The sequence below is a fragment of the Coregonus clupeaformis genome, chromosome 8, assembly GCF_020615455.1.
Source record: "Coregonus clupeaformis isolate EN_2021a chromosome 8, ASM2061545v1, whole genome shotgun sequence".
Taxonomy (NCBI): Eukaryota; Metazoa; Chordata; class Actinopteri; order Salmoniformes; family Salmonidae; genus Coregonus; species Coregonus clupeaformis.
The window spans coordinates 53,362,674-53,433,438 of NC_059199.1; the positions used below are offsets into that span (position 1 = coordinate 53,362,674).

The window sequence follows — 70,765 nt, forward strand, 5'->3', positions numbered from 1 at the left end:
TTTGATTTTCCCATGATGTCAAGCAAAGGGGCACTGAGTTTGAAGGTAGGCCTTGAAATACATCCACAGGTACACCTCCAATTGACTCAAATGATGTCAATTAGCCTATCAGAAGCTTCTAAAGCCATGACATCATTTTCTGAAATTTTCCAAGCTGTTTAAAGGCACAATCAACTTAGTGTATGTAAACTTCTGACACACTGGAATTGTGATACCTTCGCGTCATTGACCGCACTTCCTCCTTGAGGCGAGAACAACTGGTCGGGCCGCATTTTAGCGCTGGGATGAAAATATAAAGGGGAGGGACGTCCGGTCCATAACAACACCATCACCAGCAAGATTTGTCCAGCAATTAATAGGTGCGCTTGATTTAGCAATTCAGCTCGCCCTGCGCGGGTAGGTCTAGAGGGGGGTTTCACTTTGTGACCGTTCCATTGGTTCTACAGAGCGACGAGGGGACGAAATCAATCGCTGTCCATCAATCATCCAATCACCAGCGCATGCAGCGTAGACTGTTTTGTCAAGTAGCGCAGACTGTTTTGCCAAGTAGCGCAGTTGGAAATACTAGTTTGGCAACTAGTGAATTTGTTCCAGTACAACCTTTCGTTTAGTGCAAACGATAGCTTACAGAATCGGATATCAACACAACAACCATGGTAAGATCAAACTAATTTAACTGTTTTCTTGACAAGTAATAGGCCTACCATGGAAATATTACCGACACATTCGTTTGTGTCAAATCACAACTCTTTAAACTCTTGAATAATTCTAAAATATTATTTCAGATCAATAAGATTTCAGTTCAATAAGAGTTGAACATCCAACATTTTACTTTTGTAACAAGAAGATCAAACTCCATTGTGCTTTGGTTTGTACTTCTTTCTCTGTCAGGATAAAGAGGAGGAGAGGGAAGGGGAACAGCGTGAGCCCGTGGAAGGGTTTTTGGGGGAGAGAAGACCGGTGAGTAAGATTCTGGGCCAGGTTTCCCAAAAGCATCTTGATGCTAAGTTTATCGTTAGAACCATAGCATGGATCATGGTTCTAAAGATGAACTTAGTCTTGAGATGCTTTTGTTCAATACTTCAGTTCAACTCCTCTCACCTCCTATGCCCTAAATGAAAGCATCTTGACTAGGCCTATTTTTAAACCTTGAACTTAATGTGCAAAGCATGTTGTCAGGTTGTTACCCACAAAGTACAGTAGTAGGCCCTACAGTATGTGTATGCTTATTATATAGAGAGCTATTTTTTTCTCATTAGCTGTAGCTCAGGAACTGTGTTGGCATGGCATTGTGTCTGAAATTCTTTCAGGGCAGTTGATTGAAAAGTATGTTCCTTGTTATGTCAGGTATTCTGGATGCCCTTTAAGAATATTGCAAAACAGCCTGATTAATCAACCCACCTGATACTAAAAAATATGTGGAATTTGGACAGTCCTTCTTAGGTTGTCTGGTGTATATTTTGCTTACCATTTTCGTACACAACACAAGGTTAATTATCCACTGTAGACAAGCAAGCACTGTATACCCTTAGAGTATAGCCAAGCAAGAAAACAATACATATAGTAGCTATAGGCATTCATTCATGGAGTCATTTAATATTTGTTTTTAAATTCTTTCAGAGTATCATGAGACTACAGGGGATGTTGAGGAGAGTCTCCCAAAGTCCCTTCTACAAACCATACAGGGTAAACAACATTGACACACACACACACACACACACACACACACACACAAGCTCAAATCAAAATCAAATGTATTTATAAAGCCCTGTTTACATCAGCAGATGTCACAAAGTGCTTATACAGAAACCCAGCCTAAAACCCCAAACAGCAAGCAATGCAGATGTAGAAGCACGGTGGCTAGGAAAAACTCCCTAGAAAGGTCTGAACCTAGAGAGGAACCAGGCGCTGAGGGGTGGCCAGTCCTCTTCTGGCTGTGCCAGGTGGAGATTATAAGAGTACATGGCCATTAGGGCCAGATTGTTCTTCAAGATTCAAAACATTCATAGATGACCAGCAGGGTCAAATAATGATCAGTGGTTGTAGAGGCTGCAACAGTTCAGTACTTCAGGAGTAAATGTAAGTTGGCTTTTCATAGCCGAGCATTCAGAGGTAGAGAGAGAGAGAGGCGGAAACAGCAGGTCCGGGACAAGGTAGTTTGGCGAACAGGTTATGGTTCCATAGCTGCAGGCAGAACAGCACCAGGTAGACTGGGGACAGCCAGGAGTCATCAGGCCAGGTAGTCCTGAGGCATTGTCCTAGGGCTCAGGTCCTCTGGGAGAGAGAGAGAGAGAGTTAGAGGGAGCATACTTAAATTCACACAGGGCACCAGATAAGACAGGAAAATTACACCAGATATAACAGACTGACCCTAGCCCCCCGGCACATACATTCTCTTTCAGACTCCTATCCCCTCCACTTCAGAATCCAGAGATTGCTCCATCAATGACACTCACCTGAAGCAGGTTAGACTGCATTATGGGGCAACTGTTAATGGTAAATGTTTCTCATCAATTCCCATTTATTTGTTACCCTATTTTACGTTTAAATCTCTCTCTCTCTCTCTCAGAATGGAATCAATCGCAGCTTGTCAAAAGATAATCCATTATTCTCTTATATGAAAGTAAGTCTTTATCAGTGACATTGCATTTTCACTAGGTCTCTAACCTACCATTTGTATGGTGGTATGACACATATGTACAAAAATATTGATAATGACTGTTTTGTTTGACTTATGTGTTCATTTGCCTACATGATGAGTCTGGTGTTGGTCTTTTTAACCCACAGGAATCGAGCAGTGTGACTATTGACGGGGACACTGAGAATCAGGATTCAGAGGTTCTACGTCAGCAGAGTTTAGCCACCATCTTTGCTCCTCCGCCTGAGTTTCAGAGCACAACAGAGGACATCAAACCTGACAAAAAACAGACGGACAACAACCTTCAGACCACACCATCTGATCAGCAGACATATATTTTCAAAACCATGTCTGAAAGACGGTCACCGGATCTCTTCAAAACAACACCCCTAACTCAAAACACACCAACAAATTTGAGCCATAGTCCTTTATTTGTCACAACTTCTGAAAGACTGGAGCTTTGGAAAACTCCTTCAAACCAACAGGACCTATTCAAAACTCTGCCGTCAAAAACACCAGACACATTCCAAGTTCCTCCCACCAAGGGAGAGTACCTATTCAATGCTCCTCCCACCAAGGGAGAGGACCTATTCCAAACTCCACCCACCAAGGGAGATGATCTTTTCAATGCTCCGCACACAAAGGGAGATTACCTATTCAAAGCTCTGCCCTCAAAAACGGCAGACATATTCCAAGCCCCTCCTACCAAGGGAGATGACTTCTTCCAAGTGCCACCTACAAATGGAGATAACCTATTCCAAGCGCTACCCACCAAGGGAGATTACCTATTCAAAGCTCCGCCCTCAAAAACGGCAGACATATTCCAAGCCCCTCCTACCAAGGGAGATGACTTCTTCCAAGTGCCACCTACAAATGGAGATTACTTATTCAATGCTCCTCCCAACAAGGGAGAGGACCTATTCCAAACTCCACCCACCAAGGGAGATGACCAATTCCAAGCTCCTCCAACTAAGGATCATGACCTATTCCAAGTTCCTCCCACCAAGGGAGATGACCTATTCCGAGCCCCATTGTCCATTCAAAAGGACCACTTCCAATCCACTCCTTCTGACACACCCAATCTCATTCAAGCCACGCCTACTAGGTCAAATGACTCTTTCCAAACTCCCTCCTCCAATGTGACACCAGACATCTTTCAACCTCTGCCTTCCAGGACATGGGACATTTTCCATTCCTCGCCCAATGACATCTTTCAGGGTGCCTCTTTCAGTACTCAGTCTACAGTCAAACAGTCCACACCTTTATTCCAGACTTCATCAGGGCAGAAAACAGACATCTTCTCAGGGTCAGATTTTGAGAAGACTGCTGAGCTCTTCAATGCATCACTCTCCAACACGCAGGCTTTCAACCTTGCAACACCCTCTGATAAACAGTATGACATCTTCCTGATGACCCCTCACGGAACCAAACATGATGTTCTCCGACCCAACCATACTGCTTTGAAACATGGTACCCTCCAGGCCAGATCCATGTCCCCCACGCAGGCTTTAAATGGTTCCCCCCAGGTAACTTACAAGTATTTTTCCTCACATCTTCGTACAGTCTTTGATATCCATGTGACCTCTTCTTCCTTCATTGCAAAGAGTGACATGTTGTGAACTCTCAGGTGAAGACCTCCAACAGCCCTCCCAAACCAGCTCCTCGAAAAAGACAGCCCAAGCTACCAAGTCTTGTAAGGACACCACAATACGTTGAACAGCAGTTAAATGACGGAACTGTTCTACAACTTTCAGTAGACAAGACGGTGTAGTATATGAACATTGTTATCTCTCTCTCCGTTGTTGATCTGAGAATAACATTCTGGTTTTACAGAACAAATCAGAGGAGGAGGTCTTCGAGAACATTCTTCTGACTGGCCAGGTATCAACAAGAGGGGCACCACTTGGACAGAATGAGTGTTGAACTTTTATCTTTGACTGTCTTATTGCTGTGTGTACTGAACTCTGGTAACTTTGTGAAACCCAAAACAGGAGAGGTGTGTGGAGGATTGGCCTGAAGACAGTCCTGAGCTCAATCCTGACTGGAAACCTGTAAGAAACATACTAATTGAATGGCTTTTCTACATGTTCATTGTTTGCATTAAATGATCAACTCCTTGCCACACTCCTACCTATATTACTATATATTTTATTTAACATAAATCTATTTTACATTGACTAGCCTACAAGTTAATTAATAACTGTTTGATGTATCTTTTTCCCCTCATCAGTCTGGCAAGCTGAGGCTTAGGAGGGAGTCAATGAAGGTAAAGTCATCACATCAGTTTTTACTGAAATTTGTGCTTAGTGATGGTCAGTTGATACTGCAGGAGTAAAGGTGGATGGTATTTCTGTGCCTCACACATCCTCTCTCCTATCTCTCGCTCTCCTCTCTCCTATCTCAGGTGGCAGCAGACTCTGATGGGGGGAGTGTAGAAGAAGAACTGGAAGAGAATGGCCCTGCAAAACGTGGGAAAACCGTATGTCTTACTCTCTGTTTTTGTATTTGTTTTTGTAGTTAAGTTTCTGATTTCTTTCTACATTTATATCCCTTTGTTTTGTTTGAAACTTTTTAGACGTTTTCTTTTTTTATTTCAGAAAAAGTTCAGGGTATCCTTTCTTTCCAGAAGAGGGTCAAAGGTAAATCAAACGTTTTATGAATTATGTAGATATGTTATGCTGCTGTAGTCAATAAACATGTTTTTATTCTATAGGATAAATATTCTGAAGACCTGAAGGATCGTGACAGCGGCACACTACGTCGAGGATCAAAGGTGAGGACTGTGTTATCTTTAATTAATTGTATGTGTGATTGTGTATGTAGCTATATGGAAATTCTTATTGTCAATGTTTAATGTGTCATTTTTTGGTTTAGGATAGATTTTTTGAATCCAAGGATGGAGAGAGCAATAGTCTCCGTCGGCGGTCAAAGGTGAGTGTCTTCCTCTGTAAAGATTGTAATGAATTAAGATGTTTAATACAGTATTCATTACTTTAATGTGTTGTCCAGGAGGGCTTTCTGGATGAAGACTTCTCAAAGAAAGGGGTAGATGTCTTCTCTGCAGATTACGAAGATAAGGAGAATTACATGGAGCATGGCAAGCCGGTATTTCATATTTTTAACCAGTTCGTTTTGAAAGTCTGTTGTGCAACTTTCATTCATTTAGTATCGTAAGTGTTTAAACTTCCTTTCCCCTCAACAGAAGAAATCATTCAAATTCAAAATGCCCCTTGTGCATCGCAGAGGATCTAAGGTATAATTGAATATATAATTTAGGGAAGGGGTGTTTAAATAATATAACAATTTGTTAGAATAACATTTATTTTTTATTTTTAGGATCGATTTTCAGCTGAACGTCTTGAAAAAGCTTCAGGCCTACATTCGCCTCAACATAGAGCTAAGGTATAATTTTTTATATCTGTGTGTTTGTAAACAAAAAGAGCAATATATTGGTGTACAAAATCTGAATTGACATATTCCTGTGGTGCGTTTTCCAGGAGGGCTTGCTAGATGATGACTTTCCTCAGAAGAAAGCAGGTTTCATATCTGCAGGGGAGAATGAAGATGAAGAACGGAATGGGATGGAAGACTGGAAACAGGTACCTATCTTCTTTATATTTCGAGTTTTTTGACAAAAGTGCCGGTCTTAACACTGATCCCTGTGGAACACCACATATGGTTTGTTGTTTAACAGCCCGTGGGTTTGGATGAGAACTCTGAAGAGGAGGCAGAAGAACGTGATGGGACGAGTGCATTTGTATGTTTTTTTCTCATGCTTATCACTTTTAGGAAATTGACAACTATATCGTATGAGTTTTGTTTTGAAAAAGATTGAAACAATCTCAATGATAGAAGTTTTAGACAATCTTTTTTTTTTTAACAGGAAAAAAGTAAACGGGTCAAAATTAAGTTTGTGCCTCAGAGAGGGTTCGCAATCTGCCTCGAAAAGGTAAGGAGGGAAACGTGTACAGGAGGCTAAATGCACATGCTTTTGTATTCATGCAATTATTAAATGTTAATGCTAAGAATGTTTTATTGTAGAGTTCCCAGGATGAACCAACAGGCGCTCGTGGATACACACCTCGCAGAGGCTCAAAGACGCTTCATGTATGTATATACTGTGTGTGAAAATACTTGTGACAAACACAATATATTCGTTTCTATACACTTTTTTTCCTTTTGCCCATATGCAGTAATCATGAGTGTTTGTGGTAATGTGTTTCTTAGGAGAAACCTCTTGTTGAACTTAAAGGTGCCAATGGTTATACACCCCGCAAGGAGTCCAAGGTACTGCGAGTTTCTATGCATGAACTCTATGTACACAGTACTATGTACAGTCATATTTTAGTGTTTCAACATTTCTTTATTCTTTTGTAGGTTAATATTTTTGAGGAAACAGAAGAAGTGAAAGGCTACGTCCCTCAGTCACACCCCAAGGTTGTGTCTGTGTCCTAATTGTCTGTGTAGTTGTATTTGTATTTGTGCCAACTCAAATTATTCTATGCTGTACATGCTGTTCAATGTACAAAGAAAATGTAACATGACAGCATAAATGTCTAATTTATTTCATGTTTTTCTTTCAGCAGAGCTTTTTGGATGATTACTTACCTGAGAAGGGGGCATGTTTCTTCTCGGCAGGAGAGGTAGAAGAATATCAACAGAATGTGATGGAAGACTGCAAACCGGTACTTCTCTCTTTCTTTCACATCCCTCACTTCCACTGGCTGCATTTTATTTAACCTAATGACATGATAAGCATTGTTTTACTTCTACAGAAGAAACCGTTCAAATTAAAAGTCCTACATATGAATCGTCGGAAATCTGGGGTAAGGTTTCTGTGTGGTTGTGCTTTGTTTCTATTTTTGGGTAAGACCGTTTTCTTTATAGAACAAGATGGTCAAGTTGTGAATGTTAGTGCATTCTTTTTCATTCTTACAGAGTGCCGAGGAGAATCCACAGATTAGTAGTACACAACAGTACTCCCCACAAAGGAGATCAGAGGTTCACTTATTATTATTTTAGTTTTCCATTTGAGCAAATTTGGATGCACCGTCTATTTACAAGTTAGATACTTTAGAAGTTGGGACTCAATACATGTCTCTTGTTTTTGTCCAGGAGGGCTTTCTGGACAGTGATGTGCCTCAGAAGGGAGCAGATCTCTTCTATGCAGGACAGATGGAAGATGAACAGAACGAGATGGAAGACTGGAAACCGGTACTTCTCTTTTCCATTATACCGTCGAACCTTCTCTTCTTAAACTTTGGATGGATTCCACTCATGCTCTGAATGTCCTCTCTCTTCAACAGAAGAAACCTTCGAAATTTAAGAACCGACTTGCAAGTCGGCGGAAGTCAAACCCAATCCAGGTAATTATGTTTGTGTAGGCCTTCTGAGTGGATGGTCTGTTTATTAGAACCTTTTTTTATATTTCTATTTTAACAGATGTACATTGCCATTATTGGCCTATAAAGAACATCTGTATTTTTAAGTCTGCTTTCATTCCTTTATTCTAGGAAACATTTCTACATGAAAAGTCACAGATTGGTTCAGAGCGCTACACACCTCGACGAGCATCCCATGTGAGGGCATTTCTATTGGTCCAAAGATATGTCTTTTGTGCATACTTTACATGTTGCTAGTGTTAGTGTTGACTTATTCCTGTGGTATGTTTTCCAGGAGGGCTTTCTGGATGATGGCACTTCTCAGAGGAGGTCAGATCTCTTCTCAGCAGGAGGGAATGGAGAAGATGATGAACAGGATGATATAGAAGACTGCAAACCGGTACTACTACTTTATATCCATCTTTTCTTCATTAACTCTGTGATTTAACCCATTTATTAATCTATATCCCATCTTTCCTTTACAGAAGAAATCATTCAAATTTAAAGCCCCTCATAAGCATCGCAAAGGAGCTAAGGTAATTGTGTGTGTGTGTGTGTGTGTGTGTGGTGTTACTTCCGTATGTTTACTGATGTTAGTGTCTGTTTCTCTCTCTCTCTCAGAATAAAGTGAGAGATGGAGGGATGACTGAGTACCCACCAGGAGCTACATCTAGTGACTACTACTTTTCAGAGGCTGCAGAGGTACACACACAAGAACACACGCCCAACGTGTACATTTGTGCCGACTCATTGTCCTGTTTTGGAGACAGACCTGAAACGACTGAACTTAGAATACCATGGGTAGTTGCCAAATTATAGAGGATGAGTCTTGTATGACTAACATAATAGCATTAAAAAAGCCACATGCCCATGTTGTTGTTAACAACTATGGTATGGACCTGGCTGGGTTCTCTCTCTCTCTCTCTCTCTCTCTCTCTCTCTCTCTTCTATCAGTCATTCCAGGGCCTTAGGGCAATTGAGTGGCACATTCCCTTCAGTCATGTAACTGAACCGGATCTGCTGCATACTGTAAGAGGGATTTTAACTCCTCAGGAGAAATAGGCCTCAAAGAGGGAGAGGGAGAGAAAGCTGACAAAGGCCATGGTTCTCATAAAAGGCAATGCAGACTATCCCTTTATAATGATAGTAAGGTATGCACAGCAAAGAGATTAAAACTCAACGAACAACAATCTCTCCTACACCCTCTCTCACTTCTTTCTCACATTGTCCCCTCTCTCTCTTTCTCATTCTCTCCCTTTTCGCCCCCTCTCTTTCTCTCCCTCTACCGCTCTCTTGCAGGCTGAGTGGCGTTCTGCTCAGATTGACGAACAGCTTGCAGAAGGTCTGGAGGATGAGGAGGAGGAAGAGGGGGTCAGTATTTGAAGAGTCAAATGTCACTCACAAATCACCATTTGCCCTATTTCAATGGTAATAGTTTGAAAATGTGACTGTGTGAAAGCAAGTCCAGAGATTATATCAGTGTTGCTCTGTTGTCTCACAGGACACTGACAGCTTGATGGAGTGGTGGAACACTGTGGAACGTGAGTCATACACACATGCACACATACACGTGCGTACACATACACATGTGTGTGTGCACACACAGTTTGTAATCTGGGGATTGTCTTGTCTCAGAATGGGATGAGCTGCCGTCAGATGATGAAGACAAGACGGTGAAGGACGATGAGACCAGGTATGTCCTCTGTGTGCTGATAACAACATAAGCCATAGTAATCAGTAGTCACTCTTGAAACATTGCTGATGTGTAAATACTTGTTTTTTTCTGCCTCTCTCTCTCTCAAGGTCGTTCACCCTACTGGCAGAGAAGGTGCACCGCGGCCTGAGTGTCTTCAACAAGGTGTTCACGGAGCGTGCCGAGGTCCTCTGGCAGTACGTCATCAAGCTCCACGCCCTTGCCGACGACATCACCTCCTTCCATAAGAAGGCCAAGATCGGCAACATCACCGGCGGCACCACTGCCGCCGTTGGGGGCGGCGCAGCCATCGTCGGCCTGGCCCTCGCCCCCTTCACCTTTGGCGCCTCGCTCATCATCACGGCTGTGGGCGTCGGAGTGGCAGCGGCCGGCGGGATCACGTCGGCCTCGGCGACCATCTCGGACAACGTGAACAACATGCAGGACAGGAAGAAAGTGGAGGTGGTTCTGGAGGATTATGAGGCGAGGATGGAGGAGTTGGTGAAGATCTTGAGGTTTGTGTGCCAGGGGCTGTATAGACTCAGGGGGCATCCTCTCCTCCGGAGGGGAACCCAGCACTACTCTGGAGACTGGGAGGTCCGCAGGGCCGTTCACATGGTCAGCCTAGTGGATAGACCAGTGTTGAGGGCCACAGAGGTAACAGAAGGAGCTGCTGTGGCCCTCAGGGGCCTCTTCAAAGGAATGGATAAATACTTCACCAAGGACTCCCGTGAGCTGAAGAAAGGGTTTAAGAAAGAGGTGGTGTTTAAGATTAGGCAGGTAGCTCAGGTGCTGTATGAGGGCCTGGTGGAGCTGAATGCTATCAGGGAGGAGCTGCAGGATGCTAATGGCAATATATAAAAAACTACAACTCCCACATTGCAACGTGTCTTATGCGACTCACGGCCCCCCTCTACTGTTTAAGATCTCCTTTTTCTTTTTTTTTACATAAACCTAACAAGGACTTTCCCAACTTTCATAATGTTCCTCTTTAAACGAAAAGGAGAAACTGCCTTGTGATAACTTGTTTCAAACTTTGATTGTATTCCACAATTCGGGCAACTATGCAGCACGTGAAGCTTTTACTTACAAATAATTTGTATGTATAACTTTACTGGATTGTAAAGTAGTAGGCCTATGATCTTGGACACGTGTTTACAACTAGTTTAGGCATCTAAACATTCCTCAGCGCTGTTTTTTAGGCACACAGAAAATCACCTGACAACTCATATGACACTGGATTTAGAGATTTCGCTTTTTGCCTCACCGTGTGTGTGCACTGACTGAATGCTTTGTAAAGCATCTGTTCCAGTTATTTCCTTTATTATTGTTCATATGATATCATGTAGCCATGGGATCTAATCTAGCTATTCTTTTAATACCGAGTATATATTTCAACGCTAATAAATAGGTTACTTATCCTGTAACCAAATGAAATGTGCAATGTTGATAACTAATAGTGTAATGAGGTAACTATTGGAATTGTGTTAATAAAGAGAATTATGCATTTGAACTTTTTGAACGTTTCAACCTTGATTGTCACTGATCTAAATGTACATTTCAGTATTTTATCATGTTTTTTTCATCAAGTTGGAATTATTGTTCAAGCGCTCCCAACTCGGAGTGTAACTAATGAGAGGGTTTGATTAATCTCTCCCGGGCGTCCGTGTAGGCTTGTTTCGCACCGGCTGAAAGTTGCTGCATTCCATTTGGAACCGGGTTGACTCATGGGTGTGAGCCAGGTGCACTGATGTATAATTAGAACCAGATTACAAAATATTTTTATAACAGACAGACCACAGCCTGTCATTTCTAATAGGAACAAATGAGTCATAGTGGGCAAAACAAGCAAGGCGGGTGGCAGAGCCAAATACGAGCTAGCGAGATCCTGTTCTAGCATGTATTTGCATATTTCCATTATGGAATGCCTACTCTGAAGTGCGTGTGTGCAATATATGAAGTTGCCCTTGCACTCCTTCTAAACAACGTGTTTTTTTTAGCAAAGGGTAAAATCTACAAAACTTTACCCACTGTTCGTAACAGATTCTAGTTTTGGGAACAGAACTGTTGAGATCAAATGTTTAATCGATGAGGACATTTTCATAATGTCGGACAAAATCCATCTCCCTCTATCTTCTACCACTGCCGGCCACTGGGCTTCCTCTCATTACCATATTTGGTAGTGTCAAGTTGCGTCAATTCAAATCTGGTATAGGAACAAAAAGAGGTCAATACACGTCTTCTAAAATAGACTAGTATTTTATTAATGCAAATGTTTAAATGGTAAGTATGAGAGTTCGTATACGGCCTCACTGAAACACCACGCTGGGCAGACAGAGAACTGAGCTTTTGTTATAAGTTCTTCTTTAAATACTCTGACAGAGATAGTTCCCGCTCCCTGCTGGGCCTGTCAGAATAGAGGCTAGGCGTGGTTTAAACTTACCCAGCCTATCGCTGGCGCTCAGGCTGGTCCCAGCCCCTTGGCGCTCCACTGTTTGTCAGGCATTAGTTGTTATCTTTACAACTTGTCTCGAGTCAGCAACCTCAGACAGTTTCCTGTTCTTCAGATTTCAGTACTTTTCCACTCTAACTGTGCTCTATGTACACATGTCCTTGGGCGTGTGGGAAATTATTATCTTATATTTTAGATGTGCTGTTAGCTTAGAAAGAATACATTAATGATTAAACATAATAGATTTGTGCTGTACTGATACAGATTGTTTAACATAACAAGCTGTGATTAATGTGGGGAACCATTAGGGGGTAGGCCGAGACAGACTTGTGATTCTCACATACACACACACACACACACTGCCTCTTTGTTAAACGCTCAAGGACATGTGTTCTGCTACAAAGATGTCTGAGGTTGCTGACTCTCTGGACAAGTTGCAAAACAACTAGACACCTGGCAACAGTGAAGCGCCAAGGGGCTGGGACCAGCCTGTGCGCCAACGATAGGCTGAGTAAGTCTAAACCACGCTCAGTCTCTACTCTGATAGGCCAGCAGGGAGCGGGAACTATCTCTGTCAGAGTATTTAAAGAAGAACTTATAACAATAGACCAGTTCTCTGTCTGCCCTGCGTGGTTTTTCAGTGGACCCGTATATGCGAACATCATATTTACCATTGAAGTGTTTTGCATTAATTAAAATACTAGTCTATTTTAGAAGACGTGTATTGACCTCTTTTGTTCCCAATACCAGATTTGAATTGACGCAACTTATCAGGCGGTTAAACAAAGAGGCAGTATGTGTGCGTGTGAGACACAAGTCTTATCTCAGCCTACCCCCTAACGGTTCCCCACATTAATCACAGCTTGTTATATTAAACAATCTATATCAGTACAGTACAAACCTATTATGTTTAATCATTAATGCTTTCTTATTAAGCTAACAGCACATCTAAAATATAAGAGAATAATTTCCCACAGTAGTGAGTGGGAACACCAATGGAATGCTTCACACTTATACATCTGGGGAAATATCTGGCTCATTATAATATCTCTGACTAGACTGCCTCCAAGATAGCCAACTTTTTGTTTTCAACGTAATATACTCACATTCGCATACGCCGTTTCATGATTACTGCCATCTTTCTGACTGGGATTACTCCACCTGCACACTAGCGCACTGGACAGACTGCAGTATTGAGCAAACATGCTCCAGGAACTCTGAGCATGTGGACAGCTGAACAAGCCAACCAGCACTTCCCCTGGCTAGCTGGGGTCATGACGTCAATGCATGAATATAAAATGTTAATATCTTCAGCTGTGATTGATGTTTAAAAAAAAGGTGATGATTAAAGTGTCTTATTCGGAATGTTCAAATTTGAATTATCTTTGGGGCCTTCAATGGGAATTGTCTTTCTCGGCCGTGATTCAGTTAAACTGCAGTACCGAAGCAATACTGTAGGTGCAGTCAAAAGTGTGCTTCCAGACCGGAACCAGTGTTGCCAACTTAGCGACTTTGTCGCTATATTTAGCGAGTTTTCAGACCCATCTAGCGACACATTTTCAAAAAAGAGACTAGCGACAAATCTAGCAACCTTTTCTGGTGTTATTGGAGACTCTGATGTGAAAGCACGTATCGTTCTTACTCTTCTCAACGAGCAGCGGGTGCTGCCGTGCCGTGCCGTGCCGTGGGCCCCACCCCCGTCCCAAAACACTCACAGGCGGCCCAGTCCTCGCGCAGCAGTCCCTCCCAGCTGCAGTCAGAGCAGGAGATGTTCACCGCTCTGCGTCCAGACTGCAAATGAACCGCTGGCTGATCCTGCCCTGGCCCTAAATTTTTCCATGAATTGTCTTTGAGGCAGATTTTTTTCCTTCACTCACAGCCTAAGTTTTTAACGTTTTATATTCATACTATTACATGGACACACAGAAGGAAAAACTATGGGGTAAGGGAGGGGTAGAAGGATTACTTTATCCCACAACTGTTTGTGGCTAGACAAGCTAGCTAGTTTGTTGAGTGACTTGGTAATCTAGCCAGCTAACGTTAACCTAGCGGCTGTGCACATAAGTTAACTTAAAAAAAAAAAAAAATTCGCTAGCTAACGTTTCCACTCGATAGACTGCGTAAAGTTAGCAGTGCGGATAAGATTAGGTTTAAAATCTGATTTTAAGAAGAGAAATTGTGGAACTGTTTCTCTTTCCAAATAGCCTACCTGTCTATGAAACTGGAGGTGTTTGGTGTGGAGAGGAAGTCTGAGAGTTGGACTTTCTAAGTCTGTGTTTACTGTTTTCTGTTTCTCTTTCCAAATAGCCTACCTGTCTATGAAACTGGAGGTGTTTGGTGTGGAGAGGATGGTGGACTCAGTGGAGGACATCCTAGCCACTTGGTAGTGAGGGGATTCTATTAATATCGCCCGGGCGCCTATGTAGACGTGTTTTGCACCAGCAAAAAATGTATTGCATTCTATTTGGAACGGGGCTGCCTCCCGGGCGTGGTGCCTGCCGGGTTTAAACCAGCTGCCCAACTCTGGCCGACTGCGAAGTTGGCTCAAAACAAAAGTGACCTAGGTTAAGCACATGGAGTAATGAGTAGGATTCTGTGTTTTCACATGCAACAATGATTGCTTTTGATAAAAACACTATCTGCTTTCACAAAGAAAACTAGTTAGAAAATTTGAACATACAGTACCAGTCAAAAGTTTGGACACACCTACTCATTCCAGGGTTTTTCTTTATTTTTACTATTTTCTACATTGTAGAATAGTAGTGAAGACATCAAAACTATGAAATAACACATATGGAATCATGTAGTAACCAAAAAAGTGTTTTATATTTGAGATTATTCAAAGTAGCCACCCTTTGCTTGATGACAGCTTTGCACACTCTTGGCATTCTCTCAACCAGCTTCATGAGATAGTCACCTGGAATGTATTTCAATGAACAGGTGTGCCTTGTTAAAAGTTAATTTGTGGAATTTATTTCCTTCTTAATGCGTTTGAGCCAATCAGTTGTGTTGTGACAAGGTAGGGGTGGTATACATAATTATTATTATTATATTATTATACAGAAGATAGCCCTATTTGGTAAAAAACCAAGTCCATATTATGTCAAGAACAGCTCAAATAAGCAAAGAGAAACGACAGTCCATCATTACTTGAAGACAAGAAGGTCAGTCAATCCGGAAAATTTCAAGAAATGTTAACGTTTCTTCAAGTGCAGTCACAAAAAACGTCAAGCGCTATGATGAAACTGGCTCTCATGAGCACCACCACAGGAAAGGAAGATCCAGAGTTACCTCTGCTGCAGAGGATAAATTCATTAGAGTTAACTGCACCTCAGATTGCAGCCCAAATAACCGCCGTGTCTTTGTGAGACGCAGAGTAGGTGAACAGATGATCTCTGCATGTGTGGTTCCCACAGTGAAGCATGGAGGAGGAGGTGTGATGGTGTGGGGGTGCTTTGCTGGTGACACTGTCCGTGATTTATTTAGAATTCAAGGCACACTTAACCAGCATGGCTACCACAGCATTCTGCAGCGATACGCCATCCCATCTGGTTTGCGCTTAGTGGGACTATCATTTGTTTTTCAACAGGACAATGACCCAAAACACACCTCCAGGCTGTGTAAGGGCTATTTTACCAAGGAGAGTGATGGAGTGCTGCATCAGATGACCTGGCCTCCACAATCACCCGACCTCAACCTAATTGAGATGGTTTGGGATGCGTTGGACTGCAGAGTGAAGGAAAAGCAGCCAACAAGTGCTCAGCATATGTGGGAACTCCTTCAAGACTGTTGAAAAATCAATCCAGGTGAAGCTGGTTGAGAGAATGCCAAGAGTGTGCAAAGCTGTCATCAAGGCAAAGGGTGGCTACTTTGAATAATCAAAAATGTTTAACAGTTTTTTGGTTACTACATGATTCCATATGTGTTATTTCATAGTTTTGATGTCTTCACTATTATTCTACAATGTAGAAAATAGTTTTTAAAAAATAAAGAAAAACCCTTGAATGAGAAGGTGTTTCCAAACTTTTGACTGGTACTGTATGTTTTTATTGAAAATAGATTTTGTATCTTTCTGAATGATGCACCATGCTACCTTGTTGACAACATGACCAAGCAGCACAGATTACTGTTCGATTTGAGAAGGGCGCTCCTCCCTCACCGCTTTTGCCCATTCACGTCACGGGCCATAGCCGGGTGCACTGCGGCTCAGGTTAATAGACCTCCCTCAGCGTTGGCACTGCTACTACACTACACTATTAGCAGTGATCCCCTATTTACATGTTTGGGTGTATGTGTGTGAAATGTGAGGGAGGATAAGCCTGTGTTTGAGAAGAGGCATCTGGTGGGTTAGGAGGACATGCAGATGCACTCCAATTTCCTGGACAGAAAGGTGACATATTAAGTCTTTCCCTACACCTTACCAATTACCCCCTACTATAACCCAGGCCTAGCCCCTTACTCTCAAACCACTAACCCCTAAGTTTCCAACATGACCTGGCTTTTGTATTTGTGTGTGTGTGTGTGTTACATATGTTGTTGCAGGAGGAGGAGACAGTTCCCAGAGTACACCTGAGGTTATCGATCTACATCTGTATCAAGTCTTGGTTGTTGTGATTGCTGTTGTGTTAAATAGTAAATATCATCCAACTGTCTCCCGAGGTGCACATATAGAGCAAGCTAGAGCACAGTCCTCTTAGTCCTTAATAATTTACTTGCAGACAACATTTCTTTCATGTTTCCAGTGGTTGTGGGTTGTGTGGTGGTGCATTGTGCCTGCATCAAACTTTTTGCATTCAGGCAAAAGTAATTAATTGTCAATGGAGCAGTCCACAACTTTATGGTGCGTTCTGTGTACCATATGCATTCAATATTTTCAGTTTGTGCGTTGTTTTACCATGCGGTGGTACAAACAGAAGTACACACAGACTCCACCTAGCTAGCTTTTAGTTAGTGTTGAAGCGAATGACTTGGGCGTTAAGTAGGGAAAAGGCAGGCTAGACATCCGGAAAAACAAAACTCATTTGCATCTGGTGGACATCAGGCGTCAGGCTGGCCTCCAGTGCTAGTGTGCATGTACTAATGTGCTCCTGAAACGGGAACCAGCAAGATGTCACCCCCACGAAACGTCGTGTGCGACAGAGAGTAGATTATATTGAAAACAATGGTTGGACATATTGGAGGCAGTTTCTAGTTCTTATTATAGCTAAGTGGGACAGGTGCTCCACTCTGTCAGAAGGCAAAGTCGGCTCGACTTAAAACAAAAGTTACGTAATTAAGCACATGTAGTAATGAGTAGGATTCTGTGGTTTCACATGCAAACGCGATTGCTTTTGATAGAAACGTGTTATCTGCCATCCCAATGAATGGTAGTTTGAAAATTCAAAATTCTATTTTATGGAAGGGATGTATGTTTCTGGATGATGCACCATGCAACCTTGTTGACAACATGACCGAGAGGCGCAAATTACTGTGTGATTTGAGAAGGGCGCTCCACCCTCCCCGCTTTCGCCCGATGACGTGACGGGATATACCCCGGTGTACCCCGGGCCAGATTAATCGAGCCCCCTCAATAACTCTGAGCGCAATATCAATACCCGTGGGCGGGTCTTCTTAATTCTTACATCTCAAACTTTTCACAAAGCGCAGAAACAGGACTCGACTCGAGGGTCTAGTGTATTGCTCCCCTTTGCGATAAAATGAGCTCATCATAAACCGGAGCAGAAAGAACAAAGTTGAATGCAGTCAAGTTTGTGTTGCCTCTATTCCGCGTCAGTAGGCTAGTTCCCTTCGCTGCAAAATGAGTTTGACAAGTCATCAGGGAAGTGACGGAATTGCAGAAGTTTTTTCCTTCGCGTTTTCTACAGCCCTACTGTAACACCTCAAATAAAACACCTACATTTATACACCGACTCGACGTGCCATATAAAGGTAGGCGACCAACGCTATTGTAGTAGGCTAAATATATCCCAATCGTGTTGTGTATTGACATTGCTTAGCAAAGTCAAAGTCAACTCAAGGTAGTTATGTATGTGACCCAGTATCAGTGGTTATAGGGACACATATAACACAATAACGCTATACTACCTGTGTGTGTGTGTGTGTTCTGTGTCCTGTTCGAATCATGTGTTTCTCATGTGTCACCTTTGTATATGTAACATAGTATGAATATTCCGCGAAGGGACAACAAGGATACTCCAGTGATTCCACCCAGACCCAGTAGTGAGGTAGGACACTGATTTAATACACACGCTAGAGCTGGGACCATAAACCGAAAAGTATCGACCCTACCGATCACTTATAGCAGGCATTTTCCTGATCTCGTTCATTACGATAAGTAGCCTATACTAGAGAAATGTGAAGTTAGAAAATGAAATGTTTGTTAATATGGTTGATTGGGACAATTGATGTCTACAACCAGTTTGTAAAAACTGTTATGTACAGTAATGTTATAAACTTATCGTTTTATTTATCGTTATCGCATAAATTCAGGATTTCTGTCCATATTGCCCCCCCATTGAATCCAGTGAGCTCATGTTATGTGTGTATGTGGTTGTGTGAATACTGATACAAAAGTGTCCTATTGAATGGACGAATAGTGTTTCTTTGTTAGTTGTTTTTGTTTTTCATCAATTCATTCATTTGGTCCATGATATTGATGTGTTCTCTCTGTCCACAGGAGATGAGCAACACAACCACACACAGCTTGAACAAGGACAATGATACTAGCGGTAACTCACAGGTATAAGAGAGACTTACAATGCTGTAGTCACACACACACACACACACACACACACACACACACACACACACACACACACACACACACACACACAGCTTTGTCTTACTATACTTGTGAGGACTTTTTGGGGACCAACAATTGATTCCTATTCAAAATCCTATTTTCCCTAACCCTAAACCTAACCACTGACCCTTAACCCTAAGCCTAAAATAGCATTTTTTACAAGTGGGGACTGGCAAAATGTCCTCACTTCTCTGAATTTCAGTTGGTTTACTATTCTTGTGAGGACTTCTGATACTCACAAGTATAGTAAAACGTGTACACACACACTGTCATCACCATACGTGCTCACACATCCCTAGCTGCTTTTAGCAACGCAGGTGTATTTACATACACTAGCGTTGCTTTCAATTGTATTGGGTTGCACAAAAACAGTCCGCGTTAAGGCAGAAGTTAAATACAATTCCATTTCAACTTACTGTGCCAGTGGGCAGGACACTTGTTATTATGACGGGGGTAATTTGAGACAAAATATCTTAAGGATCGCATTATTAAACAGACTTTCCAAACATGGGTGTCTTGTAGACCAACTTCCTCTCTGCTTACCTCATGTCAAAATAAAAGTCCTGCACATGCGTCATAAGTGGACAAAAAAGGAATAACATGTGGGACTTTTATTTGGACATGCGGTATGCAAAGAGGAAGTGGGTCTACAACACACCCACGTTTTGGAAGTCTGTTAAATAATACCATCCTTTAGATATTTTGTCTCAAATTCCCCCCATCATAATGACCAACCTTCCTGCCCACCGGCACAGTAAGTTGAAATGGAATTCCAGCTAATACATCCCCATTGTATTGTCTGTAAACACAACACCAACAAAACGTTTGTGTTGTTTTTACATACGATGCAATTGACTGTTAACCATTATCAACTGATTGTTTTGAGTAGAATAACAATGATGTCAAGAGTGAGCTGCTCCCCAAAAACAAGGTTATAAAAGGCTACAACTAAGCACGCTCTCCCTGCCCATTGTAAGTAGATTTTGTGATGAGTTGTGTTTTTGTTTGTTTGTTTCACACAGAGGACTGGGGTGATGGGAGTCATGCAGAAAGTTAATCCGTTCAAAACCACAACACAGGTTACTACATCAGTAATGTTAAATAGATTACTATTTTCATTTCCTGGTCCCAGATCAGTTTGTTCTGCTTTGCAAACTCCTAAGGTCATTGTCACCAACGACCGTAGAAGTTGGCAAGGCATAGAAATATAATCTATTTCTATTTGGCAAGGCAGGATAAACTGATCTGGGACCAGGGCCTGTATTCAAAAAGTGTCTCACAGTAGGAGTGCTGATCTAGGATCAGTTTTGCCTTTCAGATCATAATGAGTAAGATAGGGAGAGTGTCATCCTATATCAGCACTCCTACTCTGAGACGCTTTATAAATACAGGCCCAGGCTACTATTTTTAGTGGAAACAAACACCAAAGATCCTCATTGATCCTTCTCTTCCACCCAGACCTCCTCTACAGCCAGTACAGCTACAGATCCAGTGTCAGAGAAGACTGTGGATAGAAATGTCCCTGACACGAAACAGGTAGATTTCTGCTCTGCATACTCTGTATCTAAACTAATCCGACTTGTCAGACTTCTGTTCCTTTTCGTTATTAATAAAAAAATAAGATATGTGTGATATAATTGAGGGAACCATGATGCTTGTATGTGTTGCAGAACCCGGGTATGTTTAAAGGAGTAACACAGAAAGTCAACCCATTCAAGTCCTCTACACAGGTATTACCTATAATCCACTTCATCATACTATGTTGTTCAACACTATGTTCTTTATATTTAGTACCCATTTGTGTGTGTTTGTGTTTTTAGGTGAGAAAAGAGGACCCTCCAAAAGACACTGTGGATCAGGAAAAGCTACCAGAAGGCAAACAGGTAAACCTGTCTGTTCATCCTTGGATCTAAAGCATCATTATCCTTAGTATATTTACATTTTAGTCATTTAGCAGACGCTCTTATCCAGAGCGACTTACAGTTAGTGAGTGCATACATTTTCATACTGGCCCCCCGTGGGAATCGAACCCACAACCCTGGCGTTGCAAACGCCATGCTCTACCAACTGAGCTACAGAGTATAGGACTATATTAGTGTGTAGAGTAAAATTTTATTATTGCTGCTGTACTGAAAGTGTTTTGTGTGTCACGTGTGCACCTTTTAGGTCGTCCAGAACCCTGGAATGTTCACGGGAATGATGCAGAAAGTCAATCCTTTCAAATCTACAGCACAGACACAGGTAGTGAAGATGATGAGTTCACTAGTCACATTACAGTTGTCTCATGAAATACATTTGGTCACCCTGTATCATATTGCAAATACGTTTTATTTTTATTTTGGACTGATAATTAGAATAACATTACTAATGCAAAGCGGCAAATATTCAAATACCCTATTTTTCGCTCTCTTTCCTTATGTTTGAGGACACTCAGTCGATACACAGTGATCTGTCCTCCAGTGCTGGCAGTCTGGCTGAGAACAGCTCAACAGAAAGACAGGTACAACACATGTCAAAATAATGTCCTACCTGTAATCTATTGAAGACTATTCTGTGCATTTGGTATCTATTTGCTTGTGTTTCAGGTGAGAAAGGAGGACCCTTCAACAGACACTGTAGATCACCAAGTGACAGCGAAGCTACCTGAAGCCAAGCAGGTAAAGATGTTTATCAATGTACAGTATAATGAGTTGAATAACTTTAAGGGTTGATCATCCTGAAAGGGATTTGTGTGCCATGTGGTTTGATTTAGCAGAACCCTGGAATGTTCACGGGAATGATGCAGAAAGTCAACCCATTCAAATCTACTGCACAGACACAGGTACTTATAATGGTGATAATGATGATGATGGTGGTAGTGACAGTGATGATGATAATGCTGTATCATATTGCAATTACATAATTTGGGACTGATGGTTTTGGTTATGCAAAATACCTAGTTGTGCTAAATAAGCAAACTCCCTCTTTTCCTGATTTCTCCCTTTGTCCTCTTTTTCAGGATACTCTGTCCATACACAGCAATCTGGCCTCCAGTGCTGACAGTTTGGCTTCCACAGGAAAACAGGTACAATACAACATCTCTACAAAAAAACTAAAATACTAAATATATATATATATATATATATATATATATATATATATATATATATATATATATATATATATATAGTACCAGTCAAGAGTTTGGACACACCTACTCACCTTACGGGCCCTTCCCAACAATGTAGAGAGAAAGAACATAGAGAATTAATAGAAAAAGTAAAACGCATAATAATAAAAGTAATAATAGATACCCAAAGAGTAAAGATAACTTGGCTATATACACAGGGTACCGAGTCAATGTGAAGGGGTACATGGTAATTGAGGTAGATACTGTATGTACATACAGTTGAAGTTGGAAGTTTACACATACTTAGGTTGGAGTCATTAAAACTTGTTTTTCAACCACTCCACAAATTTCTTGTTAACAAACTATAGTTTTGGCAAGTCGGTTTGGACATCTGCTTTGTGCATGACACAAGTAATTTTTCCAACAATTGTTTACAGACAGATTATTTCACTTATAATTCACTTTATCACAATTCCAGTGGGTCAGAAGTTTACATACACTAAGTTGACTGTGCCTTTTTAAACAGCTTGTAAAATTACAGAAAATTATGTCATGGCTTTAGAATCTTCTGATAGGCTAATGGACATAATTTGAGTCAATGGGAGTTGTACCTGTGGATGTATTTCAAGACCTTCCTTCAAACTCAGTGCCTCTTTGCTTGATATCATGGGAAAATCAAAAGAAATCACCCAAGACCTCAGAAAAACAATTGTAGACCTCCACAAGTCTGGTTCATCCTTGGGAGCAATTTCCAAACGCCTGAAGGTACCACGTTCATCTGTACAAACAATAGTATGCAAGTATAAACACCATGGGACCACGCAGCCATCATACCGCTCAGGAAGGAGATGCGTTCTGTCTCCTAGAGATGAACATACTTTGGTGCGAAAAGTGCAAATCAATCCCAGAAGAACAGCAAAGGTCCTTGTGAAGATGCTGGAGGAAACGGGTACAAAAGTATCTATATCCACAGTAAAACGAGTCCTATATCGACATAACCTGAAAGGCCGCTTAGCAGGAAGAAGCCACTGCTCCAAAACCACCATAAACAAGCCAGACTACGGTTTGCAACTGCACATGGGGACAAAGATCGTACTTTTTGGAGAAATGTCCTCTGGTCTGATGAAACAAAGATAGAACTGTTTGGCCATAATGACCATTGTGTTGGAGGAAAAAGGGGGTGCTTGCAAGCCGAATAGCACCATCCCAACCGTGAAGCACGGGGGTGGCAGCATCATGCTGTGGGGGTGCTTTGCTGCTAGAGGGATTGGTGCACTTCACAAAATAGATGGCATCATGAGGAAGGAAAATTATGTGGATATATTGAAGCAACATCTCAAGACATCAGTCAGGAAGTTAAAGCTTGGTCGCAAATGGGTCTTCCAAATGGACAATGCAACCACAAGCACACTTCCAAAGTTGTGGCAAAATGGCTTAAGGACAACAAAGTCAAGGTATTGGAGTGGCCATCACAAAGCCCTGACCTCAATCCTATAGAAAATGTGTGGGCAGAACTGAAAAAGCGTGTGCGAGCAAGGAGGCCTACAAACCTGACTCAGTTACACCAGCTCTGTCAGGAGGAATGGGCCAAAATTCACCCAACTTATTCTGGCAAGCTTGTGGAAGGCTACCTGACACGTTTGACCCAAGTTAAACAATTTAAAGGCAAAGCTACCAAATACTAATTGAGTGTATGTAATCTTCTGACCCACTGGGAATGTGATGAAAGAAATAAAAGCTGAAATAAATGGTTAAGAGCGTTGTGCCAGTAACCGAAAGGTCGCTGGTTCTAATCCCCGAGCCGACTAGGTGAAAAATCTGCCGATGTGCCCTTGAGCAAGGCACTTAACCCTAATTGCTCCTGTAAGTCGCTCTGGATAAGAGCGTCTGCTAAATGACTAAAATGTAATGTAAAAAATGTATTATTCTGACATGTCACATTCTTAAACTAAAGTGGTGATCCTAACTGACCTAAGAAAGGGAATTTTTACTAGGATTAAATGTCTGGAATTGTGAAAAACTGAGTTTAAATGTATTTGTTTAAGGTGTATGTAAACTTCTGACTTCAACTGTGTAACTAGGAATAAAGTGACAGTAAATACTAGCAGCAGCATATGTGATGAGTCAAAAAGTTAGTATATAGCATCTACACCTATCCATGAAATGTCCCACCTGTAAACTGCACAGGTACAAGGTTACCAGAACACCAGGCTTTCCTATTTACATTTGGTATCCATTTGTGTGTATTTTAGGTGAGAAAGGAAGACGTTCCAACGGACACTGTGGATCACCACGTCACAGCAAAGCTACCAGAAAGCAAACCGGTAAACCTGTTCATGAGGCATAAATAAGCAATACTGATGAAGATGTTTTTTTTTGCTGTCATACAGAAGATTTGTTTGCCTTGTGTTTTGCAGCAGCAGAATCCTGGAATGTTTATGGGAATGATGCAAAAAGTCAACCCTTTCAAATCTACAACACCGAATCAGGTAGTCATGATATGATGATCAACCTGTATCATATTGCAAAGTTATGCTAAATATGAAATCTACTATTTTCTCTCCTTTCTTTTCAGGACACCCAGTCCATACACAGTGATTTGTCCTCCAGTGCTGGCAGTCTGGCTGAGAATAACAGTTTTGCAGGCAAAGAGGTAAACCCGTTTATCCTTGGTGCTGAGGCATACATCTTCTTAGTATAGAAATACAACAGTGCTGGTAGAGGAACATTTTTATTATCACTACTAAGTGATTTCTGTGTTCACCTGGTTTTTCAGAACCCTGGGATGTTCAAGGGAATGATGCAGAAAGTCAACCCATTCAAATCTACAACACAAACCCAGGTAGTCTACTCACCCTTGTTGTACTGCATCTACAACACAAACCCAGGTAGTCTACTCACCCTTGTTGTACTGCGTCTACAACACAAACCCAGGTAGTCTACTTACCCTTGTTGTACTGCATCTACAACACAAACCCAGGTAGTCTACTGACCCTTGTTGTACTGCGTCTACAACACAAACCCAGGTAGTCTACTGACCCTTGTTGTACTGCGTCTACAACACAAACCCAGGTAGTCTACTCACCCTTGTTGTACTGCGTCTACAACACAAACCCAGGTAGTCTACTCACCCTTGTTGTACTGCGTCTACAACACAAACCCAGGTAGTCTACTCACCCTTGTTGTACTGCGTCTACAACACAAACCCTGGTAGTCTACACACCCTTGTTGTACTGCGTCTACAACACAAACCCAGGTAGTCTACTGACCCTTGTTGTACTGCATCTACAACACAAACCCAGGTAGTCTACTTTCCCTTGTTGTACTGCATCTACAACACAAACCCAGGTAGTCTACTCACCCTTGTTGTACTGCGTCTACAACACAAACCCAGGTAGTCTACTCACCCTTGTTGTACTGCATCTACAACACAAACCCAGGTAGTCTACTCACCCTTGTTGTACTGCATCTACAACACAAACCCAGGTAGTCTACTCACCCTTGTTGTACTGCATCTACAACACAAACCCAGGTAGTCTACTGACCCTTGTTGTACTGCAAAGGAAGCTCCAATAGTTTAGACTAGTGTTTCCCAAACCTGTCCTGGAGTAACCCCAGCCAGTCCAGTTATTTGATATATTCCAGAACTAGCACTGCTGATCCAACTAATGAAGGGTTTGATGATTAAGAGGCCGTTTGAATCAGCTGTGCTAGTTCTGGAATAAATCAAAGACGTGGACTGGCTGGGGGTACTCGAGGAGAGGTTTGTGAAACACTGGTTTAGACTGACTGGTAGAATGTCACTATATGCAAAATGGCAAATATTTAATTGGTAGAGCATGGCGCTTGTAACGCCAGGGTAGTGGGTTCGATCCCCGGGACCACCCATACGTAAAAATGTATGCGCACATGACTGTAAGTCGCTTTGGATAAAAGCGTCTGCTAAATGGTATATTATTATTATTATTATTATTATTATTTAAATACTCCCCCTCTCTTCCTCTCACTCCCTTCCTCCCTCTCCCTTCATTTCAGGAGACTCAGCCGTTACACAGTGATTCATCCTCCAGTTCTGACAGTCTGAATGACACCAACGTCTTACCCCCTACAGAGAATCAGGTACAACAACACGTCTATGATGTCCCAACTGCAAAATCAAATGCAGGTGTATATTTCACGTACAGGGTTAGCCAAAATGACAACTTACTCCATGACTTGTTACAGAGCGTGTGGTACACAGACAATGACGCAATGTTTTCAGTGAAAAGTGAACCTCCACAAGAAAATAAGAAAAGGACTGGGGTATGTAACTTAAAAAAAAAACATACTATTATGACTATTATATTATACAATTCATCAAATGTATTTTAAAAAGTCATTTTACATCAGCAGTTGTCACAAAGTACCACACTATAATACTATCATCTTATTTAAGTACATCATCTACATAGGGCCTCTTCACAGGGTGTGTTGTTATGTTTCTGTCTGTTTGTCTCTCTGGTAGACATTCCGAATCCGAAGGATTCTCCCTGGTACCCTGTTTGGCTACGGAGCTACAGTAACCATATTTTCACTCTTCCTTTTGGTCTTAGTCATGCCTGTCTTTTTTACTCTAGGTGTTCTTTCTTAATGTTCATATGAATAATAATAATGTTCTTTCTTAATGTTCATATGAATAATAATAATATTACAATTTAATAATATCTTCACTTATATTCATCTTTATTTTCATACAGAATACTGATGCTCAGCCCACAGCCCAGGTGGGCATAGTGGAGGTCCAGAAACTGGAGATGGCTGCAGTGCCAGTACCTAGTGAAGGAAACCCACTGGACAGTGAGGATGTATGTATCACATGTACTATGTTGCATTATGATACTTCATAATTTACTATGACACTGGACGGTGGTTATTGAACATGTATGCCTTAAATCGCAATATAACCTTACAACATATTACTCAGTATGACACTATACCTTGTTTGTGCATTCATACTGCATTATGTGTATGTGACTAATAGTATTTTATTCTCAGAATGAGGAAGGCCTTATGGATTGGTGGAAAACAGTAGAGGGTATGTTTGGCATAAAGCACTATTTTTCACCAGTGTGTATGTGTGTTCTCCTGTCGTTGTTTACAGTAACTACAGGTTATATCTCTGCTCCCCCTAGGTTGGGAAACGTGGAATGAGTCCAACACCTTTGAAGCGGATGAAGGAGAGATGTAAGTATTTACCCATTGGTTATGTCGTTTTAAGATAAATTGTCAATGTGAGATTTCAGGCAATGTGTATTACACGTCTTTAGGGAACCCAACTGAACTTCATAACACCGAGAAATGATATTTATAGTGTAAGATCAGGCTTACTTCTCCAGGATTCTTACTTCTCCTTCCCTTTTTCCATCACTCTCTTTCTCCTCCTTCCCCTCTCTCTCAGGGCAGTGGAGGCGGTGGCGGACCGTGTCTTCATGGCGGCCCGTCTGTTCGTGCGCCTCTTCAACCAGCGCGGTGCCTCCTTACAGCAACGCATCCTGGAGCTCCTATCATTGGCTGACGCCGCCGACAGCTTCCACAAGAGGACTGTGAAGGCCAGCGTGGGGGGTGGAGTCGCCAGCGTTGCCGGGAGCATCACCACTATCACCGGCCTCATCTTGGCGCCGTTCACCATGGGAACGTCGCTCATCGTCACGGCAGTGGGCATCGGCGTCGCGACGGCGGGGGGGGTAGCGTCAGCTTCTGCGAATATTACCGATACGGTGCACTCCAAGACAGACAGGAAGAAGGTGGAGAAGATGATTCAGGATTACCAGGAGGAGATGAAGGATATCAAGGAGTGTCTGGACTTTTTGCAGGTGGGTGTAGGGTGGAGTTGCCCTTAGATCAGGGGTCGGCAACATGCGGCCCACATGCCAAAACTGGCCCGCTAGTGATTTCTTTTGGCCCCCCAAATGTTGGTAGTCTGCCAGTCTGCCTGCCTTTCTTTATAATTTTGTTTTTAAGTAAAAAAAAGACTGTAAAATCACCAGGAATTCAGCAAAAAATGAGTTTAGTTTAGGAAATCTGTTCCCATGTATTCCCACAAATAAAAAAGAAACGTGATCGTGTCTCAATGTAATCAAGGTATGACTTGACCAAGGAATGTCTTGACCTTTGACTTTATATCATGTTGTTGCTTCTTTTCTTACTCTCCCTTTTATTTCTCCCTTGCGCTCTCTCTTTCTCCATCTCTCTCCATCCACCCCAGGTCGGTATGGAGACCCTGGAGGAGTGGGACTTTGACCAGTACGTGGACAGCATCTCTAAGAAATACCTCAACCAGAATGTCAAACACGTGATGAAGGAAGGTGGCCGGGCCGGCAAGGCATTACTAATCAACACAGAAAGTCTGATCAACACCGTGCAGGTTCTCAACGTGGCAGGCGGCGCGGCCAAGGCCGCCCAGGTACATGATGATGATGATGATAGTACATTATTTGTTAGGGACAGATTAGGGACGTGAACGTTTAAACGTTCAAATATTTAAACTAAATTGGGATACTTAACATTAAGAAAAAAAGATTTTTTCGCCCCACAAAATTAAAATCACAGTGCAGTTATCACAAAACATATTATTTTCTGTGTTATAGCCTAACTAGACGATAAGCTATAAAGGCCTGGGGAAAGTTGCATAATTTAAATAAAACCAGAGAGGAAGAGGCAAACTGTAGGCTACTTTGGTGAATTTGCGAGGCATACAAGACGTTGCTAGATACAGATTACCTTGCCAGAAGATACTGACCCTACCGTTACGCTTGTTTACACTGATCTGCACTGGGGTGAGAACGCAATCATGGTTATATTAAGACACCGTGGAGCCGATGCGAGATATGGGTCAAAAAACGTCAATGCAGGGATGGTATATGTCACTGTACTGCAAATTGTACCTTTATCCATACTGCTCCATCGAGAAGATTGAAATACTGCTAGTTTTCCTGGGAAACTGACCTTTTCGTTCTCATGCTAGATAGCAGTAGCCACAGCAGCCATTATGGAATGCACGTCGTATTGAACAACAAAGGAGCTGATTGGCTTCCTGCCATTCCAAAAAGGCTGTGGTGGCTACTGCTAGCTAGCATGAGGACGAAAAGGGCAGTTTTCTGGGAAAACTAGCAGTATTTAAATCTTCTTGATCCTAACGGAATCGAATTTTGCCATAGAAATGGGAGTCAACACCGGGAGTCGACGTGCAAGGAGTCAATTATTTTGGAGTCGAATCTCCACTACTACGTCGTTAACAGTTAAGCGACAGCTGTGAAGTCCTTTATGGCAATACTTTGATAAGTTAAATGAAAGGAAATGCAGACTTTGCAAGTGGAATTGAGGTACAGTAATGGTAGTACAGGTGCAATGCTTAACCATCTGAAACGGAAGCATCGTGAGACCCAAACCGTTCCTTGCGCAGCTGCATTGTGAATTCACATGGAATGTTAAGACATTTTCTTATCGTTTTAACGGAAAACAGATTTAAAAATATAGGTTTTAAACATTAAGAAAAATTCTCAATTTGTCACATCCCTAGGACAGATACAGTGGGGGAAAAAAGTATTTAGTCAGCCACCAATTGTGCAAGTTCTCCCACTTAAAAAGATGAGAGAGGCCTGTAATTTTCATCATAGGTACACGTCAACTATGACAGACAAAATGAGAAAAGAAAATCCAGAAAATCACATTGTAGGATTTTTTATGAATTTATTTGCAAATTATGGTGGAAAATAAGTATTTGGTCAATAACAAAAGTTTCTCAATACTTTGTTATATACCCTTTGTTGGCAATGACACAGGTCAAACGTTTTCTGTAAGTCTTCACAAGGTTTTCACACACTGTTGCTGGTATTTTGGCCCATTCCTCCATGCAGATCTCCTCTAGAGCAGTGATGTTTTGGGGCTGTCGCTGGGCAACACGGACTTTCAACTCCCTCCAAAGATTTTCTATGGGGTTGAGATCTGGAGACTGGCTAGGCCACTCCAGGACCTTGAAATGCTTCTTACGAAGCCACTCCTTCGTTGCCCGGGCGGTGTGTTTGGGATCATTGTCATGCTGAAAGACCCAGCCACGTTTCATCTTCAATGCCCTTGCTGATGGAAGGAGGTTTTCACTCAAAACCTCACGATACATGGCCCCATTCATTCTTTCCTTTACATGGATCAGTCGTCCTGGTCCCTTTGCAGAAAAACAGCCCCAAAGCATGATGTTTCCACCACCATGCTTCACAGTAGGTATGGTGTTCTTTGGATGCAACTCAGCATTCTTTGTCCTCCAAACACGACGAGTTTAGTTTTTACCAAAAAGTTATATTTTGGTTTCATCTGACCATATGACATTCTCCCAATCCTCTTCTGGATCATCCAAATGCACTCTAGCAAACTTCAGACGGGCCTGGACATGTACTGGCTTAAGCAGGGGGACACGTCTGGCACTGCAGGATTTTAGTCCCTGGCGGCGTAGTGTGTTACTGATGGTAGGCTTTGTTACTTTGGTCCCAGCTCTCTGCAGGTCATTTACTAGGTCCCCCCCGTGTGGTTCTGGGATTTTTGCTCACCGTTCTTGTGATCATTTTGACCCCACGGGGTGAGATCTTGTGTGGAGCCCCAGATCGAGGGAGATTATCAGTGGTCTTGTATGTCTTCCATTTCCTAATAATTGCTCCCACAGTTGATTTCTTCAAACCAAGCTGCTTACCTATTGCAGATTCAGTCTTCCCAGCCTGGTGCAGGTCTACAATTTTGTTTCTGGTGTCCTTTGATAGCTCTTTGGTCTTGGCCATAGTGGAGTTTGGAGTGTGACTGTTTGAGGTTGTGGACAGGTGTCTTTTATACTGATAACAAGTTCAAACAGGTGCCATTAATACAGGTAACGAGTGGAGGACAGAGGAGCCTCTTAAAGACGAAGTTACAGGTCTGTGAGAGGCAGAAATCTTGCTTGTTTGTAGGTGACCAAATACTAATTTTCCACCATCATTTGCAAATAAATTCATTAAAAATCCTACAATGTGATTTTCTGGAAAAAAAATTCCTCAATTTGTCTGTCATAGTTGACGTGTACCTATGATGAAAATTACAGGCCTCTCTCATCTTTTTAAGTGGGAGAACTTGCACAATTGGTGGCTGACTAAATACTTTTTTTCCCCACTGTACAATTAAAACATTTACACATTTAATCATCGACAGGCAGATGCATTGCACCATCATGCTTTAGCTGGTGCTAATTTGCAGCATCCGTCCCTAGATGGGGTTTAAAATAGGGAAAAGGAAATAACAAGAAAACAAATCACTGATCAAAACAAACAATATAAAATGGATCACAAATGGTTAAATTCTTGATGTTCTCCATGTGCTGATTTGCTTGTTCTTATTTTTAATTTATTTTTTTAGGTGATGAGTCTCACCACAGGAGTAATGTCAGGTCTCTTCCTGGCCCTGGATGTCTTCTTCCTGGCCAAGGACTCCATCGAGCTCAACAAGGGAGCCAAGACGGAGTTTGCTGGGAAGATCAGGGAAGTGTGTAAGGATCTGCAGAATGGACTGTTGGAGCTCAACCGCATCAAAGAGCAACTGCAGAAAACTATGGATGGGATTGAGGTGGAGGAAGAGGAGGAGGAGGTGTACGAGTCTGATTCAGAGAAACTGGCCCAGCTGGAAGAATGAGTGAAGGAAGAGAGGGAGTGAAGGAAGTTTGGGGTTGTGAAACCTAAAGCTTTTGACCAAATATTGAGACCAATTTGTTTTGTTACCTACTCCATTACATGCAATATACATATTATATGTCCTATGTTTCAGCCAGAAAAAGGTGCCTAGAATGTTTTGACGTGGCCAAACCTTGTCAAATTGCCATTTTATTTTTCAGTTGAGAATGTAGTGCCTTATTTAATATAACACTGATGGTGTCACTAGTCTTCCTATTTCTGTATTTAGCACATTTTTATGGGTGTTCAGTAGGGGAGACTTGGGTATGTTGAGCCATTCTTTACATTCAGCATCACTATGTCAAGGTAAATATAGCATTCTTTCTAACAAAGATATCTACATATATTTCAGGATGTCATGTATCCCTGGAAATAATCAGAATGAATGTAAACATAACGGTTTTGAAAACCATAGCTTGTCCAAAAACAACTTTTTAAAATACTTTTAACATAGGCTCAGGCCCTGGTTTAACCTCATATCCCAGTGATGATGCCTTGCATTACGCCTGGGAAGAAAACACTTCAATTGTGGCCTAGAGGGGGGTGAACCCAACTGAGAAAGGCATTTATCATCATTTGAATATGATTAATCCTACTTCTTCAAAAAACAAAACTTGTTATGCATAAAACTGACAATGTAATCATCATTTGTATGGGGTATATTGATTAGCCAATGGCTCAATTTGCCCCTTGCCAAATTGTACAATTTACCCCTTGCCAAATTGCACAATTTACCCCAAAGCCACCATTTTGACTATATTAGCCCACACAAGGATGCACTTTCATGTTAGATTTAAGACTTCATATTGTAGCTTATAAAGACCTCAAATGATGTATAAAATGATAAACTTTAGTTTAGGTACAAGCAGTGGTGTAAAGTACTTATGTAAAAATACTTTAAAGTACTACTCAAGTAGTTTTTTGGGGGTATCTGTACTTTACTTTACTAACTTTTACTTCACTACATTCCTAAAGAAAATGATGTACTTTCTACTTCATACATTTTACCCTGACACCCAAAAGCACTTGTTACATTTTGAATGCTTAGCAGGACAGGAAAATGGTCTAATTCACATATTTACTAACAGAACATCCCTGGTCATCCCTACTGCCTCTGATCTGGGGGACTCACTAAATACATGCTCTGTTTGTAAATGATGTCTGAGTTGGAGCATGCCCCTGGCTATCCGTCAATAAAAATAAAATAAAAACTAGAAATGTGGCCATCTGCTTTGCTTAATATAAGGAATTTAAAATTATTTATACTTTTACTTTTGATACTTAAGTACATTTTAGCAATTACATTTACTTTTGATACTTAAGTATATTTAAAACCAAATACTTTTAGACTTTTACTCAAGTAGTATTTTACTGGGTGACTTTTACTTGAGTCATTTTCTATTAAGGTATCTTTACTTTTACTCAAGTATGACAATTGGGTACTTTTTCCACCACTGGATACAAGCATGATGAAACCTATAACACAAATGACTTTGTGAAAATCTTTTTTTTGGACCTAACTTGTTTAACACTTTTTCCATGTGGGTTCTTCCGAAGACTCCAAAGTATTTGTCACATGATTAATTTTGTGTATGGTTTCCTAGAAACAAGGGGTTGCGCAACTAACCCTTCCACAACTTACCCCACTTCCCCCTACTGTGAAATATATAGGTTTTAAAACATGTAGTTGAATAGTAATATATTTTAAATAATGTATTTGTATTGTAATATTGTTGATTAAAATGTCAGACTTAGATGTTGCAGATTCAAGATGACATCTACATAGATTAAAAAATGAATATATACACTGAGTGTACAATATATGAAACACCTGCGCTTATGGGTGGTCCCAGGAATCAAACTCCCTACCCTGGCGTTACAACTGCGCTACCCAGGACCACTAGTATCAATGTCAACCCTGGAGCAATTAGAGATAAGCGCCTTGCTAAGTATACAGCAGAGATGTATACTTAGCAAAAGTATACAGCAGAGATGGACAACCAATTGACTGTATGTACTATCAGTCTTTGCGACAAAAGCAACTGCGGCAGGTAGCCTAGGGGTTAGGGTGCTGGGCCAGTAGCCAAAAGGTCTTTAGGTCGAATCCCTGACCTGGTGAATGTCACGAGAATTTTGTTATCTCAAATGGTTGAAGTCAACTACTTCTTAAGTCTTTGAATAATTCCCAAGAGGTTGTAAATCTCTTAGTTTAAATAAATTAAACAAAGACTCAATCCTGCAATGGTCAGCCTTTATTCATTGAGAGCGCTCTGAAAATCATAGAATGCACAACGTTTTTTATACCTCTACTACACCCCTAAGTGGGCCAATGAGAAAGCTCCTAGGCAATTGTCACATTTGTCACCACCCTTTAGGCAATTGTCACATTTCTCTGTAAGCTTGAAGAAGCAACCTAGTCGTCTTTTCCTGTGTCTATTTCACACTTATTAAAAAAAAATAATAATAGTCTGTTGCTGAGCAAATATGTATCTTATACAGACACCTAAGATGGGGACATGTTCTTCAGTGTCTAGTTTCACATCCTGTTTCCTGCTAGCATAGATATGAAAATAAGCCAAAGCCCTTGTTTTTCTTCTAACTAAGCTTAACACATTATCAGATTGTAGTTTTATGATTCTATTACATTCCTATAATTTTCAGGGTGTAATACTTTAGTCACATTAACAAATTCCTCTATCAGTGAAACATTTGTTCATGTGTATGGAAAGCCAAAAGTTTCAAATCGTCTTACCTGGAACACGTCTTAACACTTGTTATGGTCATTTTTCACTTGCTTTTTTCAAGTGTCAAAAGTCATTTTTACACGTATTCTTTACACCTGTCCAGTGTCCATTGACAGGTGATTAGAACGCTTTTTATGGTCATTTTGACACGTGTTCATTACACGTGTTCAGTGTGCATTTATAGGTGATTAGAACGCTTGTTACGGTCATTTTTATATGTGTTCATTACCCATGTTCAGTGTGCGTTTACAGGTGATTAGAACGCTTGTTATGGTAATTTTTATACATGTTCACTACACCTGTTCAGTGTGCATTTACAGGTGATATTAATGCTCTATCCCAGAGACTAGAGTCTCGCTCCAGAGACTGGGTGGGCCGACCCCCGGGGACTGGATCCCGGGGGCACCACTACATCCAGCCAGCTCCCTTCCCCCAGGGATATGGAGAGAGAGGGCAGAGGCTGACCCAGGCAGGGGGGCCTACCCCCGCCCACGGCCACCAGGGGGCACCAGTACATCCAGCCAGCTCCCTGCTCCAGAGAGATGAGGGGAGAGGGCTGAGGTCGACCAAGGAAGGGAGCCGTCCCCCAGAGAGGGGAGCCAACCCCCGCCCACAGCAACCAGGGGGCGCCAATACTTCCACCCAGCTCCCTTCCCTAGGGAGGTTGCCCGACCCCCGCCAGCAGCCACCACGGGGCGCCACTTCATCCAGCCATCTCCCTGCCCAAGGGATATGGGGGGAGAGGGCCGGAGAGGGGTGGGGCCAACTCAGGGAAGGGGGGCCGACCCCCGGAGAGGGTGCCCAATCTCTGCCCGCTGCCAAGGCTGCAATGGGGCGCCACTCCATCCAGCCAGCTCCCTGCACTAGGGAGATCAGCGGAGAGGGCCAGAGAGAGATGGGGCCTACCCAGGGAGAGGGGGGCCAACACCTGGAGAGGGGGCCGACCCCTGCCCACGGCCACCAGGGGGTGCCACTACATCCAGCCAGCTCCCTGCACCAGCGAGATGGGGAAGAGGGCCAGAGAGGGCTGGGGCCGACCCAGGGAGGGTGAGGTCGTCCCCCGCAGAGGGGGGCCGACCCCCTGCCCTCGACCACCAGGCAGCCAGTACATCACCCTGCTCTCTGCACCAGGAAGAGTGGGGGAGACGGCCAGAGAGGGATGGGCCAACCCAAGGAGGGGGTGCTTACCGCCGGATAGAGGACCCGACACCTGCCCCTGGCCACCATATTATCTCATAGAAGAAAACGTATAAGATCTCCTAAGCCCATCTTAACCTGACCTTATTTTCTGCGTTTTGTCATATTTCTACCAAATCAATGCAAATAGTCTGGGTAGCCATGATGTTCAGGAGTCTTATGGCTTGGGGGTAGAAGCTGTTAAGAAGCCTTTTGGACCTAGACTTGGCGCTCCGATACCGCCTGCTGTGCGGTAGCAGAGAGAACAGGCCATGACTAGGGTGGCTGGAGTCTTTGACAATTTTTAGGGCCTTCCTCTGACACCGCATGGTATAGAGGTCCTGGATGGCAGGGAGTTCACCCCCAGTGATGGACAGGACTTGGTGAATAGAGTGCATAACTGACTGAAACATCAGTCAAAAAAGACAAAGAAAGTGATTTAATCCCCATAGCCAGAAAGCCAGACATAAATTGTCTCTTTAAATTATCTTCATTAAATTCTTCAAGGTTCCTTGGACAATCTATGTGTTCTAAAGTATGAGGTCTAAAGTACCCCTGTTTTTCTGTCCCACAGAACTCCAACATAATCTCAAACATCAATTTGTCTAGGTAAACTACTCTATGAGCCATGGTGACATAGACTACCCACTCCAAACAGCTAAACAGGGTTGAAATACCTCAGGCTGCCATTCTGTTTGAACAATACGCTGAAAGGAAACACACTCCTCTTCTGTGACACTAACCATGTTTCTATCCACAGTTTTTATGCGAGTAAAGTCATATCATAATGGAAACAGGAAGTTTCTGTACAATTTTATAAATGCTGACAGATAATTTGTTCGTTCGACAGGGTGGGATCTTTTTGTGTCGGTCAAATTAATGATAAGAGAAAGGGTGGTGGAAATGCCTTTATGTGCAAATATTGATATAATAACCATCATTTCCAAGTAAACTTGGAGTCACGCGATGATAAGGGTTGTGCTCCTCCCACTATGACTCAGGAAACCATGCAGTTTATTAGGCTACAGATGAAATAAATTATGATGAACTTCACAGGGTGGTGAAAGTACATGGTAAAATCGATGATCTTTTCCAATAAATATTCTGTGTTTTATTCTGGTGACATGATGATCGATGCTTGACTGCGTTTGACAAATCAAAATATTCTCCCTCTTATGCATAAAAATCTCATCACGTAGACTAGGCTACCCACACAGTCTACCCGCACTGTATCTGCAAGCTCTTGGCTAGAGTGTATGTGCCAAGACCAGAGTAGGCAGGCGGCCACTTTTGTAATTTAACGCAACATTTTTGGTGAAAAAACTATCGGTAGAGTTGAAAATGCGATGAAACACATTTAATTTTTGCCTTTTACTCGGTAGGCCTACATGATAACTAAAGTGAAAAAGTACATTTTGTGTGCACTTCCTCATCACGCACTGACTTTTATCTGCAACAAGTCTGTTTGATGGAAACACCACTCGCTGGTGGGAAAATGTGCATATTTTCTTTATGCATGTTTTCAAATATTCGCATGAATATCTGTCGTCGATTGGATGTTACAGGAGGGGGTCGCAGTTCCGGAGCGACCCACTAGGTGTCGTCCTCCGAAAACCTTAGGCACCTCCTCACTCACAGTCTGGACTAATCACCATCCTATTGGTTTCACCTGTGTCTATCTGTTCACCTGTGTATTTATATCCTCACTTCCCTGTGTTCCCTTGCTCAGTTTTCTCTGCTAGTTTCTCTATGTCCAGCAGTACTACTCAGTGTCTGATCGGAGACCTATGAACAGGTACTTGAGAAGTGTTCTCCCTGTTTCGTTATTTGTTTCAGTCTTAGGTAGTATTTCGTATTTTGGCTGTCAGACGGTTTTTGGAGACTTATTTTTTCTGCCTTTCTTTTATCGTGATAAGTTTGTTATTTTGTATTTTGGCTTCGGGACCACCAGTAAAGATCCTTGTTTCACCATCTCTGCCTACTGCCTACTGTATATCCTGCTCCACACCTGGGTCACACCTCACCCCAACCCTTACAGAAAACTGAGCCAATATGGACCCAGCGGAGGCAGCACAGTATCGCAGCGCATTGGCAACACAGGGAGCTATGCTGAACCAACACGACCGCAGCCTGCAGCAGATCACCGAGAATATCCGGCAGCTGATGATGGCCGTGCAGAGCCGGGTGGACACCCGACCAGCCCCGGCACCCGGTGGAGTGGAAGCCGTGGCAACGGTGTCTCCAGTCTCGCCTGCGACATTGCAGGAACCCCGCCGGGCTGCAGGAAATTCCTCACCCAGTGTTCCCTGTTATTCAGCCTACAACCCTCCTCCTTCCTAACGGAGCAGGGCTGGGTGGCCTACATCACCACACTGTTGACGGGTCGGGCCCTTTCCTGGAATACCGCGGAGTGGGGGAGCCAATCTCCGGCGTGCTCCAACTCCTACCAATTCACCCGGGAGCTACGCAAGGTGTTCGACACCTCTCGGGTGGTGTCAGGGCATGAGGCCGGGAGGCGGCTCACGGCCTGTCGGCAGGGTGACCGCACGGTGGCGGACTACTCCATGGAGTTCCGGACCCGGGCTCGAGAGGCAGGATGGGAGGAGACCGCCCTGGTCGTCCTTTACACCCAGGGGCTATCAGAGGGGAAAAAGGACGAACTCTCTTTCAGGGAGCTGCCTGAGCGACTGGATGGCCTCGATGAACTCTTGGTGCGGGTAGACAATCGGCGTCGTGAGAGGGCGCATGAGAGAGGGATGACGCAAGGCATGCCTCCGCGTCTCCCTATCAACCCGGAGGCTTTCCGCCAATTCAGGGAGGAGACGCCTCAGGAGGAGGCTATGCAGCTGGGGGCGGCGTGCTTGTCCAGGATGGAGAGGCAGAGGCGTCTGCGCCAGGGACGTTGCTAGTACTGCGGCAGGTCACCACTGGGACTCATGCCCGGAGAAGCCATGGGAAGCCAATGGGAGGGCCCGTTAGTATCGGGAGGCGTGCTAGCGAGCCGGAACCGAAACCCAGAGACTCCCAGACTTTTCTCCCCGTCAGGGTTCAGTGGGCCCGCGCTTCGCGTCGGGCGCATGCACTGGTGGATTCTGGGGCCGCGGGAAACCTGATGGACGCAGGGCTGGCCCAGGGGTGGAGCGTTCCATTACTATCCCTCTCCGAGCCGGTTCCGGTCATGGGCCTGGACGGCCGGCCGTTGGGGTCGGGCTTCATCACCAGGCGCACTGTCCCTGTGCGTGTTCGGGTGGTGGGGGGCGCTAAGGGAGGATATCCAGTTTTTCATTGTGGACTCTCCGGAGTGTCACCTCGTCCTCGGGCACCCCTGGCTGGTCCACGGGGCGGCTCATCCTGGAAAGAGGCTCCGCCCCCGTCCTGGTCCAGGCTCCACCGACCTCTCATCAGCCCAAACCACCGTCCCAGACCACTTACCAGTCCTCACCTCTTCCCCAGGTCCCGCACTGCGAACCGCCTACCGCCCTAGCGGCGGTTGCCACCGGTAGGACGGCAGCTACAGACTCCGTCACCGGCCCAGACCTGGCAGGCGTTCCCCTGGGAGTATTGGGATCTGGGGGAGGTGTTTAGTAAGAGGCGTGCCAAGGGCCTACCTCCTCACAGGCCTTACGACTGCGCTATCGATCTCCTGCCGGGCGCCATGCTCACACGAGGGCGATTGTTTTCCTTGTCCCGGCCAGAGACGCTGGCCATAAGGGATTATATCGACAAGGCACTTGTCGAGGGTCACATCCGTCCCTCTACCTCGCGCGCGGGCTTCTTCGTGGGGAAAAAGGACAGTGGACAGTGGGCAGTGGCAGTTCATTGATTATTGGGCGCTCAACGACATCACGGTTAAGAACCGCTACCCACTCTCCCTTATGACGACGGCATTCGAGTTGTTGCAGGCAGCCTGGGTCTTCACCAAGCTGGACTTACGTAATGCCTACAAGCTGGTGTGGATTCGGGAGGGGGACGAGTGGAAGACGGCTTTTAACACACCCAGTGGGCATTACGAGTACCAAGTCATGCCGTTCGGTCTAGCCAACGTGCCTGCGGTGTTCAATGATGTTCTCTGGGACCTCCTCGACTACAGCGTCTTCATGACATCCTAGTTTTTTCAAAGGACATGAGTGAACACCAGCAGCACGTTCGGCAGGTCCTCCAACGCCTTCTCCGTCACCAGCTCTACGTCAAGGCGGAGAAGTGTGTGTTCCACACAGACAGTCTCCTTCCTGGGGTTCATCGTCACCCAGAGGGGACCTACGGATGGAACCAGCCAACGTTAGCGCGGTACTGGATTTGCCCCAGCCCTCATCCCTCAAGCAACTAAAACGGTTTTTAAGGTTCGCTAATTGTTATAGGTGATTTATTCGCTATTTTAACTCTCTAGCTGCTCCCCTGACAGCCCTCACCCAGACGAGCGTACGCTCCTTCGCCTGGACCCCCGAAGCGCCGCTTAATCGGCCCAGTCCTATGGCATCCTGATACGTCCCTGCCGTTCATTGTGGAGGTGGATGCTTCAGACGTTGCGGTGGGAGCAATCCTGACCCCTGCCTATCCCCAAGCGCCCCTGGTCCCATATCTCGCTGGATTTCATTTCCGCCCTACCGCCCTCTGATGGATACACAGTCATCCTGGTGGTTGTGGACTGGTTCTCACAGGCTGCCCACTTCATTCCCCTTCCCAAACTCCCGTCGCCCAGGAGACGGCTAAGTTGGTGGTGCAGCATGTTTTCCGGGTCCATGGCCTTCCCCAAGATGTGGAAGGCGTTCGCCACCTGCCTCGGCGCCTCCGTCAGCTTGTCTTCTGGCTTCCATCCCCAGTCGAACAGGCAGACGGAGCGCGTCAACCAGGATCTGGAGGGGGTGCTGAGGTGCTACGCCTCCAGCAACCCAGCTACGTTAAGTCAGCGACTGGCGTGGGCGGAGTATGCCCACAACACCCTTCTCTGCTCGTGCACCGGCCTGTCCCCTTTCCAGTGCCAATATGGGTATCTTGGCTATTGATCGGTGCCTTCAAATCTTTGGTATGATTTACTACCATATGTGTGCATGCAAATTTATAAGGACAGGCCGAGCTGATGACCTCATTTGAAGACGGCTGCAACCTACATTCCGGTTAGCATTGTGAAGCATAAACGAAGTAAACACGGAATATGTTGAAACACACCAAAAGCAGGGACTCCACAGATCATGAGGATATCTTATTTGTCTGCCTGTGACCTACCATTATTGATCACCAGCCCCAAGAGTCAAAATGTTTATTTTACACAAGGTTTTCACAAAACAGCAAACATCTTACAAGGTATGTTTGAGAGAGGTTGTTGTTGTATGCATTTCGTTTTTATAGTGAACAATAACTACTAGGCACATCCAGTGTGCAAAAACAGTGCAATTACCACATTCGGACACTTTGGAGAGGTTGAAAGGACACTTGAATGTACCCTGTGTCTTGTTTTGTATGCTTTGTACAAAATAATAAAATGCAGGACGACAGGATCTTTATAAACGTAGCTCTTTATTAACTAGCTATAACTGGCATGTTCATGTGTCTCCGGCCATGATCATCTTTAGAATGACCTTACCACCTGGGTGGTCTTAACCAATCATAGCGCAGTATGATACGACGGTCGAATGCATCCAATTACAATTCAGTATGCTGACACATATGAATATTACACCCTGAATACCCCATAACACCACCACAAGGTTTGAGTGAGGTCGATATGGTAGAAATTGTGTTTTTATACTGAACAAATAGCAAAAAACTAAGAAACTGTTATTTTGTGTGTGCTTGATCTTGTGTATTCTGAACTATGTAACTCCTATCTATCTTCTGATCATTTCCTCATAATCTCCCAGATGTCTTCTTTCCAAATATACCAAGTTTTTGCTTGTCAGAATCATGTAATTACACATGAGTAGCAGTTACTTTTGGGTATGTCTATTTAGGTGGAAATCTACATTTTGCCATGACATTTAAGATTAAAGGTGCAATCAATTTTTTGACTTAGAAATTGAATATATGTACCAATTGATTCTTGAAGAATATACAGTGGGGGAAAAAAGTATTTAGTCAGCCACCAATTGTGCAAGTTCTCCCACTTAAAAAGATGAGAGAGGCCTGTAATTTTCATAATAGGTACACGTCAACTATGACAGACAAATTGAGAAAAGAAAATTCCAGAAAATCACATTGTAGGATTTTTATGAATTTATTTGCAAATGATGGTGGAAAATAAGTATTTGGTCACCTACAAACAAGCAAGATTTCTGGCTCTCACAGACCTGTAACTTCTTCTTTAAGAGGCTCCTCTGTCCTCCACTCGTTACCTGTATTAATGGCACCTGTTTGAACTTGTTATCAGTATAAAAGACACCTGTCCACAACCTCAAACAGTCACACTCCAAACTCCACTATGGCCAAGACCAAAGAGCTGTCAAAGGACACCAGAAACAAAATTGTAGACCTGCACTAGGCTGGGAAGACTGAATCTGCAATAGGTAAGCAGCTTGGTTTGAAGAAATCAACTGTGGGAGCAATTATTAGGAAATGGAAGACATACAAGACCACTGATAATCTCCCTCAATCTGGGGCTCCACGCAAGATCTCACCCCGTGGGGTCAAAATGATCACAAGAACGGTGAGCAAAAATCCCAGAACCACACGGGGGACCTAGTGAATAACCTGCAGAGAGCTGGGACCAAAGTAACAAAGCCTACCATCAGTAACACACTACGCAGCCAGGGACTCAAATCCTGCAGTGCCAGACGTGTCCCCCTGCTTAAGCCAGTACTGCTTAAGCCAGTACATGTCCAGGCCCGTCTGAAGATTGCTAGAGTGCATTTGGATGATCCAGAAGAGGATTGGGAGAATGTCATATGGTCAGATGAAACCAAAATATAACTTTTTGGTAAAAACTCAACTTGTTGTGTTTGGAGGACAAAGAATGCTGAGTTGCATCCAAAGAACACCATACCTACTGTGAAGCATGGGGGTGGAAACATCATGCTTTGGGGCTGTTTTTCTGCAAAGGGACCAGGACGACTGATCCGTGTAAAGGAAAGAATGAATGGGGCCATGTATCGTGAGATTTTGAGTGAAAACCTCCTTCCATTAGCAAGGGCATTGAAGATGAAACGTGGCTGGGTCTTTCAGCATGACAATGATCCCAAACACACCGCCCAGGCAATGGAGTGGCTTCGTAAGAAGCATTTCAAGGTCCTGGAGTGGCCTAGCCAGTCTCCAGAACTCAACCCCATAGAAAATCTTTGGAGGGAGTTGAAAGTCCGTGTTGCCCAGCGACAGCCCCCAAAACATCACAGCTTTAGAGGAGATCTGCATGGAGGAATGGGCCAAAATACCAGCAACAGTGTGTGAAAACCTTGTGAAGACTTACAGAAAACGTTTGACCTGTGTCATTGGCAACAAAGGGTATATAACAAAGTATTGAGAAACTTTTGTTATTGACCAAATACTTATTTTCCACCATAATTTGCAAATAAATAAATTAAAAATCCTACAATGTGATTTTCTGGATTTTTTTTCTCATTTTGTCTGTCATAGTTGACGTGTACCTATGATGAAAATTACAGGCCTCTCTCATCTTTTTAAGTGGGAGAACTTGCACAATTGGTGGCTTACTAAATACTTTTTTTCCCCACTGTAACTTATAAATTCCTCATGAGCTTAGTTCAACTGTTGTACCACATCAGAACCCAAAATATAAGCTTATTTTACTCCAATGTTTGTAAACAAAGAAAATCTAAACAAACACTCAAAACATGGTTAAAACTATCATTTTGATATCAAGGATGGTCAGTCCTTGCATCCATAGCTCTGTTTATGACTTTGAGAGGGGTTACATTTCTCCAGCCCCATCCCTCAGCTTTTTAAAGAACCAGAGGCGGGGAGCCTACTTTTTTAATTGTTCGTACTGCTGACTGCCACTTTAAATTCTTCAGAATGCCTGTTTTTAACAGTGCTCTTAAGTCTAATGTTTTTCTGTCTATCAGAATTTCCACTGGGTTAACAACTTATTGGCTCAAATACTCACCATCTCAAACACCAATTTAGGACAGTCTAGGAAAGCTTCTCTATATTAGTTATTTTGGATAAGAATGAAACACTGTACCCACTAAAAGCAGATAGACAGGTTTGAACAACCTCATGCTGTCATTCTGTTTGCTAACATCTGAAAGGAAAACACACTCCTCCTCAGTCACACGGATGTGGGGAAATGGTATTATATGACTTTACATATTCAAGCTAATGTTGTTTGTTGTCAGAGAGTGTGTGTGTGTGTGCGTGTGTTTGTGCGTGCAGAGTTGGTGTCACGCCCTGGCTCTGGGGACTCTTTAATGTTGAGCCAGGGTGTGTAGGTTTTATTGTTTCGTTTTCTATGTTTTGTTCTAGATCGTGTTGATCTATGTTGGCCAGGGTGGTTCCCAATCAGAGACAGCTGTAGCTCGTTGTCTCTGATTGGGGACAATACTTAGGCAGCCCGTTTGGCACTAGTCGGTGTGGGATCTTGTTCCGTAAGGTTTGCTTTGTATTAACCTAGGACTTCACGTATCGTTTGGTTTGTTGTTTTGTTCGTGTGTGTACAGTAAATAAAATGTACGCTTATCACGCTGCGCCTTGGTCCGCTTCCTCTAACGATCGTGACAGAAGATCCCACCATCAGAGGACCAAGCAGCGTGCCCAGGAGGAGAAGTTGGCGATGTCCCAGGTGGGCCAATGGTGGTCCTGGGAGGACATATTCGCGGGCAGAGGGCCATGGGCTAAAGTAAAGGCCCAGGCAGGAGAGGAGAAACGGCGCCAACCGTGCAGACGACGGACACGCGAGAGGCAACCCCAAGTAATTTTTTTGGGGGGCACACGGCGTGGACGACGGGGCTGCTGGAGGCAGCTACAGGGCGCATCGGCGATCTAGGAGAGGAGGCCACCAGGTTTGGGGGGCTGGAAGGGTGGTTGGCGGAGCCTAGAGGTAGAGCAGAGTCCTGTACGTCCTGTGCTAGCACCACGCACGTGTCGTGCTAAGGTGGGCATGCAGCCAGGACGGAGTGTGCCGGCTCAACGCTCGTGGCCTCCAGTACCCCTCCTCGGTCCCGGATATCCTGCGCCAGTGCCACGTGCTGTAGTGCCAGTACGAGTGCACAGCCCTGTACGTCCTGTGCTGATGCCTCACACAGATTGTGTGGAGATAGGCATTCAGCCAGGACGGGTTGTGTCAGCTCTCCGCTCCAGACCTCCAGTCCATCTCCACAGTCCAGCCCGGCCTGTTCCTGTCCCTCGCACCAAACCAGTGGTGCGCGTCGCCAGCCCGGTCCGGCCTGTTCCTGTTCCCCGCACCAAGCCTGTGGTGCGCGTCGCCAGCCCGGTCCGGCCTGTTCCTGCTCCCCGCACCAACAATCACAAACAATCTTAACAATCACACAACATTCCAGAATAGTCCATGGCTAAATAGGGGTGATGATGAGGTGCAGGTGCTCTGGAGGGGATTATGGTGCGTTGGGTTTCCATTCCGGTGTTGCCGAGGTGGTGCGCTCAGACCGGTGGCTCTGTAGACCGGCGAATCAGAGCGCCGGAGGGTAGCAACGAGAGGAGACGTGAACGTACTCCCCCCCACCGGACGCGCGGCTCCAGCCGCTTGACATCGCCGGCCAGGAGGACGACCCGATGATGGTGGAAGTCCCGAATTAGGTTGGGGTCCAGAACGTCCCCAGCCGGAACCCAGCTCCTCTCCTCAGGACCATACCCCTCCCAGTCCACCAGGTAATGGAGCCATCCCCCACGGAACCTGGAGTCCAGCAGGTCCCTCACCGTATACGCTGGACTCCCGTCAATGTCCAGGGGCGGAGGAGGGGTACCCCGGGGGAAGGCATCCGCCAGAGGACCAGGAACCACCGGCCTGAGGAGAGACACATGAAAAGTGGGTGAGACACGGTAGTGAGGGGGAAGCAGCAGCCGGTATGATACCTCATTTATCCGCTGGAGGACCTTAAACGGCCCCACAAACCAGGGGCTCAATTTCTTGCAGGGCAGGTGGAGAGGGAGGTTTTTTGTGGACAGCCAGACACGATCCCCAGGCTGGAATACAGGGGCGTCACTGCGGTGGTGGTCGGCTTGGTCCTTCTGCCGACGAATGGCCCTCTGGAGATGGAAATGGCCGGCGTCCCAAACCTGTCCGGCCCTGTGGAACCACTCGTCGACAGCGGGTGCATCGGTCTGGCTGGGTGTCCAAGGGGCCAGGGCCGGCTGGTACCCCAGGATGCACTGGAATGGGGTGAGCCACGTGAAGGAGTGAACAAGGGAGTTCTGGGCATATTTACATTTACATTTTAGTCATTCTTCATACTGGCCCCCCGTGGGAATCGAACCCACAACCCTGGCGTTGCAAACGCCATGCTCTACCAACTGAGCTACACAGGGCCCATATTCTGCCCAGGGAAGAAACCTCGCCCACTCACCCTGCCGGTCCTGAAAGTGGCAATGAAGAAACCTCCCCAGCTCCTGGTTCATGTGCTCCACCTGCCCATTCGACTGAGGCCTGTACCCGGAAGTGAGGCTGGTCATGGCCCCTATCTTCTCCAGGAAAGCCTTCCACACTCAGGAGTTGAATTGGGGGCCACGGTCCGAGACGATGTCCTCCTGAAGTCCATAATGCCGGAAGACCTGTTGGAACAGGACCTCAGCGACCTGGAGAGCAGAAGGAAGACCAGTTAGTGGCAAAAAACGGCATGATTTGGAGAACCGATCTACGACCACCATGAATGTGGTGAAGCCGTCAGAACGTGGAAGGTTGATGACAAAGTCTATGGACAGGTGTGACCAAGGTCGCTGAGGCACTGGGAGAGGAACTAGTTTGCCTGCCGGGGCGTTCCGAGGTGTCTTCGTTTGGGCACGTACGGAACAGGAGTTGACATAGCGGGAGACATCAGAAGCCAAGGTGGGCCACCAGTATTTTTGGGCTAGAGAATGCAGGGTGCACGTAATACCAGAGTGCCCTGCCGTAAGTGTAGTGTGCGCCCATATCAGCAGGCGGTCACGGACACTGGTGGGTACATACACGCGCACCGGAGGGGCATTGGCAGGCGCTGGGTCCTCCTGAGCCGCCAGGCGGATGTCTTCGTCCACATCCCAAACGACAGGTGCAACGATGAGAGACAAGGGCAGGATAGGACCCCCCAGATCCTTCCTTTCTCCGGTATGGTGCATCCTGGAAAGTGGGTCAGCCTTCACATTCTGGGATCCTGGGCAGTAGGACAGAATGAATTGGAAGCGAGTGAGAAATTGGGCCCACCTGGCTTGACGAGAGTTCATCCGTTTGGCTGCCCGTATGTGCTCTCCATTCCTCCAGAGCGAGGACCACCGCCAACAGCTCCCTGTCTCCAACTTTTAGAGAAAAACGCTGGGAGAGGACCTCCAATGCGTCCACCTCCAGGATGAAAGGACGAGATGGCTCTGGGTGTTTTAGGATGGGCGCTGTGGTGAACCTCTCCTTCAGTCTCTTGAAGGCAGCGTCAGCCTCAGGGTTCCAGGCCAGCTTCTGAGGCCCACCCTTAAGGAGAGAGGTGAGCGGGGCGGCTATGGAGCTGAAGGACCTGATGAAACGCCAGTAGAAATTAGCGAAGCCCAGGAAGCTCTGTAGGCCCTTGATGGTGGTGGGAACTGGCCATAACCTGACGGAGTCCGTCTTCACTCCTTCCATGAACACCCCCTGAGGACTGATCCAGTATCCCAGGAAGGAGATGGCCTGTTGGTGGAATTCGCATTTCTCCCCCTTCACCAACAGGCTGTGTTCCCGGAGGCGGAGTAGGACAGCTCAGACGTCCCTGACGTGCTCCTCGAACGTAGCCGAGTAGATCAGGATATCGTCGATGTACACAACCACCTGTCTACTCAGCATGTCCCGGAACACGTCATTGACGAAGGACTGGAACACAGAAGGTGCGTTGGCGAGGCCGTAGGGCATGACGCAGTATTCATAGTGGCCTGAGGTAGTGCTGAATGCCGTCTTCCACTCGTCTCCTTCCCGGATTCGGAACAGGTTGTAGGTACTCCTCAGGTCCAACTTGGTAAAATACCAGGCACCTCGTAGCTGCTCGATGGCCGATGGAACCAGAGGGAGGGGGTACCGGTACTTGGTGGTGACTGCGTTCAGCCCCCTGTAGTCAATGCATGGTCTCAGTCCTCCGTCTTTTTTGGCCACGAAGAAGAAGCTGGCGGAGGCAGGAGAGGTAGAGCGTCTGATGAACCCCTGTTTCAGGGTCTCCGCCACATACTTCTCCATGGCCTCAGTTTCCGCCATGGAAAGGGGGTAAATGTGACTCTTCGGGGGTTTTGTCCCTCCAGCAGGTCAATGGCGCAGTCCCAGGGCCTGTGAGGAGGAAGACACGTAGCCTTTAATGAAGAGAAGACAACGGAGAGATCTGCGTACTCACGTGGAATGTTGGGCTGGAGGGCGGACTCCGGACTCTCCACTGACGTGGAACAACAAACCACCGGCAGGCAGGTCTTCTGGCATGGACCAGGCTGTGATCCTCTTGGTGCTCCAATTGATGGTGGGGTTATGTAGTCTGAGCCAGGGCAATCCCAAGACGATCCGGTGAAGAGGTGACGTGACGATGTGGAATGACAGCTCCTCGTGGTGCTCCGGTAGTGTGGGAATGGTGATGGTGATGGGGAGAGTAACGTGCGTAATGGTGCCTGATCCAAGGGGTTTATTGTCCAGTGAGGTGACGTGTAGTGGAGATGGCAGTGGCACAGTGGGCAACCCCCATTCAGAGACCAGCTCCCTATCTATAAGGTTCCCCGCTGATCCGGTATTTATCATAGCAGTAGAAATGGAAGAGAAGAAATAACCAGACACTGTTATGCTATGGGAGGCATACCGCCTAGATAGGGAGCCGCCAGGAGATCTGTGGTCCGTGGTGGTGTAGGGGGGTGCTGCCCACCTCCATGGGTGAGAACTCGGAAGCAGGGCGGCTTCCATAGCTCAGATGGGGTGAGCGTCAAGGCTCAAGGAGGTGTTGGGAACGTTGTCTCTCTCTCAACATGTCGTCAAGACGGATGGACGTGGTGATGAGGGTATCAAGGTCCATCTCGTCGTCCCGACATGCGAGTTCCATCTTGATGTCCTCCCGTAAGCCTCTCATGAAGGCCATGTGCAGAGCACGCTCATTCCAGCCGGAAGACGCCGCCACCGTGCGAAAGCTCAGAGCGTACTTGGACGCGGGCCCATCTCTCTGTTGTAGATGGAGGAGACGCTCACCCCTGTCCTTTCCCTCCATTGGATGATCAAACACCGCCCTGAACTGAGCGTGGAAGGTGGGGTAGGGTAGTGCCACTGCCTCCTCTCCTTCCCAGACTGCAGAGCCCAATCCAGCGCCTTTCCTTTAAGTAGCGAAATCACCAGCGCTATCCGGGCTTGGTCAGATGGATATGCCCCAGGCTGACGCGCCAGATAAAGTGAAACCTGTAGCAGGAAGCCGCTAGATTTAGTAGTTTTACCGTCATAGTGCTCCGGTAGGGCGAGGATTCCCGCAGAAGTGGGTGATAGCGCGGGAACAGGTGGATTGGGGGCACTCGCCGCTCCCTGAGGTGGAACCGGAGCACTGGGCAGATTATGCAGAGTTTGGAGCACTTCCTGCATGGCGGCGTTCAACTGGGAAGCTGCTGCTGGTGCTGGTCGAGGCACTGGGAAACTCCTGCTGCATCCATTTTTGTTTGGTGTGTGATTCTGTGACGAGTACTGGGTATACGAAGAGGCAGGACGCAGACGCAGGAATTAACAAGGTCAAGGTTTACTAAACAATGACAAAGAGAAATAACAAAGATAGAGTAAACGACACGAAGCTTAACAATCACACACAACATTCCAGAATAGTCCATGGCTAAATAGGGGTGGTGATGAGATGATGAGGTGCGCTGGAGGTGATTAGGGTGCGTTGGGTTTCCATTCCGGTGTTGCCGAGGTGGTGCGCTCAGACCGGTGGCTCAGTAGACCGGCGAATCAGAGCGCCGGAGGGGAGCAACTGAAGGAGACGTGACACTACTGTAGAAATGTTCCACTTTGTTCAAGTTCATTGACACCCTAAATGAATTCTTCCTTCCCAACTTCCATCGCTGATCTGTATGTAATCGGATAAGTGAGAGCACGGATCCCACCATATTGATTGTACAATCCCAACCCTTTCAGGTCGGTATTTGAACTAGGCTTGGGGTTCCTGTTGTATGGACAACTTTGTTATACCGTCGCACTCTGTCAGTCATACTATTACACAAGGTGTCGAAGGCATTCCACATGCTGACTCCAGTGCTTCCCATAGTTGTGTCAAGTTGGCAGGATGTCCTTTGGGTGGTGGACCATTCTTGATACACACAGGAAACTGTTGAGTGTGAAAAACGTAGCCTTGCAGTTCTTGACACACTCAAACCGGTGTGCCTGGCACCTACTACCATACCCCGTTCAAAGACACTTAAATCTATAGTCTTGCCCATTCACCCTCTGAATGGCACGCATAAACAGTCGATGTCTCAATTGTCTCAAGGCTTAAAAATCCTTATTTAACCTGTCAACTCCCCTTCATCTACACCAGGGGTGTCAAACGTCCGGCCCGCGGGCCAGATCAGGCCCGCAAACAGGTTTAATCCGGCCCGCGAGATGATTTTGTAAAGTATAAAAATTAGCTGCAATTTTTCAATAAAATAAACTGCTGTTCCAATTGTGTCCACTGGATGGCGCAATAGCAATTGTGTTAAGCAAGCAAACTGTTTATACCGGGGCAGAGCAAATAGGTCAAGCAAGTGCAGCCAGTCCGGATGAGCTACTTTGTTACGGCTTCTACTTTTAACATTATGTGCTTTGGCACCCTCATTGCCCCAATATGTCTCTGTCAAAAAAGAGAAAAGTGGACGCAGAGTGCAGAGTGTTCCAAGAAAAATTGTCATCCTTCTATTTATTCACGGAATTGAATGGGAAAGCTGTATGTTTGGTGTGTTCACAGCATGTTGCAGTGCTGAAAGAATATAACCTTCGTCGCCACTATGTGAGTCTTCATGCCGACAAATATGACAACTTTCAAGGACAGCGGAGAAGAGAGAAGGTGAATGAACTGTTGGTGGGTCTGAAGAAACAGCAGTCTGTGTTTACTCACAGCCGAGACATCAGTGACGCTGCAGTGAAAGCTAGCTACCTCATTGCTAATGAAATCGCAGTGGCTTCAAAACCATTTAGTGAGGGTGAATTTGTAAAAACATGCATGATGAAGGCAGCAGAGATTGTGTGCCCTGAAAAGCACCAGGCTTTTTGCAAATATCAGCCTGACAAGAAACACAGTTGCAGACAGGATTTCCGATCTTTCAGTGGATTTGGACAGCCAGTTGAAGCAAAAAGTAAAGTCATTTATTGCGTTTTCGGTTGCAATTGATGAAAGCACGGACATTACAGATGTTGCACAACTGGCCATTTTCATCCGCGGAGTTGATGACACATTGACCGTCACCGAGGAGTTCGTGGAGTTGGTGCCGATGACAGATACAACGACAGCAGCTGATATTTTCACTGCACTCGTCGGCGCGCTGGACAGGGTCGGAGTGGACTGGTCCTGCGCTGTCAGCCTGGCTACAGATGGTGCGCCCTCAATTATCGGGAAAAAAGCAGGCGTTGTGACAAAGTTCAGAGAGAAAGTGCAATCTGCAAATGGAGGACGTGATTTTTGGACTTTTCACTGTATTTTGCACCAGGAGGCTTTGTGTTGCAAGTCATTAAAGATGGATAACATCATGAAGGTGGTCATCCAAACTGTTAATTTCATCCGATCCAGAAGCCTGAATCACCGTCAGTTTGACAGCCTTCTCAGAGAGAAAGACCACATCTATGGCCTGCCATACCACACTGAGGTAAGATGGTTAAGCCGAGGTGCTGTGCTGAGGCGTTTCTTTGATTTACGAGAAGAAATTGAACAGTTCATGGAAGAAAAGGGCAAACCAGTGTTAGAATTTAATTCCGCAGAATGGATGCAGGACCTTGCATTTATGGTGAATGTTACAGAGCACCTGAATAACTTGAACAAACAGCTGCAAGGGCGCAACAAAGTTGCCACGCAGTATTATGACAGCATACGTTCTTTCAAGTTGAAGCTGTCATTGTGGGAGACGCAACTCGCCGGTGGTGATGCAGCTCACTTCCCCTGTCTGAAAAATGTGTGCGTGACCCAACATGTGGCAGACATGAAGCGGTTCAAAGATAAAATAACGGGACTGTTAAGGGAGTTTGAGCAACGCTTTCAGATTTTTGGTGAACTGGAGAAAGACTTCAAAGTTTTTTGTTCGCCATTCACCGTGAATCCCTCTCATCTGCCCGTCAGCATCCAACTTGAAATAATAGACTTGCAGTGTGACTCGGATTTGAAGGGCAAATTTGCCGCAGCTGGCTTGGACACATTTTATCAGAATCTCTTGCCAGGTTACCCCAACTTGACAGCCCTCGCTGCAAAACTGTTGTGTATGTTTGGAACCACATATCTTTGTGAGAAAGTTCTCTGTAATGAGCATAAATAAAACAAAGCTGCGCTCAAGGCTCACGCACAAGCACTTGAATCACATCCTGAAGTTGGCTGCCACTCAGGATGTGATGCCTGATATTGATGCGCTGGTGAAAGCTAAAGATGCCAGGTATCAGGAGTCAAATAAACTATGCAACCCCACTTAAAGTGCTGCATGAGACACCCTGATATAGTTCTGTGATCTGTGATATACTTCTGTGAATCACTGAGGCATTGTGTGTTTGTGTGTTGTTTGTCCTCAGAATTTCAAATAACTTGAGGTGTTTTATGATTAATAGTGATGTTGTGCTTTTGGACACACTGTCCTCAGGCTCCAGCTTTATGTTTATATGTTTTTATGTTGATGTGCTATTGTTTTTAATTGATTTTATTTTATTTGTATATTTAACCTATTCTTGACTCTGTGGTTCTTGCACTTGTTTGGGGAACAGGATTTCATTATTTGTATCTACATTTCTGCCTGAGAAATGACACCCTGATATAGTTCTGTGATCTGTGAAACAGTTATGTGAATCACTGAGGCATTGTGTGTTTGTGTGTTCTTTTTCTTTAGAATTTTCAAATAAACTTCAGGTGTTTTATGATTAATAGTGATGTTGTGCTTGTACTATTTTGGACACACTGTCCTCAGGCTCCAGCTTTATGTTTTATGTTGATAGTATTAAAACAAAGAAAACAATCTGAAGTTGTTGTTTTTAAGTTATATATACCATGATTTTACCGGTCCGGCCCACTTGGGAATAGATTTTCCTCCATGTGGCCCCTGAGCTAAAATGAGTTTGACACCCCTGATCTACACTGATTGAAGTGGATTTAACAAGCGACATCAATAAGGGATCATAGCTTTAACCTGGATTGACCTGGTCAGTCTATGTCATGGAAAGAGCAGGTGAACATAATGTTTTGTACACTCAGTGTGTGTGCCTGGTCTTTGTTAAGTGTGTGTACACTATGGTATGTGTGTGTACGCATCAGTGAGTTTGTGAGCCTGTACACATAACACAACTAATGGCACAATAGCAGATTAAAAGTCCACATTTTTGTGCATTAGTTCGTTTGTAAACATGTACGTACTGTACCACATGTGAGTGTACATGACTACTGTTCAGTATGTGGATGGCACAATAGCAGATTAAAAGTAACCACAACACCATGTTGCCATGCTAGCTCAAATAGAACTGGTATAGGACACTTTTGGTGTGGAAATGCTACTTACAGTGAATTGCTGACACTTGCTGTGATTGCTTCTATTGTCTATAACAGTGTCCTTTCGTTCTTATTAAAGTTGAAATAACTTCACTTTCTCTTCATTACAACACTTGCACAACTACTCACTTTCACTCACATCTGATTGTCAAGTGAGTGAATCAACACATGTTTATAGGAAATGACAAATGAGAGACACAATGCATATCTTAAGTAGGTACGCACTACTGATATGACATTCCAAGTAGGTACGCACTGTTGATATGTTCTTATGATTCGTTTTTGGAGAATGAAGTGATATTGAGCAATGGGTCATGTTTTATGATGTAATAATATAAGAGACCATATTGAAGAGTTCCAACCCTGACCAAGGTTTGCTGTCAAACTGTTGATTAGTTCAGAAAAGTTTATGGATTCAATTAAAGATTTTATGAAAAATAAGTAATGACTTTTAGATTCGTTTAGTTATTTAGGCTCTGCCCTTCTTGGTAACGCACTTGTAATAAAGCAGTTACAATGGAGTCTAGCTAGATTATTTATTTAAGTTAAAAACAACAATACTTTTTTAATGTTTTATTTTAATTCAAGTTCTTTCAAGTTATATTATGTTCTCTCTGTCTGTCTGGTCTGTGGAATCTGATGTCTCTGTCTATTGGTAGCAACAAGAACATCTTGAACCATTCAATTCAACATGTCCATTATTCTACTCTAATGACAGTTAAATACAGTAACTATAGCTTAGTTAGGGGGTTGTGAGGAAAAGCTACCAAATGACACAATGGTGAAGTTCAAACAAAGCAGATAGGAGATTGACTGGGCATTTCCCAGTGGATGGACGAGTTCTTGTGCGTGTGTGCGTGTGTCTCACATGACATTTGTCTTGTCAAACAAACAAAGTGACGCCAGACTGGTTGGACAATATAATCCATGTCAGTGTCAACAATTAATAAGAAAAATATTTGAAACAAGTAGGCTATTTTATAATACACACATAACTAAGTTAACAATATTGCACTTTCTTTATCTGGCTTGTTAATATATGCCATTTAGCAGACCCTTTTATCCTAAGCGAGGATACATTTCATGTATGGGTGGGCCCATACATAAACTTCTGTCATCTTCAGACAAATTAAATGTATTCCATTGGGCCATTGAAACTAAAGCCAGCATATCTTTTTTTCCTTCCTTCACAAAATCCAGACTATATTCAAAAGACTGCCCTCCGCTGTGTGAGGTTCAACGCTAAATCAAATAATGTGTTATTTGAGTTAGCCTGATCTGAATGACAATTTTTTTTAAAACCTGGAATGAATAATACAATCAGTAAAAATACAATTAAAATGTTATTTGGTGTTGGCAGTGGATTGTATTTAGGCCTAGATTGTATCTATTGGTAGCTAACTTGATGATATTACTCTTATTTTCCTTTCTTTGCAATATAGTTTCCAAGCATATTTAATACGCAGTGGTATAGAAGAAATCGGATCCATGAAAAGGGTGCAGTGACTCGACACAATCTATTGTCTGAGTATCAGAAGTAGGTCCAACAATTGTTTCCACTCAGTAGACCCTCCCCGAAAGGCCGCACCTGAGGAGAGAAGCATCCTTTGTCCCTCCTCCCCTCGCGAATGCTGTTTAAATAGCGGGTGATTGAGAGCGACTCCTTCTCGAGCACACCTCTGACTTAACAGTGTAGCTGGACTTAAAGTAGCTGTGAGGAGAACTTGTTCAAGGAGTAGTGCGACGCTTTTTACTTCACGGAATCTTCCAAGTCATAAAATTACAGGTAAAGTTTCCATCACTTTTATCTAATCATGTGGATATTTTAAAACAGCAACTCATTCTTTGTTTTAAAATCAAATTCTATCACGTTTCACTGCTTGGAGGGCATTTTCAGCACTGGCATATGCTTGTTTTTTTATTTGCAGCTGGTTAGCTTGATAAACACTATCAGATGATAACTTATTAACCTTTTCTCCCTGGAATAGCCTACGGACGTTTTTGTCTTTTATTTTGTCACATTATTTAATTTAATTAGTGGATCTAGGCTACTAATTAATAATGTGAAAACAATGTGAAAACAATAACAGTCTGGTCTTAATTCAACAAGCTTACCCATTCACTATGCATTGTTTTGTTGTTGTCGAATTCACCACCCATGATATTGATAATTAATGACCAATCACCACAATAATGGCAGGCCGAAGTTTATTCACTGGTATTTTACCCTTATTTACCAGTTAAATTGACTGAGGACACATTCTCATTTACAGTAACAACCTGGGGTTTAGTTACAGGGGAGAAGGGGGGATGAAATGAGCCTATTGGAAGCTGGGAATGATTAGGTTGCCATGATAGTATGGCAGGACACTGGGGTTAACACCCCTACTCTTATGATAAGTGCCATGGGATCTTTATTGACCAATGTATGTTAATGTCTTTATTCAAACTGGTATGACCATTTTATATTCCCATTAATACAACTCAAAGCTTTTGAAATAGGTTTAGTACCATTATCAACATGTGCAACCTAATAAATGCAAGCTAAAGCATGATGGTGCAATGCATCTGACTGTTGATGATTACACTTGTAAATGTTTAATTGTAGATGTCCTTGTTATTAATAATTATTATTATTATCATTATTACATATCCTAATCGCCTGGATCTCTGTTACTGTATCAGGAATGGACAATAGCAGCAGACTAATGATCACAGTCATGGCGTATATGGCGATGGGAGCCTCAATAGCTCAGACTATCGGACCCAACACAGCAATGGTATCCAACACGGCAATGGTACCCAACACTACAATGGTACCCTACACTACAATGGTACCCAACACTACAATGGTACCCAACACGGCAATGGTATCCAACACTACAATGGTACCCAACACTACAATGGTACCCAACACTACAATGATACCCAACACGGCAATGGTACCCAACACTACAATGATACCCAACACGGCAATGGTACCCAACACTACAATGGTACCCAACACTACAATGGTACCCAACACGGCAATGGTACCCAACACTACAATGGTACCCAACACGGCAATGGTACCCAACACTACAATGTTACCCAACACTACAATGGTACCCAACACGGCAATGGTACCCAATACTACAATGGTACCCAACACTACAATGGTACCCAACACATCAATGGTACCCAACGCTACAATGGTACCCAACACTACAATGGTACCCAACATGGCAATGACCCCCACTGTTGTCAACACCACCGTCTCAGCTCTCACGGTGAGTTGCCTAGGCTACATGTCTCACAGTCTCAGACTAGAAAAAGGAAACACATTTTCTCTCACTCTTTCTGGTTTTCCTCTCGACTATCACTATTTCCCTCTCTAATCTTATCTCTTTCTTTCCTCAACGATAAACCTCACAGACTGACATGGAAACAGGAAGTAGATCAAGCAATAGAGTGCCTGTTTGGGAGTTTCAATTACATTCATATACTACACTATCTCACATAGGATTTATGTAGGGCTCTTTGAAAGTCCAAAAAACGCTTTACAACAATGTGGCAAACAACGGAGTAAACCAAGCTTAGACTATATGTTGGGTTCTGCTGGGGTACCACAGTTAAACTAAGCTTGTGAGGCATTTATATGTTATATTCGTCAAGAATCAATATCATTGTACCAATTGCATATTGACCTTTTAAGGTAAAATGAATGACAAACACAACAGCAACTAATGAGGCACTCTTCATACACAGCAAAGCATCTCAAGGGCGGATTGTGGAAAGACTCAGTTCTGTGCTGCTGAGCCGTCAGACTGTGACCCGGCTGTGGCTGGTTCATGTTTCTTCGTCTCCACCCAGCAGTCCTCGGGACAGACCTTCTCCTTCCAGCTACGAGGAGAGTCCAGCGGCTACATCGCTGTAGGCTTGTCCAGAAACACCACACAGGTATGGAAAACTGCCTTGAAATTAGTATACATTTTACAATACCCAGGAAAAGTGAGTTGGGATTTGGGATTGGAGGAAAGTATTTTAACCTCTAAAAGTCTACTAAGCTAACATACAGTATGAAATTGTTTTAAGATGGTCATACCATCATTTAGCTGTTTGATTTTTAATTTTATGACCCCTGTCGGCATAAAAAAAGGCAAAACAGTCAAAAAATGAATCATAAGGAATAAGGTTTTGAAGTGTCTTTCCTATATCTTGGAGATATAAGAAAGCTAATTAAATATTTGTGTTTTTTGGACACATATTTAACCCCTTTTTTTTGTTGGCTTAAACTGACAGATTTTGATGTAAAACAATTTTTTTTACTAGATTGACACACGGGTCAATAGACTCTTAATTAATTTTAGGAAATTCTGGATTTTGTCCAGTTTGGGTATTGAGATTTACATTTAATTCATGACTTTTTTTAAAAATCCCCAAAATGTACACATTATTATTCTTTATTTATTTGTTATTGTTATTCTTTATTTATATTTATTTGAATTCATCCTCTCGCTCTGCTCTGTAGCACGTTAATGACACCACCTACGTGTGTGCCAACAACAACGGCAGCATGAAGTTCTTCACCACTCTCCTACTAAATGGAGTTCTGACTGTCACTGGCACGGTGAGTTGGACCAATCAGAAACAAATGTTTCACTTCTGACTTCCTGGAATGCCTTTCAGAAGCGTGGTTTGATTTCAGGCAAATTCCAGAAGCTAACTGATATTCACCCAATGAACTTATGAGTTGAACAAGATATTGAAAGCAACATTTAAAGCCAAGAGTAAGTGTAAGAGTATACATTTTCTGAGTGGTCATTTAAGTTAAATTTGATCCCATTTCTCACACTTATTCCCTGCATATACACTTGGGTGCCATTTGGGACAAAGCCTTGGAGAATAACAATGTACCTGACTAATTATACAGTGTAGGCCTACTGACATTTGGCTAATGTTCATTTTGGCTAATAACGTTGTGACTCTTGTGTTGTGTAGCTGCCTGTGGACTCTGTGAAAGGCTCAGTCAGCGGTCAGATCATCCAGTGCACCTTCTCTGCTACGCTCTCCAACGCTATTGCCACCAGGAGCACCAGGAGCACTGACACCAGCTTCGTCCTCTCCATTTCCACCGGGACCGTAACTAACGGTGAGGCACTCATCCAAACACGCTCCAGTGTGAAGCTTCCTCTAGATACAGACCTAGGATCAGCTTCCTCTTCCCCAATCCCAACCTTAACGATTAGTGGGGGAAATGCTAAACTGACCCCAGATCAGCGTATACACCCTACACCTCCAAACACCCTGTGGACATTGTATCCCTTCTTTCTGGTCCATCTCTCTCTCTCTCTCTCTCTCTCTCTCTCTCTCTCTCTCTCTTTCTCCTCCCAGGAACCCTGGGTGCTCCTAAGGTTGTCCTGGTCAGCGATGCAGCTGTGAACCTGGCCAACCCCAACAGTACTGTGACCAACTCTGTGAACGCCACCCCCACTACTGCTACTTCCACCACTATTGCTACTTCCACCTCTACTGCTACTTCCACCACTACTGCTACTTCCACCACTACTGCTACTTCCACCTCTACTGCTACTTCCACCACTACTGCTACTTCCACCACTACTGCTACTTCCACCACTAATGCTACTCCCACCACCGCCTCCAGCCACGCCTTGGGCCTGCAACACACCCTGTCTCAAGGTAACAGCCCCATTGAAAATAGCTACTGCTAACACTTTATAATGATAACTGATAACATGATTAAACGTGAATAAACAATCAATATTTGTAAAAATGTCTAACCATTTATAAGGATTAAAAGCACTACAAGTCATGAGCACTTTTATAATTTATAAATAATTAATGTAATTTATCAATAAATTATTTATAATAATGAATAAAGCATTTATAAACATGTATGATAATTTATAACGGTATATTCATGGAAGTTATTATAAATTGTTACCGTAGTACCTTATCTCATAAAATTCCATTTAATCTTAAGTAGACAACTAATCTCTCTCTCTCTCTCTCTCTCTCTCTCTCTCTCTCTCTCTCTCTCTCTCTCTCTCTCTCTCTCTCTCTCTCTCTCTCTCTCTCTCTCTCTCTCTCTCTCTCTCTCTCTCTCTCTCTCTCTCTCTCTCCTTCACAGCTCTGCTGATCCTTCTAGGTGTGCTAGGTATGATGATGCTGTAATGATGATCTGAAGGTGAAGCCCCATGCACTCAGGAATCCTACGTCCAAACCTTTCTGACACTGGCCAGGCTGCGTCCCCAAATGAAACCCTATTCCCTACATAGTGCACTACTTTCACTAGGTTGGGAATAGGGTGCCTTTTTCAGCGCACCCGTACTGGGATAAAGGACCATGTCAGATCTGAAGTTATATGCTTATAAATGCAATCATGTTATTTAACATACTTAATGAAACACCTTCTAGTTGGTAGTAGGAAGACAATAGCCTACAGAATGGACCCAGTGATACAAGGCCCAATACTAAAATTTTCACAATTTCACAATTTTTCAACCTCATATTCATCATCTCAAGCACCTCCCCTAACATCAGCATGTATCTTCTTCTATTGACCACGAAACATCGGACTCGCCGTTTTTCACATGTTGATGTCACAGGAGGTTGGAGGCACCTTAATTGGGGAGGACGGGCTCATAGGAACAACTGGAGCGGCATTAGTGGAATGGTATCAAACACACCCAACACATGGTTTCCATGTGTTTGATTCCATTCCATTTGCTCCTTTTCCAGCCATTATTATGAGCTGTCCTCCCCTCAGCAGCCTCCACTTGTTGATGTTGGTCTGGGTGGTGCTTCAGATGATGAACATGAGGTTGGAATTTCCATGTAAGAAATAAGAAGTTGGTCTAAAAATAGATCCTCCATCAGTGGCGATTTTAGCATGTAAATCTTGGTGGGTCAAACTCATTTAAAAAAATGATGCATGCCAGCAAAGCCACTACACAACACAACACTAAACAATACATTAATTGCATCATAACGGTGACAAACGGTGCCCACAAACTGTTAAACAAATGTGGTTTCTACTGTCAATTGATATGTACAAACTATAGCATAAGAGAACGACGAGCGGATAAGAGGCAATCCGTAATTTCAATTAAGACATTAATGAGCGAGCTAGGACGGACGTAGTTATTATAACTATTTGTTCAGCACTTTTGAAATGTACAGCGACAGAATTCAGAACATGGGTCGTTCTTACAGTATTCTCCCTGTACACCAAGTCAGAACCGTAGGAGAAATAAAGGGTGCATATAAGCAGACAATGAAAGCTGTTACAATATTAGATGATTACATTTCTCTTAAACAGGCTATAGGCTACATGTGCACCACCAAGTCAGAACAGTAGGCTAAGTTATGAAGGGGAAAGGGACCAAATTATTAGGGTGAGGCACATGAGCTACTAACAGCTTACTACACAACATACACTTAGTATTACTTTCTTAGCTACAGTATGCATATCTCCCTGGCATATTACATCATTTATGCAGCAGCATACAATACATGTTTGGACTCACCTTGTTGTGCTGTGCTCACTTGAACAGGAAGGTGGCGCGGCGGTCCTTCTTGTGGGCAAATGTTTTCATCAATCTTTGTCATCAAAGTCTGGCATTCTCTGGATTTATGATGCTTTCAAGACAACTGGGAACACGGAAGAAAACAAGGTCGAATCATGTCGTCAGTGATCTTCAGGTCAGAGCTCTAGAAAGAGGCCCGATTTCCCAACTGGGAATTCAGAGTTGGATGACCGTTCAACCCAGACTTGGATCACACACCCTCTCCACTGAATAGCAGACTAGTGATTGCTTTGCAAAGCTTGCAGTTAGCCACTGATTCCTTCCAACCACTCATTGTTGAATTTGCAATTTCCAACTTGTTTTGTCTGTGTTAAATTGTGACTTAACTTTGTCTGTGTTTGTTGGTGTTAGTGTGAGAGAGAGTGTGTGTGTGTTTAAATATTTGTCAAGTGTTGGCACACATTGTCATAGATGACACCACAAGGTGGCAGAAATGTGTATGTTTGTGTTTGTGCACGCTTGTGCGCCTGTCCAATAATGAAGCCACTGGATGGTGAACTGTTCTTCCTGATTACCCTTTTTAGTGAAACATGTTTTTATGTGCAATTATGGAAATATTTGTATTACACCATCTTTTTAACAATGACATTTATTTACAATGCATGTTTTTACTTTATCAGTTGACACTCAAAAATGGACAACTTTTAATATACTGTAATATACACTCAAATGCTGACACAGAATCACTCATGGTTAGTTCGGATTGCATACTGTTTTATGTGTCATGTCTTTTGTACGGTATTTCATCAGACAGCTGGTATAGGTAGCCATTTTTGGAACAAAAAGCATAAACTTTAAAAAGCATAAATGACGAGCTTACGACTAAAAATATAAACACACATAGACTGTAGCACTTTCAACACAATATATGAATAGTGCTTTACAAATAATGTTATTATAGTATCATGAAGCATATTTTAAAATTAAGAGTTACCAAAATAAAGGAAACACCAACATAAAGTGTCTTAATAGACCGTTAGGCCACCACGAGCCAGAACAGCATCAATGCACCTTGGCATAAATTCTACAAGTGTCTGGAACTCTATTGGAGGGAGGCGACACCATTCTTCCATGCGAAATTCCATAATTTGGTGTTTTGTTGATGGTGGTGGTAAATGCTGTCTCAGGTGCCGCTCCAGAACACTCCCATAAGTGTTGAATTGGGTTGAGATCTGGTGACAGACGGCCATGGCATATGGTGTACATTGTTTTCATGCTCATCAAACCATTCAGTGACCACTCGTGCCCTGTGGATGAGGGCATTGTCACCCCATAGCCATGGTAGCCAAAATAATGGCCTGCCCAGCTTTTTTAAACATGAGCCTATGCATGATGGGACGTTAATGCTTAATTAACTCAGGAACCACAACTGTGTGGAAGCACTCGCTTTCCATACATTTTCTATTCCTAATTTACTCAAGTGTTTCCATTATTTTGGCAGTTACATACACATCTCTATTGATTAAAAAAATATACCAGAAAATATCATTTTTACACCTCTTCTCTTCTTTGGCTCAGCATTTTCTGGTGGCAACCAAAACCCAACACTGTGTTTTATGTCAGATACTTGACTTAATGTATTCCTTTCAGCTCCTAGTAGAGTAAGGGCCTCAAATATCTGACAGCGAGCATGTGTAAAACATCCTTATAAATCATATTTTCAGAACACAAAAACATGTACTATAGTTTTAACATTAGCATTGAAAAGTATATTCTGTTATTGGAATGGTATAGTTTCTGATGTTTGTTTTGTATTATATGTACATTTCAACAAATAAAAGCAATTCTTCAAAAAATACTCTTTGACAGGAGAAAAGATACACATTCATTTCAATAAACAGCCCAGACTACTGCAAAGAAAAAACACTGTAATTGCACACTATACAGAGAATATGAAGCCAGTTCAGTGTTGAACTTGGCTGTAGAGTCCTCCTTTGGTAGCACACCAGGTTTAAGGCAGAAGGTTGAAGAGGTTCGATCAGATCAACAGTATCAACAGGGCTTGAAAAACAAAGAAACACACAATAATTTTTTAAAGTTATTTTTCAACATGACTGTTCGACACTGCCACCTACTGGTTGACTCAAGTAATCATTAACCGGCTCAACAGCATTATTAAATCCTGAAGACCAACCACATTGCAAGCATCACAGTGCAAGAGGACCACAGTGCATGATAAATGACAAAATGTTGACTTTATTCGCCGTGAATCAATGGCTTCACAGGGCTTGAGGGAAGTTGAATTGAGAAATCTGTTAAAAGTGTGATTCACCTGCAGGAGAAGAATAAGGCAAAACGTTAAAAAATATATATTAATAAAATCCTTCAAAGTCAACATGTCCTCGTTCCTGTGTGTGTGTTTGTGTGTGTATATGTGTGTACTCGTGTGTGCATGTGTGTGTGTGTGTGTGTGTGTGTGTGTGTGTGTGTGTGTGCGAGCGTGCTAGCATACGTGCAAAAATTGGTGTCAACATAGTCATCACATTTACTTTTAAAATAACCTTTTGATTGTAGACATGAAAGCAGTTATTTTAGAAAATATGGTTTTCTGAAGCTTACCATCATCCCCAACGGACCCCCAAAAATAGAAAACTTTTTGAAGGCCAGTGTCTGGACCTCAGGATCAAGTTTTTAAGCAAAAGTGGAGACACACACACATTTGATTATTTTATCAGGATCATAGGCAATTTCATTGTTCATCACCTCCACCTGAAATACATAATCAAAGTATTAAATAATGGAAGTTTATACAGGACTGTTTACGCATGGGGAGGATTAATCCACTGTATCAATTTGGTAATACAACTTACTGGTGTTTTGTTGATGAATTTCATTGTGGTTCCATTGTACAAGGCGTTAAAAAAAACAATGTCTCATTTTCATTCAACACAATAATTGACTAAATACAAAGGTGAGATTCGTTACATATTAAGATTTTATTTTCAAATGTCTTCAAATTTCTGCCCTGCTAGAGCTGCCCCGGTCAACTTAAGTGTTGTTATTGTGAAGTTGAAACATCTAGGAGCAACAACGGCTCAGCCCTCTAGTGTCATGTTATTTCACATGCAAGACTCCAGTTAGATCAGCCATTTACTATCTTAGATCCATCAGCTCAAAGCCAGGTTGATATTACTTGTCATCCAAATATTGCTATAATATATTAAATTTAAATTAGACTATGATATTTTCCCCACAAAATGAGTTGGATAGCCTACCTTTGGATTCCTATTAATCTTTAACCAAAGACAATACCCAAAGCTTACAACGCAATACTACTCTACCACATCTAGCAGCTAGTAAGCAGAGCTAGGCAGCTAGCAAACTGTTTTAATGAAACACAATTTTAACAAATAGCAAACTGATGCATGTACACTACTGGTCAAAAGTTTTAGAACACCTACTCATTCAAGGGTTTTTCTTTATTTACTATTTTCTACATTGTAGAATAATAGCGAAGACATCAAAACTATGAAATAACACATGTGGAATCATGTAGTAACCCAAAAAGTGTTAAATAAATCAAAATATATTTTATATTTGAGATTCCTCAAATAGCCACCCTTTGCCTTGATGACAGCTTTGCACACTCTTGGTATTCTCTCAACCAGCTTCATGAGGTAGTCACCTGGAATGCATTTCAATTAACAGGTGTGCCTTCTTAAAAGTTAATTTGTGGATTTTTTCCCCTTCTTAATGCATTTGAGCCAATCAGTTGTGTTGTGACAAGGTAGGGGGTATACAGAAGATAGCCCTATTTGGTAAAAGACCAAGTCCATATTATGGCAAGAACAACTCAAATAAGCAAAGAGAAACGACAGTCCATCATTACTTTAAGAAATGAAGATCAGTCAATCCGGAAAATGTCAAGAACTTTGAACGTTTCTTTTAGTGCAGTCGCAAAAACCATCAAGTGCTATGATGAAACTGGCTCTCATCAGGACCGCCACAGGAATGGAAGACCCAAAGTTACCTCTGCTGCAGAGGATAAGTTCACTAAAACTTTTGACCGGTAGCGTATGTTAAACTGCTTTCTCAGATTTGTTGACCTGTTAATATAAATTCTTCATTTATTTTTAGCAGTGTGCCAAGAAGGAAAAACAAATCTTTATTTCACACTGTTATACTGTTCAACAAATAACAGATTTGTGTGTTAGGTACAGAGGACATAAAAGTTGACAACAGTATACAGATCTTGTTTCATCATTTGAACTTGTGAATGCTTTTACTTCAGCCTAAAGGCATATGAGTTCCTGTAAATCACATGATCTGAATGCTTTGGTTTAGCCCACACTTCCCTATTGTCCCTCCCAGCTGACACACCGGTTGATAGTTGATCATTCATTGCTTAACATGCAATGCAATATGGGTGTGTTTGTTTGATCAAACCATGTAAGCAGAGGAGGAGTCCTGCATAAAAGACTGGAACTCCTATTCAAATCGTAGGTAAAGTAAGCCAGCAGCACAACCAGAAGACAGACAATATTCAAATCGTAGGTAAGGTAATGCAGCAACACAACCAGCAGACAGAAAAGCAAGGTAAGCCTGTGTAAATAACACATACACCTTACTGGTATGTTTGTATTATTGCCAACCAATGTGTTTATACACTGAGTGTACAAAATATTAGGAACACTTGCTCTTTCCATGACATAGACTGACCAGGTGAATCTGGGTGAAAGCTATGATCCCTTATTGAAGTCACTTGTTAAATCCACTTCAGTCAGTGTAGATGAAGGGGAAGAGACAGCTTAAAGAAGGATTTTTAAGCCTTGAGAAAATTGAGACTTGGATTGTGTATGTGTGCCATTCAGGGGGTGAACGGGAAAGACAAAATATTTACAGTAAGTGCCTTTGAACAGCTTATGGTAGTAGACACCGGTTTGAGTGTGTCAAGAACTATAACGGTGCTGGGTTTTCCACGCTCAACAGGTTCCCGTGTGTATCAAGAATGGTCCACCACCCAAAAGACATCCAGCAAAATTGACACAACTTTGAAAGTTTCTTCATGTGCAGTCGCAAAAACCATCAAGTGCTAGGATGAAACTGGCTCTCATGAAGACCGCCACAGGAATGGAAGACCCAAAGTTACCTCTGCTGCAGAGGACACGTTCATTAGAGTTACCAGCCTCAGAAACTGCAGCCCAAATAAATGCTTCACAGAGTTCAAGTAACAGACACATCTTAACATCAACTGTTCAGAGGAGACTGTGTGAATCAGGCCTTCATGGTTGAATTGCTGCAAAGAAACCACTACGAAAGGACACCAATAAGAAGAAGAGACTTGCTTGGGCCAAGAAACAGGAGCAATGGACATTAGTCCGGTGGAAATTTGTCCTTTGGTCTGGAGTCCAAATTTGAGATTTTTGGTTCCGACCGCTGTGTCTTTGTGAGATGCGGAGTGGGTGAACGGATGATCTCCGCATGTGTATTTCCCACCGTAAAGCATGGAGAAGGAGGTGTTATGGTGTGGGGGTGCTTTGCTGGTGACACTGTCTGTGATTTATTTAGAATTCAAGCACACTTAACCAGCATGGCTACCACAGCATTCTGCAGTGATACGCCATCACATCTGGTTTGGGCTTAGTGGGACTATCATTTGTTTTTCAACAGGACAATGACCCAACACACCTCCAGGCTGTGTAAGGGCTATTTGACCAAAATGGAGAGTGATAGAGTGCTGCATCAGATGACCTGGCCTCCACAATCACCCGACCTCAACCCAATTGAGATGGTTTGGGATGAGTTGGACCGCAGAGTGAAGGAAATGCAGCCAACAAGTGTTCAGCATATGTGGGAACTCCTTCAAGACTGTTGGAAAAGCATTCTAGGTGACTACCTCATAAAGCTGATTGAGAGAATGCAAAGCTGTCATGAAGGCAAAGTGTGGCTACCTTGAAGAATCTAAAATCTAAAATACATTTTGATTTGTTTAACACTTTTTTGGTTACTACATGATTCCATATGTGTTATTTCATAGTTTTGATGTCTTCACTATAATTCTACAATGTAGAAAATAGTAAAAATAAAGAAAAACCCTTGACTGAGTAGGTGTTCTAAAACTTTTGACCGGTAGTGTATGTTAAACTGCTTTCTCAGATTTGTTGACCTGTTAATATAAATTCTTCATTTATTTTTAGCAGTGTGCCAAAAAATAAAACACATCATTATTTCACACTGTTATACTGTTCAACTAATAACATATTTGTGTGTTAGGTACAGAGGACATAAAAAGTTGACAACAGTATACAGCTCTTGTCTCATCATTTGAACTTTATTTCAGCCTAAAGGCATATGAGTTCCTGTAAATCACATGATCTGAATGCTTTGGTTTAGCCCACATTTATCTATTGTCCCTCCCAGCTGACGCACAGGTTGACGGTTGAACCATCATTCCTCAACAAGTAATGTGTATATTGGTGTGGGGGTGGTTGTTTGATCAAACCAGGTTAGGTAAGCCAGCAGCACAACCAGCAGACATACAAGCAAAGGTAAGCCTGTGTAAATGATATATACATATACAACTTACTGGTATGTTTGTATTATTGCAAACCAATGTGTTTATACACTGAGTGTACAAAATATTAGGAACACCTGCTCTTTCCATGACATAGACTGACCAGGTGAATCTGGGTGAAAGCTATGATCCCTTATTGATGTAATTCGTTAAATCCACTTCAGTCAGTGTAGATGAAGGGGAAGAGACAGCTTAAAGAAGGATTTTAAAGCCTTGAGACAATTGAGACTTGGATTGTGTATGTGTGCCATTCAGGGCGTGAACGGGAAAGACAAAATATTTACAGTAAGTGCCTTTGAACAGCTTATGGTAGTAGGCACCGGTTTGAGTGTGTCAAGAACTACAACGCTGCTGGGTTTTTCATGCTCAACAGATTCCCGTGTGTATGAAGAATGGTCCACCACCCAAAAGACATCCAGCCAATTTGACACAACTTTAGGAAGCATTGGAGACAACATAGGCCAGCATCCCTTTGAATCGCTTTCGACATGCCTGGGCAAATTCAGGCTGTTCTGAGGGCAAAATGGGGTGCAACTCAATATTGTGGTGTTCCTAATGTTTTGTACACTTAGTGTATATTAAAATTAATTTTATTTATTTTAAAATAATATTGCATCGCTAATTGACATGAGTGAAACACAGATTCCAGTGAAATCTGAAGATGGGGAAAACACAAAGTGTCCTTGAGAAGAAAGGATACACTACCCAGAAGGAGGTAGAGCATGGTGTCATAGCTACTGACAAAGATGGTGACCAGTTTGTCATTAAAGAGATCAACCTGAATGAGGTAAGTGAGAACTATTCGTTATTTCTGAATTGCTTACATCTTAGAGTTTTTTGGAATGATCACAGATGGATAGGATACACAATTGGTTTTCAATTATAGGCAACTCTGCAGGTGCAACAATAATGACTGATAATGACATGTATTCATGAAGATAAAATACATCATTAACATGCCTATATCTTTCAATAAGTCAAATATAATTTGTCTTGACAGACATCTGACTTGAACTCCAGTGCTGGAGAAATTGTCTCAGAGGTTGAAACCCTCAAAGTGATTAGTCATCCCCACATTGTAAGCTACAAAAACTCATTTCTAGGTAACTACATCATTAACTTTGTTGTTTTATTTGTATTTTTATGTATTTTCATTTGTTTCAGACACAGTGTATTGGGATTACAAGTTAATACAGTATCAGCAACTTCAACAAATGAGGTACTACAGTATCAATATGTTTCACAATTAGTATTCTCAAGCAGTATTCACACACAAACTACTTATACATTTTCACAGAGGATAAGTGCTACTATATAGTGACAGACCATTGTGCGAAGGGAAATCTCTCACAGAAGATACAAGAGCAGACGACTAACCCTACAGAAGAGTACTCTGAGAAGGTAGGCAAAGTATTAACTAGAAGGTTCCACACCACAACTGTTTTAATGTTAGGCTAAGCATACATTCCTTTGATACCTTCACAGATTATGGACTGGTTTGTCAAGATCTGCATGGCCCTGAAGCATTTACATGACCAGGGCATTCTTCACCGAAATCTGAGACCCCAGGTACTGCTAATAGAATCTCATGCAAAGGCTATTAGTTTAAAGATAGCCTGGAAATAAACTTAAAGAAAAAGGAGGGTTGATAAAATGTAAGATTTTATGTAAAGCCTTGTTAAATAATGAACTGCATGCTATGATTCGAGTGGGATTGTTGACTTGGAATTCACAGCAATACAAATAGAGATTATTGCAGCAATTTATGATATAATTCATATCAGTGCCTAAATGAAATAATGGAATGCCATAAACTGTTGATTTACACCTCAACTGTACAATTATATTTTCTTCTCTATACTAGAGCATACTCCTCACAGAATTTGAAACACTTCGTTTGGGAGCATTTGGAAGTGTCAATGAAAAGTATGTTAAAGTATGTTACTTGGTAATTATAAGAGGCTCATGATGAATTTACACAACATACAGTTGAAGTCGGAAGTTTACATACACCTTAGCCAAATACATTTAATCTCAGTTTTTCACAATTCCTGACATTTAATCCTTGTAAAAATTCCCTGTCTTAGGTCAGTTAGGATCACCACTTCATTTTAAGAATGTGAAATGTCAGAATAATGGTAGAGAAAATGATTTATTTCAGCTTTTATTTATTTCATCACATTCCCAGTGGGTCAGAAGTTTACATACACTCAATTAGTATTGGGTAGCATTGTCTTTAAATTGTTTAACTTGGGTCAAACGTTTCGGGTAGCCTTCCACAAGCTTCCCACAATAAGTTGGGTGAATTTTGGCCCATTCCTCCTGACAGAGCTGGTGTAACTGAGTCAAGTTTGTAGGCCTCCTTGCTAACACACTCTTTTTCAGATCTGCCCACACATTTTCTATAGGATTGAGGTCAGGGCTTTGTGATGGCCACTCCAATACCTTGACTTTGTTGTTCTTAAGCCATTTTGCCACAACTTTGGAAGTATGCTTGGGGTCATTGTCCATTTGTTAGACCCATTTGCGACCAAGCTTTAACTTCCTGACTGATGTCTTGAGATGTTGCTTCAATACATCCACATACATTTCCTTCCTCATGATGCCATCTATTTTGTGAAGTGCACCAGTCCCTCCTGCAGCAAAGCACCCCCACAGCATGATGCTGCCACCCCCGTGCTTCACGGTTGGGATGGTGTTCTTCGGCATGCAAGCTCCCCCTTTTTCCTCCAAACATAACGATGGTCATTATGGCCAAACAGTTCTTTTTTTGTTTCATCAGACCAGAGGACATTTCTCCGAAAAGTACGATCTTTGTCCCCATGTGCAGTTGCAAACCGTAGTCTGGCTTTTTTATGGCGGTTTTGAAGCAGTGGCTTCTTCCTTGCTGAGCGGCCTTTCAGGTTATGTTGATATAGGACTCGTTTTATTGTGGATATAGATACTTTTGTACCTGTTTCCTCCAGCATCTTCACAAGGTCCTTAGCTGTTTTTCTGGGATTGATTTGCACTTTTCGCACCAAAGTACGTTCATCTCTAGGAGACAGAACACGTCTACTTCCTGAGCGGTATGACGGCTGCGTGGTCCCATGGTGTATATACTTGCGTACTATTGTTTGTACAGATGAACGTGGTACCTTCAGGAGTTTGGAAATTGCTCCCAAGGATGAA

At 43.3% G+C, this 70,765-nt stretch overlaps 4 protein-coding genes across 11 annotated transcripts in view; all 4 read left to right on the top strand.

The window, feature by feature from the left end:
• Window positions 1-296: 296 nt before the first annotated feature.
• Window positions 297-11,225, top strand: si:cabz01007807.1. Of its 3 annotated transcripts, none has more exons than XM_041882750.2 (36): window positions 297-656; window positions 892-960; window positions 1,621-1,686; window positions 2,403-2,465; window positions 2,570-2,623; window positions 2,788-4,164; window positions 4,266-4,331; window positions 4,472-4,519; window positions 4,630-4,689; window positions 4,869-4,904; window positions 5,043-5,117; window positions 5,236-5,277; window positions 5,352-5,411; window positions 5,513-5,569; window positions 5,648-5,743; window positions 5,841-5,891; window positions 5,975-6,040; window positions 6,136-6,237; window positions 6,333-6,395; window positions 6,522-6,587; window positions 6,680-6,745; window positions 6,866-6,925; window positions 7,016-7,075; window positions 7,222-7,323; window positions 7,414-7,464; window positions 7,577-7,639; window positions 7,754-7,852; window positions 7,945-8,004; window positions 8,152-8,217; window positions 8,315-8,419; window positions 8,505-8,555; window positions 8,641-8,721; window positions 9,319-9,390; window positions 9,521-9,560; window positions 9,655-9,712; window positions 9,823-11,225. In XM_041882750.2, exons 1-36 carry the CDS (start codon window positions 654-656, stop codon window positions 10,571-10,573), a joined length of 4,305 nt encoding a protein of 1,434 aa, XP_041738684.2. In that variant the 5' UTR covers window positions 297-653; the 3' UTR covers window positions 10,574-11,225. The 3 variants fall into 3 exon arrangements, with proteins under 3 accessions (XP_041738684.2, XP_041738685.2, XP_041738686.2); XM_041882751.2 differs by having other exon boundaries at window positions 7,225-7,323; XM_041882752.2 differs by lacking the exons at window positions 2,403-2,465; window positions 2,570-2,623.
• A 6,579-nt stretch (window positions 11,226-17,804) lies between these two features.
• On the top strand, window positions 17,805-32,735 carry LOC121571343. 5 transcript variants are annotated; one of them, XM_045222075.1, is made up of 25 exons: window positions 17,805-18,092; window positions 18,325-18,388; window positions 18,841-18,903; window positions 19,989-20,045; window positions 20,425-20,502; window positions 20,637-20,696; window positions 20,787-20,849; window positions 21,133-21,207; window positions 21,392-21,466; window positions 21,552-21,623; window positions 21,719-21,787; window positions 21,965-22,030; window positions 24,328-24,399; window positions 24,493-24,564; window positions 24,651-24,728; window positions 24,852-24,917; window positions 26,111-26,194; window positions 26,300-26,377; window positions 26,580-26,633; window positions 26,812-26,919; window positions 27,110-27,149; window positions 27,247-27,298; window positions 27,513-27,927; window positions 28,320-28,517; window positions 31,487-32,735. In XM_045222075.1, exons 2-25 carry the CDS (start codon window positions 18,326-18,328, stop codon window positions 31,757-31,759), a joined length of 2,331 nt encoding a protein of 776 aa, XP_045078010.1. In that variant the 5' UTR covers window positions 17,805-18,092; window position 18,325; the 3' UTR covers window positions 31,760-32,735. The 5 variants fall into 5 exon arrangements, with proteins under 5 accessions (XP_045078010.1, XP_045078011.1, XP_045078012.1 ...); XM_045222076.1 differs by having other exon boundaries at window positions 21,722-21,787; XM_045222077.1 differs by having other exon boundaries at window positions 21,401-21,466.
• Window positions 32,736-55,174: 22,439 nt separating this feature from the next.
• LOC121572750 (mucin-5AC) lies at window positions 55,175-61,088 on the top strand. 2 transcript variants are annotated; one of them, XM_041884775.2, is made up of 8 exons: window positions 55,175-55,277; window positions 56,177-56,760; window positions 57,239-57,430; window positions 58,002-58,100; window positions 58,472-58,622; window positions 58,865-59,170; window positions 59,622-59,678; window positions 61,048-61,088. In XM_041884775.2, the coding sequence occupies exons 2-7, from the start codon at window positions 56,179-56,181 to the stop codon at window positions 59,663-59,665; spliced, it is 1,374 nt and encodes a 457-aa protein (XP_041740709.2). In that variant the 5' UTR covers window positions 55,175-55,277; window positions 56,177-56,178; the 3' UTR covers window positions 59,666-59,678; window positions 61,048-61,088. The 2 variants fall into 2 exon arrangements, with proteins under 2 accessions (XP_041740709.2, XP_041740708.2); XM_041884774.2 differs by lacking the exon at window positions 61,048-61,088 and having other exon boundaries at window positions 59,622-60,169.
• Window positions 61,089-67,488: 6,400 nt separating this feature from the next.
• The window catches only part of LOC121572749 (serine/threonine-protein kinase Nek5-like), a 9,236-nt gene continuing 5,959 nt past the window's right edge, over window positions 67,489-70,765 (top strand). Inside the window, exons 1-6 of the mRNA XM_041884773.2 lie at window positions 67,489-67,568; window positions 68,237-68,381; window positions 68,595-68,697; window positions 68,892-68,995; window positions 69,080-69,163; window positions 69,459-69,520. Coding sequence (XP_041740707.2) covers window positions 68,256-68,381; window positions 68,595-68,697; window positions 68,892-68,995; window positions 69,080-69,163; window positions 69,459-69,520 — 479 coding nt within the window. The 5' untranslated portion in view covers window positions 67,489-67,568; window positions 68,237-68,255. The remainder of the gene's footprint in view (window positions 67,569-68,236; window positions 68,382-68,594; window positions 68,698-68,891; window positions 68,996-69,079; window positions 69,164-69,458; window positions 69,521-70,765) is intronic.

What these genes read in the sequence shown, in the direction of transcription:
- si:cabz01007807.1 (XM_041882750.2), top strand. An exon ending in CTTTAAATGGTTCCCCCCAG is followed by an intron (nt 4,165 to 4,265) that starts GTAACTTACAAG and finishes GTGAACTCTCAG; the next exon opens with GTGAAGACCTCCAACAGCCC. An exon ending in GTCTCCGTCGGCGGTCAAAG is followed by an intron (nt 5,570 to 5,647) that starts GTGAGTGTCTTC and finishes TGTGTTGTCCAG; the next exon opens with GAGGGCTTTCTGGATGAAGA.
- LOC121571343 (XM_045222075.1), top strand. Translation starts at nt 18,326, where the DNA reads ATGAATATTCCGCGAAGGGACAACAAGGATACTCCAGTGATTCCACCC. An exon ending in CACCCAGACCCAGTAGTGAG is followed by an intron (nt 18,389 to 18,840) that starts GTAGGACACTGA and finishes CTCTGTCCACAG; the next exon opens with GAGATGAGCAACACAACCAC. An exon ending in AATCTACTGCACAGACACAG is followed by an intron (nt 21,788 to 21,964) that starts GTACTTATAATG and finishes CCTCTTTTTCAG; the next exon opens with GATACTCTGTCCATACACAG.
- LOC121572750 (XM_041884775.2), top strand. Translation starts at nt 56,179, where the DNA reads ATGGACAATAGCAGCAGACTAATGATCACAGTCATGGCGTATATGGCG. An exon ending in TTCTGACTGTCACTGGCACG is followed by an intron (nt 58,101 to 58,471) that starts GTGAGTTGGACC and finishes TGTGTTGTGTAG; the next exon opens with CTGCCTGTGGACTCTGTGAA. An exon ending in GCAACACACCCTGTCTCAAG is followed by an intron (nt 59,171 to 59,621) that starts GTAACAGCCCCA and finishes TCTCCTTCACAG; the next exon opens with CTCTGCTGATCCTTCTAGGT.